Source organism: Hibiscus syriacus, unplaced genomic scaffold (genome assembly GCF_006381635.1).
Source record: "Hibiscus syriacus cultivar Baekdansim isolate YM2019G1 unplaced genomic scaffold, ASM638163v2 tig00016004_pilon, whole genome shotgun sequence".
NCBI classification, from domain to species: Eukaryota; Viridiplantae; Streptophyta; class Magnoliopsida; order Malvales; family Malvaceae; genus Hibiscus; species Hibiscus syriacus.
The window spans coordinates 1,359,835-1,431,923 of NW_024062379.1; the positions used below are offsets into that span (position 1 = coordinate 1,359,835).

Consider the following 72,089-nt stretch of genomic DNA (forward strand, 5'->3'; position numbering starts at 1 on the left):
CGTTTGTAGTTTGATTTGTTTTAATAAACAAATTTTTTAACAAATAAATTATGTTTGTGATGCAACAATTTATACAAAATACATTAACTTTTTTGTTCACGAATAATTTCTAGTTTTACTTTCCATACTTATTAAAAACATATATGGTTAGTGCTTAATATTTTAAAAATATTTTTAAGTTTATTAATCAATATCAGGCCAATGAAAAATCTATTAAAGGATCATTGAAACACTTCAAAATAAAAAACAAATTGTGTAAAATAACTATTTCAATTCCCATTAATAACATTAGGCGTAACGTACTAAAAATGGAAATTTTAAAAACTAAAAAATTATTGACTGCTTTAAGTTTTTCTAATATTTAAATTAATTTGTTTCCTATACGATAAAATCGTAATAATCTTTCTCGATATGACTGAAGGTCAAGATTAGTAAAGCACGTTGGAATGAAAAGATAACATACATCTCAACTTGTCATGATAATAAAAAGTTACGTTAAGTGAAAAAAAGTTAATTGATATAACGAGTTCCAATAACAATATATATAGGAATGCAATATCTTATTTAGAACTGCTAAATTGACACTGCAAGTAAGTTCATCTTATATTCAAGTTTCCTTTACTATTTAAGATGAATTGGTTTCAAATTTTAAAGCTCAAATTAAAATTTTAATGAGGAAGATATGTTAAATTTTACAATTAGTTCTAAAAATAACTAAACATACATGATTTTATGCTTCACATTGTTTTTCAACATTATGTTGTATATTTTAAAGAAAATAGGACCCCTAAAAAGACTATTTCCGTTTGGCGATATATATGCATTACTATTTCCGATAAGAAGTAGAACATTTGTTGCTTTGTTTTTTACTCAAGTTGCTTCAAAAATATTATTAGAAATCCAAAATCAAATAAAAATTAATATCATTTTTTACTTATTGTATTCCTTTTTATAGTGTTTGTGGTTTGTCGTTAACATAATTGTACTTAACACATTTTTATAGAAAATGAAATTGTTAGACCTAATTTCATGATTCAGTTAATTAATATCATAACAATAAAAAGATGATGGATAAACGTTTGTTGTTAAATTATTATTATCATACAATAAATAATATTAAATGCATTTAACATGAAATGTATAACGTTTCCTTTATTGCAACCCCTCTCATTACCATGCCTTTTAGCTCTACCTATAAATGATATTTTTTCTTAATAACAAATCTCGTTCGAAATTAATCTTACGAGCCAAATTGAAGGAACGACACAACACCTAGACAATATGGCAAGTCTCAATACATTTTTTTCCTAGTGGTTTTTTTATAACGATGGGTGCAGTGATAGCTATAACCGAGATTGATCAGATAATTAAGGAGAATAATTGTGAAGTTAAAATGGGGAAGCCTTGTGTCATGGAAGTTTTTGAAAGTATATTAAAAAAAGGGAGCGTTTCTAATAAGTGTTGTGGTGAACTCCTTGCATTAGGAAAAGTGTGCCACTTGGCATTGGTAAAGTGGACCCTTGAAAATCATGTAATCAAACACGTGAACTCGAAGACAATTATGGAAAATATTGTTAGGACTTGGAACGATTGTATTGACCCATTCACCCTCACCATCAGCTTAAATATATTGATTTACTTCAGTTAACAAAGGATTATATGACATAACAACATTAAATATGTAATTTCTATTATCGATATTATTCCATGAATTTTCAATGTAACGTTCAATTTAATTCAAGCCAAGTTGAAGCATATTTCGAACCGTAAGAAATAATAAAATGATTCTAGCAGAACTTTTGTCTAATAAAATAATTTTTTTATGTCAATAACATGATTTCATGCTTCAGATTGTTTTTGAACATTATGTGGCATATTTTAAAGAAAATAGGACCCTAAACAGACTATTTCTGTTTGGCGATATATATGTATTACTATTTCTGTAACCACCTCAGACCGATGCGGGTAACCCGGTCCGATATGGGTTGTCACATTAGGGCCACCGGGCGACCGACCGTAAAAATAACGAAAAATTTAAAACTTTTTTATCAAAATATGTAAACTCATAAAATCATTTATTAGTAGTCAGAAATAAAACAGATTTTCAGACTCGTATATATAAAACAAAATACAATTACATGCCCCCTAATCACATGTACCACACTCTGCAAACAACACCGGAAGAACCCCCTTACTGAAGTCGATAATTGCACTAGTACAATTCTTTTAACCTTCAGTGGTGAGTAATAGAGTGAGCCTTTGAAAGATCAGTAATATAGAACTACCAGATGATGCTGAAGAACGTGCAGATACAGATAAACATATATTTCCTTATTGGTTCAGATATCTACATATTTTTAGGCTGAACAGAGGTCCTATTGATATCTTAGGTAGTAACAGATAATATTCAGTTCAGATAGAAATATTTCGGATATCTAGGTTCAGGAGATCATAATAGGTTATCTAGTGTATTCCCTTAAAACCAGTGAAAAGATAAGGATCTTTTTAAAATATTTTTTTATTTAAAATTCAATAACCATAGTAATCCTTCCAACCGCACAACCAATAATGTGTAGGTTCCCCAGAACCATACACCCAACCGCACAGCCAGTAAGGCCCTGAGCACAAAGTAGAGGAGCCTATAGATATACTTCCTCTAACAATACCCCAAAATAAAACATAATTTACATTAGATATCAGAACAGAATCGAGATCAGAAATCAGAACATAATTCAGATAAAAACATTCATGTAAATAGGGAACACACTAGAGTTTCCAGATTTATTCAGAGATAATGGATAATCTTATCGGATAGAGTAACACGGATCTTTAGTATGCCTATAGAATGTTGGAAGTTAGAATCAATATTGAAAAAGTTTGTTAACTGACAGAGTCATCAGTTATTCAAAATGCGTTTTATCAATATCATAACTTATTTAGACATTTTTCACAAGCTCTACGTAATCAGAAGGGTATTCAGAATCCTTTACATATGAGTTACTAATGTTTTTAGATATGACTAGAGCGATTTGAGATGATAAGGGAGAACGAATATTCAGGACATTTACCATTTATGTCGATCAATGGGATTATCGAACAAATCGTGCTAAACAACTCCCAAAACTGATGCCTGTCGAATGATCAATTCATTGTTCTTCCAGAGCATTTACTCTTTAATACCTAAAATTCTTGTCCACATATTATCTTCAGAATCATTACTGAATAGATCTTAAGGAAACTAACATATATTCTAATAGTCTTTATTTCATTTCCACGCTTCAATGATATCAGGAAATGCTGACGTACTTGATTTTTTTGTTCATAACCCATAGTAATGGTACACTATATAAACTCATCAGGGTTTCCAGACTTATCCAAATCACTTAATTAATACTCAGTCATTGAGGTTACTTAGCTCATTTAGCAGTCAAGTCCATTCCAGTTACTTCATGGTTTTCCAGAGTAATTCAGACATTTCTTAGTACCGAGTGCGATCTAAAGTTGAGCTGAGCTGAGTACTTCCAAAATTATCATTGAGCCAAACTTGAGAAGATGAACACACATTCAAGTGATATATATGCCATTCATGTACTAATATATTATTAGGGTTGATCGACTCACTTAAGTTGTGTTTCATAACTTTTAAGGGTAGTATAACACTCATATTTACTATATTCCTTAATTAATCCAAAACATCTACTTAGTCTAGGACATAAGGGTATTTTGGTCATTTTGATACTAAGTTTTATTCCATTCATTTCAAAGCTCGAGGATGTCCAATCATTCCTGAGCTTGGTGATATTCTTGATCATTTCTATTCCAGGGGTATTTTGGTTATTTTATAGATCCAGTGTATTACAATAATTTCCTTCCGTCCGATCTTATTATTAAATTCAAACTTATCATTTATTTCAGTCCCTTTAAACAATTATGACAATAAAGCACCCTCGATAAATTATTCTTCTGGTATTTACTCATAACTCAGAGATTTTCGGGTCAAGTGCCTTCCCAGATTTTATAAACGGAATATCAGAAATTTTCTGTACAAAGAATGAATCTTAATAATTAAATCTGTAGTTTATCAGGTTAAGTACAAAATCTAAGGGTACTTCTCATTATAGGTCAACTCAGACTATTTTTCCTCTCATTTCATTTTTGTAATTTCGTAACCAGATAATTTCGGTGTTAAACTCTTAACAAGGATAATATAATTAGGAGATCCTAAGGTTAATTGTTTTCCCGGATAATCTCTAAACTTGAAATTATTATTTATCAAACTTCTAGTAATTTGTACAAGCCATATTGGGTTTAGAAATCGGTTATCCAGATTAATATGTCTTTAAAACTTCTTATTCAACTTCAAAAGTAAATTATTGTCTTTTTACAACATAAGGGTATTTTTTGTAATTTTACCTAATCAAAGTATTCTCATAATTTATCGCTTAAACCATATTTGGTTCGAGTCCATCCATAATCAAACAGGCATAATAGTCCAATACATCCATGCATTTTTCCATTATCAACAAAAAATGGTTGTCCCTTGTTCCCATATGTAATGGGGTAAGGGGGAGGTAAGATAGAGGCTGCCCCAAACATTAGGTTGAGAGAAGCTTCCGTAGGAGACCTCCAAATTATGAAATGCCCTCCATGGGACTCGATCCCACGACCTCAAGGTTAAGAACCTTGTGCTCTACCAACTGAGCTGGATGGTCATTTCATTTTTCCATTATCAACATGTTCCATAAAGCATAAAGAGGTAATAATGTATTACCTCAATTTTCATGCCATACTGATCGACCAAAAAAATCCATTTGAACGCCCTCGATCTTGAAAATAACTTACAATAATTCCTCGATAACATGTCAATAGAAATTTCACAAAAAATGGAGCTTAATTGCGAAAAATATATCAAATCAGGTGATTAATCAATGAAAAACAGCTTACCGGGTTTGAATTTGGCGAGACGGACTTCAGAATCGAACTCAGGATGTCGAAAAACATAAAATATGACTTTTCAAAAATTTTGTCTTTCGAGCTTCCAATTCATTCTCTCACGATCCTAAACCATCTAAATTTTGAATTTAAATCCAAATAAATTTCCCTCACCATAAAAATAACTTATTAGAAATCCTTTTTCATATAAGAAGGGCCTAATTGATAAAATTAAGACTTTATGGGATCAATTTAATAATTAGCTACCAATTTAGTGACCAAAATAATTTTATTAAAACCATTAAGCAATATTTATAACTATATGGAAACTAGATGATAAGGTTTAATTCTCACTTAACTTGAAGAACTCATGCTACGATTTACCCTTCCCCCTTTATCATCAACTCCCAAAAACCATGTACGTACCATTCCACCATTTCTTATTCATTCCTTTACTTATTAACAAATTTTTGAAAGAGCAAGAGAATAATTTCCACTTACTTCTCCATGGCGATCCCACGTTGCATATGGCGAAAACATAGTTGAAAATCACGATGGGGCTTCAAGGTTTTGAAGGAAAATTCGAAGAGAATTTAAACCATTGTTGGGTTTTCTGAGAAAAAGAGAAGTAAAGATCAGCGAATTCTGTTAAGACCATGATTCAGTTCCTTGAGTCAACTAGCACCGAGCCATGGCGTGACCAAGCATAACTGAGCTGGGGGAGGACTCTGTATTGACAAATCAAGGGGTTATACACGATGAGCGACTTGTTGGAGTCGGATGAATTAGCCCAGAGGTAAACCAAACATAGCGAAGATGCGACGGGGAGAGGAGATCGGAAGGGAAGGAAATCGAGACTGAATCGAAGCCATTGGTTCCGATCGGGATCGTAGACGTGGATGCAGGAATGAAGTAAAATGTGATGATTATGGTGGTGGTGTGGGGGGAAGAGAACGAGGAGGTTGAGATGGGATCGGCTGGAGATGAGGTGCATGAAAGATAGTGAAGTCAGGGTTTGGTTTTGAAGCCAACTTTATCCAAATACTTAGCCTTCAGAATTGGAAAATTTTGAAGATAACTGCTTTTGAATTGCAGGCCAAGCATCGGTGGAAATAAAGATCACAATGACAAATAATAATTGAATACAATAATAGAGTTCACATCAGACAAAAGTTGGAGAATTCACGTGAATTCTAGAATCCCTTAAACCCAAAGAGGGGTAAATTTACACATAAAGTCCTTTAATTCCTCTCAACATTTCTAGTTAATCCAATATTATAATTAGATTAATACTTTAAACCCCATATTCAACTAAAAAACTAACCCCACTAATTGGGATGTGACAATTCTCCCCTCCTTAAAAGAATTTCATCCTCGAAATTCATTCATGTCGCATAGTTGCAGAAATGAAACTTCCATCAGTTCTTTCATATCTTTCAGTAGCTTTTACAGAAATATCGATCCTCTACTAATCTTTAACCATCTGAGTGTACATTTTCTTCAGAACTCTCCTTCATTCCAATAAGATAATCAGAACAAATTTATCCTTGTATAATCAATTCAACCATGGTTTCGAGAATAGGCTCCTAGAGCGATAACATATCCCAATTTCATTTCTGGAGTCGGATTATAAATTTCACAGATGAGTAACTCTCACATTACTCGTAAGGTATTTTACAAATTTTAGAAAAACACTACTAGTATTCCTTTATGCGAAGGTAGAGCCCTAAAAATAGAAAACATAGGTTAACTCATTACAGAGAGGGACTCGACCTTGGAGTTCCGACTCAGAGAGGTACGATTGTAGTCTAGGGGCATGTACTGATCAGACATCTTTTGAATTTCGACCGGCCCATCTATTTGGAAAGTTTTTGACTCAAACCTAAGCTCTGATACCACTAAATGTAACCCCCTCCGACCAATGCGGGTAACCCGATCTGATATGGGTTATCACATTAGGGCCTCGTAAAAATAACAGAAAATTTAAAACTTTTTATCAAAACATGTAAACTCATAAAATCATTTATCATTATTCACAAATAAAACATATTTTTAGACTTGCATATATAAAACAAAATACAATTACATGCCCCCTAATCACATGTATCATACTCTGCAAAACAACGCCGGAAGAACTCCCTTACTAAAGTCGATAGTTGTACTGGTACAATTCTTTTAACCTGCATTGGTGATTAATATAGTGAGCTTTGGAAAGCTCAGTAATACATAACTACTAAATGATGCTGAAGAATATGCAGATACATATAAACATATATTTCCTTATTGGTTCAGATATATACAGATTTTTAGGCTGAGCTGAGGTCCCATTGATATCTTAGGTAGTAACAAATAGTATTCAGTTCAGATAGAAATATTTCGGATATCTTGGTTCAGGAGATTAGAATAGGTTATCTAGTGTATTCCCTCAAAACTAGTGAAATGATACAGATCTTTTTAAAATATATTTTTATTTAAAATTCAATAACCATGGTAATCGCTCCAACCGCACAGCCAATAATGTGTTGGTTCCCCAGAACCATACATCCAACCGTACAGCCAGTAAGGCCCTGAGCACAAAGTAGAGGAGCCTGCAAATATACTTCCTCCAATAATAACCCCAAATAAAAAATAATTCATATCATATATCAGAACATAATCCATATCATAAATCGAAATAGAATTCAGATAAAAACTTTCATGTAATTAGGGAACACACCAGACTTTCCATATTTATTCAGAGATAATAGATAATCTTATCGGGCATAGTAACAAGGATCTTCTGTATGCCTATAGAATGCTAGAAGTTAGAATCAATATTGAAAAAGTTTGTTAATTGGCAGAATCATCAGTTCTTCAGAATGTGTTTTATCAAGATCATATCTTATTCGGACATTTTTTGGAAGCTCTACTTAATCAGAAGGGTATTCAGAATCCTTTACATATGAGTTACTAGTTTTTTTAGATATGACTAGAGTGATTTGAGATGATAAGGGAGAACGAATATTCAGGACATTTACCATTTATGTCGATCGATCAGATTATCGAACAACTCGAGCTAAACAACTCCCATAACTGATGCCTGTCGAAATGATCAATTCATTGTCCTTCCAGAGCATTTACTCTTTAATACCTAAAATTCTTGTCCATAGATTATCTTCAGAATCATCACTGAATAGATCTTAAGGAAACTAACATATATTCTAATAGTCTTTATTTCATTATCAGGAAATGCTGACGTACTTGATTTTTTTGTTCATAACCCATAGTAATGGTACACTATGTAAACTCATCAGAGTTTCCAGACTTATCCAAATCACTTACTTAATCCTCAGACATTGAGGTTACTTAGCTTATTTAGTAGTCAAGTTCATTATAGTTACTTCGGGGTTTTCCAAAGTAATTCAGACGTTTCTGAATTTCAGATACATATTGTACTTCTGTTCAGTTCAATTTGGTCTCCGTGGTTGATTTGTCAAATGAATATCCATTTCTTAGTACGAAATGCGATCTAGAGTTGAGCTGAGCTAAGTACTTCCAAAATTATCATCGAGCCAAACTTGAGAAGATGAACACATATTCAAGTGATATATATGCCATTCAGGTACTGATATATCATTAGGGTTGATCAACTCACTTAAGTTGTGTTCCATAACTTTTAAGGGTAGTACAATACCCATATTTATTGTATTCCTTAATTAATCCAAAACATCTACTTAGTCTAGGCCATAAGGGTATTTTGGTCATTTTGATGCTTAGTTTTATTCCATTCATTTCAGAGCTCGAGGATATCCAATCATTCCTGAACTTGGTGATATTCTTGATCATTTCTATTCCAGGGGTATTTTGGTTATTTTATAGATCCAGTGTATTACAATAATTTCCTTCCGTCCGATCTTAATAATAAATTCAAACGTATCATTTATTTCAGTCCCTTCAAATAATTCTGACAAAAGAGCACCCTCGATAAATTATTCTTCAGGTATTTACTCATAACTTAGAGATTTTCGGGTCAAGTGCCTTCCCAGATTTTATAAACGGAATATCAGGAATTTTCTGTACAAATAATGAATCTTAATAATTAAATCTATAATTTATCAGGTTAAGTACGAAATCTCAGGGTACTTTCTCATTATGGGTCAACTCGGACTATTTTTACTCTCAAGGGTTTTTTTGTAATTTCGTAACTAGATAATTTTGGTGTTAAACTCTTAACAAGGATTATAATTTGGAGATCCTAAGGTTAATTGTTTTCCTGGATAATCTCTGAACTTGAAATTATTCTTTATCAAACTTTTAGTAATTTGTACAAGCCATCTTGGGTTTAGAAATCGGTTATCCATATTTTCTAAGCAAAACTAGTATTTTCTATAACATATCAGTAGTTTCATCAGATCAATGTGTCTTTAAAACTTCTTATCGAACTTCCAAAGTCAATTCTTGTCTTTTTACAACATAAGGGTATTTTTGTAATTTTACCTAATCAAAGTATTCTCATAATTTATTGCTTAAACCATATTCGGTTCGAGTCCATCCATAATCAAACAGGCATAATAGTCCAATCATATACATCCATGCATTTTTCCATTATCAACATGCTTTATAAAGCATAAAGAGGTAATAATGTATTACCTCAATTTTTGTGCCATACCGATCGACCAAAAAAAATCCATTTGAACGCCCTCGATCTTGAAAACAACTTCCAATAATTCCTCGGTAACATATCAACAGAAATTTCATAAAAAACATAGCTTAATTGTGAAAAATGGATCGAATCAGGTGATTAATCAAAGAAAAATAGCTTACCGAGTTCGAATTTGGTGAGACGGACTTCAAAATCGAACTCAGGACGTCGAAAAACATAAAATATGACTTCTTGAAGATTGTCTTTTGAGCTTCAAATTCTTTCTCTCACGATCCTAAACCATCTAAATTTTGAATTTGAATCTAAATAAATTTCCCTCACCATAAAAATAACTTATTAGAAATCATTTTTCATATAAGAAGGGCTTAATTGATAAAATTAAGACTTTATGGGATCAGTTTAATAATTAGCTACCAATTTAGTGACCAAAATAATTTTATTAAAACCATTAAGCAATATTTATAACTTTATGGAAACTAGATGATAAGATTGAATTCTCACCAAACTTGAAGGACTCATGCTACGATTTACCCTTCCCCCTTTATCATTAACTCCCAAAACCCACATGCGTACCATTCCACCACTTATTTTTCATTCCTTTACTTATTAACAAATTTTTGACAGCGCAAGAGAATAATTTCCACTTACTTCTCCATGGCGATCCCAAGTCGTATAGGGCGAAAACAGAGTTGAAAATCACGATGGGGCTTCGAGGTTTTGAAGGCAAATTCGAAGAGAATTTAAACCATTACTGGGTTTTTCTAAGAAAAAGAGAAGTAAAGAGCAGCGAATTCTGTTAAGACCATGATTTCATTCCTTGAGTCAACTAACACCTAGCCATGGCGTGACCAAGCATAATCAAGCTGGGGGAGGACTCTGTATTGACAAGTCAAGGGGTTACACATGATGAGCAACTTGTTGGAGTTAGGTGAATCAGCCGAGAGGTAAACCAGGCCGAGCGAAGACACGACGGGGTGAGGAGATCGGAAAGGATGGAAATCGAGATTGAATCGAAGCCATTGGTTTTGATCGGGATCGTAGATGTGGATGCAGGAATGAAGTAAGATGTGTTGATTATGGTGGCGGTGTGGGGGGAGGAGAACGAGGAGGTTGAGATGGGATCGGCTGGAGATGAGGTGCACGAAAGATGGTGAAGTCAGGGTTTTATTTTGAAGCCAACCTTATCCAAATACTTAGCCTTCAGAATTGGAAAATTTTTTGAAGATAATTGCTTTTGAATTGCAGGCCAGCATCGATAAAGTGTTGTGGTGAACTCCTTGCATTAGGTAAAGTGTGCCACTCGGCATTGGTAAAGTGGACCCTTCAAAACCATGTAATCAAACATGTGAACTAGAAGATAATTATGGAAAATAGTGTTAGGACTTGGAACAATTGCCTCATATTGACCCATTCACCCTCATCATCAGCTTAAAGATATTGATTTGCTTAAGTTAACAAAGGATTATAATACATAACAACCTCAAATATGTAATTTTTGTTTTCGATATTGTTCCATGAACTTTCAAGGTAAGGTTTAATTTAATTTGTGCCAACTTTAAGAACATTTCGAACCGTAAGAAATAATAAAATGATTCTAGCAGAACTTTTGTGTAATAAAATAATATTTTCTATGTCAACAACATCTCTTTGTTGCATCAAAATATATCTTATACTTTTGCATTTGAAATTGTGCGTATTTAGATTATTCTCATAAAAAGAAATTAGTAATTTGATGGAACGGTGAGTAATTTAAATAATCCCCTAAACTAGCATTTTAAATATAACGTAAATTTTGAGAATTGTTCCCACAAATTAAGAATCTTAACTAGTTATTGTTACTATCATTGTTTGATTAATATTAAGATTAAAATATGCTCTATTTACTAAAATTGTTTTACCAAAACAACTTGAAGTCAACTAAACATTTTGATTCAATGATGTTTTTCTTATAAAAGGCAAAGACTCAATTTTCAATTTATAATACGTGTGTTCCATAGTAAGCAAGAATTATTTGAAATACAAAACAAATATGAAAGAATGTTGATCATAACATTTTTTCCCATATTATTTAACTAACTCGACGTTTGTAGTTTGATTTGTTTTAATAAACACAATTTTTAACAATTAACTTATGTTTGTGATACAACGATTTATACAAAATAAGTTAACTTTTTTGTTCACCAATAGTTTCTAGTTTTACTTTCCGTACTTATTAAAAACATATATGGTTAGTGTTTATTATTTTAAAAATATTTTTATGTTGATTAATCAATATCAGACCAATGAAAATCCTATTAAAAGGTCATTTAAATACTTCAAAATAAAAAAATTTGTGTAAAATAACTATTTCAAGTTGCATTATTCAAATTGAGCGTAATGTATTAAAAATGGAAATTTTAAAAACTAAAAAGTTATTGAATGCTTTAAGCTTTTCTAATATTTAAATTAATTTGCTTCCTATATGATAAAATCGTAACCATCTTTCTCGGTATGACTGAAGGTCAAGATTAGTAAAGCACATTGGAATGAAAATATAACATACATCTCAAGTTGTCCTGATAATAAAAAGTTAAGCTATAACACCCCCAGACCGATGCAGTTGACCCGATCTGATCCAGAGTGTCATATTAGGGCAATCGAAGCGACCCACCGTAAAAATCTTGGAAAATTTAAAACTTTTATTCAAACATGTATACTCATAAAATTATTTATAAATACAAAAGTAAAATTTTCCAATATTTAGAAATAAAATAGATTTCCAAACTCAGATATAAAAACAAAATACAACATATATGCCCCTAATCACATGTACCATACTCTGCAAACAACGTTGGAAGAACTCCCTTACTGATGTCGATAGATGCACTGGTACGGTTCTTTTAACCTGAAAAGGTGAGTAACATAGTGAGCTTTAGGAAGCTCAGTAATACAATACTACCAGCTGATGCTACAGGAAATGTAGATAAATGGAAATCTGTTGAATTATGTTTCGATATAACAAATTTAAAGGCAAAATGTCTTTGGACTTGAATTGAATTTATTCAAAGTTTTCAAAAGGTTTCAAAAATAATTAAAAGTCTATTAAATTTGTATTTGAGCAAAAATATTAAGAGGTACCGATACCCCCCAGGGTATCCATACCACCATGAAGCCTTAAATTCCATAATGCTACAGGGGTATCGATACCGCCTAGGGGTATCCATACCCGGGTACTGATACCCCCTAACTGCAATGACTAGTAACGGCTAGTTAATTTGAATTTAATGAAGAAGTATCGATACCCTATGTAGGGGTACCGATACCCCCTATTATGGGCAGCCTTTTGAGTAGAAAAATCATCCCCAAATGGCTCCAAAACATCCCCAACGGCTATATACGACTTCAAACTCATTTCAAGCTATAAATACAAGCTTAAGACACTTGAAGAAAAGATAGAACAACTATCCAAGCAATCAAACACAAGAGAATAGTTTTTTTCATTCTTATTTCATATTTCTCTTGTAAATATTTTGTTCTTCTGAGTTCAATCTTGTAAACACCTACCTTAGAGAGTTTTTCTTTTTTACGTTTCTTATCTTTTGTAAAGGGGAAAGGTTCTAGCTAAACCCGTGTAAAAGCTAGGGAGAGGTTCTAGTTTAGCCATTGAAAAACTAGGGAGTTGTAAAGGTTATCTCTTTGTCCTTGAAAAAGAAAGAACAAATTAGTGAATTTGTTGGAAAATCCTTGGTGAGGAGCCAAGGTAGTGGATGTACACTTGGTTGAGAAGTCAAACCACTATAAATCGCTGTGCAAATCTCTATCTTTCATTCTCATTACTCCCTAAACACAAAAACCGTTTCGACCCCTCTTTGCAAACAGTTTCGGTTATCGATTCGAGTTTCTAAAAATCCCAACAATTGGCATCAGAGCCTAACTCTTTAGAAGGCTTAACATCCTTGAGATGATCCTCGAAGAAGCTCTACCAATTCCCGATGCAACCGACAAAGAAATGGCTTCAACCTTCGGTGCTTATTACCTTGACGATATACCTATTATGGAATCACAACCTCTCAACAAGCCACCCTTCTTCTATGGAGCCAATTATGCTCATTGGAAGAATAAGATGATGTACTTTATTCAAGCATATGATATAGGAGCTTGGAACGCAATCATGAACGGTTACTCCTCTCCACCCGACAAGTATAACAATTGGAGCAAAGAAGAGCAGAAAAATTTCCAGCTTAATTCTAAGGCTATACATATTATCTTATGTGCTTTAGGCCCAAATGAATATGGAAGAATATCATCTTGTTCCAGTGCCAAAGAGATTTGGGATAAGCTCCAAGTCACTCATGAAGGAACTGACGAAGTGAGGGAATCAAAGAAAAGTCTTCTCAATAATAGCTACGAGAACTTCAAGATGAAACCTGATGAAGACATCAAAGCTATGATGGATAGATTTTCCATGATTGTCAATGGTCTCAATGGATATAGAGAAGTAATCCCTAATGAGAAGCTTGTAAGGAAGATGATCTACTCTCTTCCAAAGGAGTGGCAATCAAAGAAGACAACCATTATCGAAGTAAGAAACCTAAAGTCTCTCACTCTCGACGAACTAATTGGTTCCCTTCTCACTCATGAGATGATGGTGAAGGAAGATGAAGAAAGGGAAGAGATGAAAAACAAGAAGAAGAATAATAATGAGGTAGGCATTTCCTTCAAATCCACCAATCAAAGCTATCAAGATTCAAGTGATGAGGTGGATGAAGACGATGATGAACAAGAAGAAGAGATGGTCAAGCTCTTGAAGGAACTCAAGAGATTCATGATTTCCAAGGAAGTGAAACATGAATTAACCAAGAAGAAGAGTCTTCCGGTGTGCTTCAATTGTCAAAGAAAGGGGCATGTCAAGTATGAATGTCCTCTTCTAAAGAAAAAGGGGAAGAAAGCATGTGTTGCATCTTGGAGCGATGAAGATGATTCTAATGATGAAGATGATTCTAATGATGAAGATTAAGTAGTCAACCTATGCCTCATGACCACTCAAGAAGAATTCGAGGTATCTTCTAACTCAAATGAATTTTATTCATTTACTTTTGATGAGTTACAAGATGCTTATAATAGGTTGTATTTGGGATTTGAGACCATGAATTCCAAATATACGAAATTAATTTCAAAACTCAAAATTAAAGATAATTTGATTTTGAAAGCAAAGGTTGATTTTGAAAATCAAAATGAAATTTTGAAAAATAATTTAGAGCTTTCAAAAATCAAAATAAATGATTTAGAAAAATAAAATTTTGAGTTAGGAGTTAAGCTTGAAAGCTTAATAAAAGAAAAAGAATTAATTTCTAAAAATAACCTATTATGTTTAAATATGGCAAAATGCTCACATTGTCATTATCATGGTCATTTGGAACATACTTGTCCTTTGAAGAAAGGAAAATGTTTTAAAATTAGGAAAGTATGGGTTCCAAAAGGAACAAGGGGCATTGAAACTAACGTTCAAGGATCCAAAGAATTTTGGATACCAAAATCGAAATAAATGTCTCTTGTAGGTGTGTGGGAACAATGGTGATGAAAATGATGATATTCAAGACGCTCTAGCCACACATGAAAAGGAATGGGTAACCTCTAAGCTTAACACTTTTAATTTTGGTTATTTGGTTGCTCATTTGATTTTAAGCATGCATGAGTTTTGGTTTTAAATGATTATACATCATTGTTTTAATCTCATGTATGTTAAAAAGATGATTATGATGAACATTTTAAAGTTATATTAATTTTTAAGAATATTTAGTTCATCATAATAAAATTTTGGCCAAAATTGGTTTTAATGCAAATGATAACTCTCTAACAATTGATATAAACTTTTCAAATACTTTGATTTTATAAATCTTTAAAATTTTTGGCCTAAATTTGAATGTTTATGCATGTGGTTTAAATGAAAATGATATCTCTCTAACAATTGATATCGTTTTTTTCAAATGCATAACATTTTTAGAAAACTTTATGCATATGCACTTAATTTTAACAATCAGTATTGAATTTCAACAATTGGTATTGCATAAAGTATTTTAGTCTTGAATATATTGAATTTCATGTGCTACTAACATGTTTTTTATTCATTGTTGAAATTCAATTTTGTTTAAGTGTCAAGTTCTTAAAAGCTAAATTTTGTTTGGAATGCATCTATTAAGGAGTTACTTTGATTTTTCAAATGATTTTTAAATGTCAAATTTATCACTTACTCTCTAATTTCATTTTAGAACTTTAGAGATTGAATTATTTTTTATATAACAAAAAGGGGGAGAAATTTGGTTTGAAAAATTCAATTTCTTAATGAAAAAGGGGGAGCTTAACATTTTTATATATTTTCCAACAATTGGTAAGAATAGGTATCTTTTTAACAATTGGTAAGAATATGTATCTTTTTAACAATTGGTAACAATAGGTATCTTTTTAACAATTGATATCATTTTGTTAACAATTGGTATCTTTTTTATTAAACATTTTATTAAGGGGGAGTTTTGCCAAAAACAATTTTTCAAATGGTTTGTTATATCAAAAAGGGGGAGATTGTTGAATTATGTTTCGATATAACAAATTTAAAGGCAAAATGTTTTTGGACTTGAATTGAATTTTTTCAAAGTTTTCAAAAGGTTTAAAAAATAATTCAGAGTCCATTAAATTCGGATTTGAGAAAAAATATTAAGAGGTACCGATACCCCCCAGGGGTATTCATACCCCTTTGAAAACTCAAATTCCAGAATGCCATAGGGGTACCGATACCCCCTGGCTGCAACGGCTAGTTAATTTGAATTTAATGAAGGAGTACCGATACCCTATGTAGGGGTACCGATACCCCCTATTATAGGCAGCCTTTTTCAGTAGAAAAATCATCCCTAAACGGCTCCAAAACATCCCCAACGGCTATATACGACTTCAAACTCATTTCAAGCTATACATACAAGATGAGGACACTTGAAGAAAAGATAGAACAATTATCCAAGCAATCAAACACAAGAGAAGAGTTTTTCATTCTTATTTCATCTTTCTCTTGTAAATATTTTGTTCTTTTGAGCTCAATCTTGTAAACACCTACCTTAGAGAGGTTTGCTTGTTTCCGTTTCTTATCTTTTTGTAAAGGGGAAAGGTTCTACCTAAGCCCGTGTAAAAGCTAGGTCTAGTTTAGCCATTGAAAAACCAGGGAGTTGTAAAGGTTATCTCTTTGTCCTTGAAAAAGAAAGAACAAATTAGTGAATTTGTTGGAAAATCCTTGGTGAGGAGCTAAGGTAGTGGATGTAGAATTGGTTGAGAAGTCGAACCATTATAAATCGCTGTGCAAATCTCTATATCTCAATCTCCTTACTCCCTAAACACAAAAACCGTTCTGACTCCTCTTTGTAAACCGTTCCGATTGTCGATTCGAGCTTCCAAAAATCCCAACGAAAGCCATATAATTTCCTTATTGATTAGACGTATACTGATTTTTGGGATAATCTAGGTTTCGATCGTAGTTCATCGAGTAGAAGCCATTAAGATCTCAGTTCATAGGAAACATTCATAGAATCACATTTTCAGGAGGTTGGATAGGATATCTAGTGTGTTCCAATCAAAATCAGTGAAAAGATATAAATATTTTAAAACCATAGTGGAACCCTCCAACCAAGCTCCATTATATAGTTCTCCAGAACTGCGTCCGTAGGGCTTACCCTAAGCACACAACAAAGGGAGCCAACCTAAGATATGCATTGGGGCCTATAGGCCTACCCAAGGGTATCCTTAGGTCCGTAAGGACTTACCAGCTGGATCAGGGTTGTGCCTCCAAACTCCAAAATCCTATCTATATAAATATCCAGTAGAAATCAAATTTAGCTGTAAATCGTAATATCTGGATCGTGATCCAGTAATATGTCATAACCGTGATAATGAAATAACCTGTATAACTGATCTCCACTTGTACACCATAAGTTGTCCCATGATTAACCTAAGGGAATGCCTTGGGGCTTGAGGGCCTACCTAAGGATCACTTTAGGTCCGTAAGGATTTACAAGCTTGATCAGAGCTGTATCTCCAGTATACCCGTATAATATCCCAATAGAATATTTCAGGTAACAATAGTTCATTAAACCAGTAAATTCCATGATTCCATAAATCATGAACAATTCATATTTTTCAATGAAAACTGTAATCTGAGATCATATACCATGTTGTCATGGTTCATAAACCAGTAAATCAATACTTTCGTTAAAACGCATTTCAAAACATATAAAATCGTCATGTAGTACATGTGGAACACACTAGATGATCTAAGTATTTTTCAGAGGCACTTGGTAGTTTATCAAAAATGGAAAACATGAAACTGATTTATTGGATCAGATTACAGGAACACGGTCCTATTGAAAGTGATCAATTACTAACTGATCTAATCAAACATTTAAGGTTGATACTTTAGAATCCCACTATGATTCATGTGCATCAGGAAAGTGTTCAGGAACATTATACAGAATAATTCTAGATTCAAATTTACTGAGAGTGTTTCTATTACCTAAACAATCATGGGTATTCAGGAGTATGAATTGAATTAACCGAATTTTAGTCCAATTGAACCAAATGGGGTATTCAAAATCCTTTACATCTGAGTTACTTGTGTTTTCATATATGATCGGATTAATTTGAGCTGATAAGGGAGAAACGAAGATTTAGGACACTTATAATTTGTGTCGATCTATCGGATTATAGAACAACTCGAGCTAAACAACTCCCAGAACTGATGTCTGTCGAATGGTCAATTCATTGTCCTTCTAGGGTATTCACTCTTTAATACTAATAATTCTTGTCCATAGATCATCTTCAGAATCATCGTTGAATATATCTTAAGGAAACAACCATATATTCCATAGGTTTTTATTTCATTTCCACGTTTCAATGGTATCAGGAAATGTTGACTTACTTGATTTGTGGTTCATAACCCATAGGGATGATACATCATGTAAGTTCATCAGAGTTTTTAGACTAATCCAAATCATATACTTAATCCCCAATCATTGAGATTGCTAAGTTCATTTATTAGTCAAGTATATCTCAGTCACTTCAGAGTTTCCAAAGTAATTCGGTCATTTGAACGATTCAGATACATACAATACTTACATTCAGTTCATTTTAGAATTGTGGTATTAATAATTCTAGGGTTTAGAGGTACTTTAGGCCATTTTACACTTTAAAGGCATTTTGGTTATTTTACCCTTTAGAGGTATTTCTATAATTCTAATATAGATCCTGAATTTAATTCGATGATTCCAATGTTCTAGTGAATCAAGGTATGAGTTCTTAGGTCGTCTCTATTATCATAGTCATCCATATTTCATTTTACTCTTTAAGGGTATTATCATACTTTTGCTCAATTCTGTCAATGCCATTACTTTAGGTAAATTAGGCTTTAAAGTGTTTTAGTTCCATTAACATTCAGAGTACTTCGGTCATTTGCTCACTGGAGATTAATTTCACCACTAGGGGAAGTCTTGGTCCTTTTTCAGTACAAGGGCATTTTTGTAATTTATCCATGGCGCTCTTTTTGGTAATTTCATATCCAAATATTTTCAACCTTTAACCTATAACGAGATTAATCAAAATTTACGTGTTTTGAGATTTATTAATTTACTGATTAAATCATTGAATCGAGGTTTATTCTTGATCACTCTACCTATTTCTTTTTCGAGTCGTCTGAGGCTTTTACAATGTTCTATCCCTAATCCTATTAATCTCCGAGTCTCAATGATAATTAATTACATCTAATGGACCAATCAATCCAATCAAGCATTTATCATCTATCCATGAGTTTCGAAAAGCATACAAAAGGTAGTAGAGTATTACCTCAGTTTCGGTGCCACACTGATTGACCATTTAAACTCCATTCGATCGCCCTTAATCTTTAATTCAATGCCCAATAATTTCTCAGATACATAACAATAGAAATTTCATCAGAAACGAAGCTTAATTACAAAAAATGGATCTAATCGGGTGGTTAATCAGTGAAAAATAACTTACCGGGTTCGAATTTGGCAAAACGCATCTCAAAAATGAACTTAAGATGTCAAAAAAATATCAAGATAAGTGTACCTAGAAAAAGTCAACGATCGGTCAACGACTCGGCTCGAACCGGTCCAGCCAGTCAACTGCTGGCAGAAGATGGCCACACCTATGGGGCGGCACCTACGGCGGCTCTGGTCATCCGACGGTGATGAAATTTTCCAAATTTGTATATTAACACCACGAGAGTCTTGTGCAATTGTTATTTTTTGACGAAACATAACGAATTGCATAATTTTAAAACTTACGAACTTTTTCAACGGTGGTCGGCGAGTGACGATGACGGAGTAACAACGACGCAATGATTTTGGTTGGATTTTGAGCGCATGGTGACGATGAGTCCGATGGTGTAGGAGGTGTGATGAACGGGTGGTCGGATCGACCAGAATTGACGAAAACAAACGATAATTGAGTTAAAACCGACAAAGCTTCCGGTTGAGTTTTACGGCGAATGACGTCGATTCACAAAGGAATAGAGGTCGGGTTTTGTTCTATCTTCAAGGGTGAGTCTATTGGTGGTTTCAGATCGACGAACGGTGATTGGATAGTGGAGAATCGGAACTACAAAGATGGATCGACAGGGTTGTGAATTTGAGGAAAAAAGGGGTTAGGAATTTTCTTTGTTTCTGGTTTGTAACCAGAAACCAACTTTAATCATATTTTTTCTCTGCCAACACAAAATGGGCAAATTCAAGGCTAGGTCCCTAACTTTCCCTCATTTTCTAAAATGATCTGCCAACTTTGCGATTTTACACTTTAATCATAAATTTCTTCAAAAATACCACATTACTTCAATACCTTAAAATTTCTAAAACTTATCCCCTAAATTGGGGTGTGACATAAGCGAAAACAAAGTTTACTAATGTAATGAGTTCTAATAACAATATATGTAGGAATACAATATCTTATTTAGAACTGCTAAATTGACAATGCAAGTAAGTTCATCTTATATTCAAGTTTCCTTTACTATTTAAGAAGAATTGGTTTCAAATTTTAAAAATCAAATTATAATTTTAATGAGGAAGATATGTTAAATTTTACAATTAGTTCTTAAAATAACTAAATATACATGATTCTATGCTTCACATTGTTTTTGAACTTTATGTTGCATATTTTAAAGAAAATAAGACCCTAAAGAGACTATTTCTGTTTAGCGATATATATGCATTACTATTTCTGATAAGAAGTAGAAAATTTGTAGTTTTGTTTTTCACTCAAATTGCTTCAAAAATATTATTAGAAATCCAAAATCCATAACCAAAGCTATGTGGTATTAAATAAAGATTAATAATGTTTTCTTTTTTACTTATTGTATTCCCTTTTTATAGTGTTTGTGGTTTATCCTTAACATAATTGTACTTAACACGTTTTTATAGAGAATGACATTGTTGGACCTAATTTCATGATTCAGTTAATTAATACATAACAATCCCCTAAACTAGCAATTTAAATATAACAAAAATTTTGATTACACTTTTTTCTGTGGTTTTTACTTCGAAAAATATCAATATTGTATGTATTTAGATTATTCTTATAAAAAAAAATTAGTAATTCGATGGAACGGTGAGTAATTTAAATAATCCCCTAAACTAGCATTTTAAATATAACGTAAATTTAGGGAATTATTCTCACAAACTAAGAAACTTGACTAGTTATTGTTACTATTATTGTTTGATTATTATTAAGATTAAAATATGCTCTATTTACTAAAATTGTTTTACCAAAACAACTTGAAGTCAACTAAACATTTTGATTCAATGATGCTTTGGTTATAAAAGGCAAAGACACAATTTTCAATTTGTAGTACTTGTGTTCCATAGTAAACAAGAATTATTTGAAATACAAAAAAATATGCAAGAATGTTGATCATAACATTTTTTACCATATTATTTAACTAACTCGACGTTTGTAGTTTGATTTGTTTCAATAAACACATTTTTTAACAAATAAATTATGTTTGTGATACAACGATATATATAAAATACGTTAACTTTTTTGTTCACCAATAGTTTCTAGTTTCACTTTCCGTACTTATTAAAAACATATATGGTTAGTGTTTATTATTTTAAAAATATTTTTAAGTTTATTAACAATATCATACCACTGAATAACCTATTAAAGGATCATTGAAACACTTCAAAATAAAAAAATCAGTAAAATAACTATTTCAATTCTCATTATTCAAATTGAGCGTAATGTATTAAAAAAATGGAAATATTAAAAACTAAAAAGTTATTAACTGCTTTAAGCTTTTATAATATTTAAATTAATTTGCTTCCTATACGATAAAATAGTAATAATCTTTCTCTATATGACTGAAGGTCAAGATTAGTAAAGCACATTGGAATGAAAAGATAACATACATCTCAACTTGTACAGATAATAAAAAGTTAAGTTAAGCGAAAACAAAGTTTATTGATATAACAAGTTCCAATAACAATATATATAGGAATGCAATATCTTATTTAGAATTGCTAAATTGACAATGCTAGTAAGTTCATCTTATATTCAAGTTTCCTTTACTATTTAAGATGATTTGATTTCAAATTTTAAAGCTCAAATTATAATTTTAATGAGGAAGCTATGTTAAAATTACAATTAGTTCTAAAAATAACTAAACATACATGATTTTATGCTTCACATTGTTTTTTAACATTATGTTGCATATTTTAAAGAAAAAAGAACTCTAAAGAGACTATTTCTGTTTGGCAATATATATGCATTACTATTTTCGATAAGGAGTAGAAAATTTGTAGCATTGTTTTTTACTCAAATTGCTTCAAAAATATTATTAGAAATCCAAAATCCATAACCAAAGCTATGTGGTATTAAATAAAGATTAATATTGTTTTTTTACTTATTGTATTCTCTTTTTATAGTGTTTGTGGTTTGTCGTTAACATATTTGTACTTAACACATTTTTGTAGAGAATGACATTGCTAGACCTAATTTCATGATTCAGTTAATTAATATCATAACAATAAAATGATGATGGATAAACGTATGCTGTTAAATTATTATTATCATGCAATAAATAATATTAAATGCATTTAACATGAAATGTATAATGTTTCCTTTATTGCAACGCCTTTCATTACCATGCCTTTTAACTCTACCTATAAATGATATTTTTCTTGATAATAAATATCGTTCGAAATTAATCTTACGAGCCAAATTGAAGGAACGACATCACTCATAGACAACATGACAAGCCTCAATACTTTTTCTTTTGTAGTGGTTTTATTCACAACGATGGGTGCAGTGATAGCTAAAACCGAAGATGATCGGATAATTAAGGAGAATGATTGTGAAGTTAAAATGGGGAAGCCTTGTGTCATGGAAGTTTTCGACAGTATATTCAAAAAGGGAGCGTTTCTAATAAGTCTTGTGGTGAACTCCTTGCATTAGGAAAAGTGTGTCACTTGGCATTTGTAAAGTGGACCCTTGAAAATCATGTAGTCAAACACCTGAACGCGAAGACAATTATGGAAAATAGTGTTATGACTTGGAACGATTGCCTCATATTGACCCATTAACCCTCACCATCAGCTTAAAGATATTGATTTTCTTCAATTAACAAAGGATTATAAGACTTAACAACCTCAAATATGTAATTTTTTTTCCGATATTGTTCCATGAACTTTCAAGGTAACATTTAGTTTAATTCTTGCCAAGTTGAAGCATATTTCGAACCGTAAGAAATAATAAAATGATTATAGCAAAACTTTTGTCTAATAAAATAATATTTTCTATGTCAACAACATCTCTTTGTTGCAACAAACTATTACTTTTGCATTTGAAATTGCAAAACATTTCATGTCATGTATTACACTTTTTTCCTGTGGTTTTTACTTCGAAAAATATCAATATTGTATGTATTTAGATTATTCTTATAACAAGAAATTAGTAATTCGATGAAACGATGAGTAATTTAAATAATCCCCTAAACTAGCATTTTACATATAACATAAATTTGGAGAATTATTCTCACAAATTAAGAATCTTGACTAGTTATTGTTACTATTATTGTTTGATTATTATTAAGATTACAATATGCTATATTTACTAAAATAGTTTTACCAAAACAACTTGAAGTCAACTAAACATTTTGATTCAATGATGCTTTTGATATAAAAGGCAAAGCCTCAATTTTCAATTTATAGTACTTGTGTTCCATAGTAAGCAAGAATTATTTGAAATACAAAAACAAAATCAAAGAATGTTGATCATAACATTTTTACCCATATTATTGAACTAACTCAACATTTGTAGTTTGATTTGTTTTAATAAACACATTTTTAACAAATAAATTATGTTTGTCAACGATTTATACAAAATACGTTAACTTTTTTGTTCACTAATAGTTTCTAGTTCTACTTTCCGTACTTGTTAAAAACATATACGGTTAGTGTTTATTATTTTAAAAATATTTTTAAGCTATTAATCAAAATTGAACCAATGAAAATCCTATTAAAGGATCACTCAAACACTTCAAAACAAAAAAATTTGTGTAAATACCTATTTTAATTCGCATTATTCAAATTAAGCCTAATGTATTAAAAAATGGAAATTTTAAAAACTAAAAAGTTATTGATTGCTTTAAGCATTTCTAGTATTTAAATTAATTTGCTTTCTTTACGATAAAATCGTAAAAATCTTTCTCGATATGACTGAAGGTCAAGATTAGTAAAGCATGTTGGAATGAAAAAATAACAAACATCTCAACTTGTCCTGATAATAAAAAGTTAAGCGAAAAAAGTTTACTGATATAACAAGTTCCAATAACAATATTTATAGGAATGCAATATCTTATTTAGAACTGCTAAATTGACAATGCAAGTAAGTTCATCTTATATTCAAGTTTCCTTAACTATTTAAGATGAATTGGTTTCAAATTTTAAAGCTCAAATTATAATTTTAATGCGGAAGATATGTTAAATTTTACAATAAGTTCTAAAAATAACTAAACATAAACATACATGATTTTATGCTTCACATTGTTTTTGAACATTATGTTGCATATTTTAAAGAAAATAGGACCCTAAAGAGACTATTTTTGTTTGACAATATATATGCATTACTATTTCCTATAAGAAATAGAAAATTTGTAACTTTGTTTTTTTTACTCAAATTGCTTCAAAAATATTATTAGAAATCCAAAATCCATAACCAAAGCTATGTTGTATTAAATAAAGATTAATATTGTTTTCTTTTTTACTTATTGTATTCCCTCTTTATAGTGTTTGTGGTTTATCGTTAACGTAATTGTACTTATCACAATTTTGTAGAGAATGACATTGCTAGACCTAATTTCGTTATTCAGTTAATGAATATCATAACAATAAAAAGATGACGGATAAACGTATGTTGTTAAATTATTATTATCATGCAATAAATAATATTAATTACATTTAACATGAAATGTATAATGTTTCCTTTATTGCAACGCCTCTCATTACCATGACTTTTAGCTCTACCTATAAATGATATTTTTCTTGATAACAAATCTCATTCGAAATAAATCTTACGATCGAAATTGAAGGAACAACACTCCTAGACAACATGGCAAGCCTCAATACTTTTTATTTCCTAGTGGTTTTATTCATAACAATGGGTGCAGTGGTAGCTATAACCGAGAATGATCGGATACTTAAGGAGAATAATTGTGTAGTTAAAATGGGGAAGCCTTGTGTCTTGGAAGTTTTCGACAGTATATTAAAAAAAGGGAGTGTTTCTAGTAAGTGTTGTGGTGAACTGCTTGCATTAGGAAAAGTGTGCCTCTTGGCATTGGTAAAGTGGACCCTTGAAAATCATGTAATCAAACACGTGAACTCAAAGACAATTATAGAAAATAGTGTTAGGACTTGGAACGATTGCCTCATATTGACCCATTCACCCTTACCATCAGCTTAAAGATATTGATTTGCTTCAGCTAACAAAGGATTATAAGACATAACAACCTCAAATATGTAATTTTTATTTTCGATATTGTTCCATGAACTTTCAAGGTAACGCTTAATTTAATTCGTACGAAGTTGAAGCATATTTCGAATCGCAAGAAATAATAAAATGATTCTAGCAGAACTTTTGTCTAATAAAATAATATTTTCTATGTCAACATCATCTCTTTATTGAAACAAACTATTACTTTTGCATTTGAAAATGAAAAACATTTCATGTCAAGTATTACACTTTTTTATGTGGTTTTTACTTCGAAAAATATAAATATTGTATGTATTTAGATTATTCTTATAAAAAGAAATTAATAATTCGATGGAACTGTGAGTAATTTAAATAATCCCTTAAACTAGGATTTTAAATATAACTTAAATTTGGAGAATTATTCTCAAAAATTAAGAATATTGACTAGTTATTGTTACTAATATTTTTTTTATTATTATTAAGATTACAGTATGCTCTATTTAATTGTGCACCATAGTAAGCAAGAATTATGAAAAACAAAAAAAAATATGAAAGAATTTTGATCATAACATTTCCCCCATATTATTTAACTAACTCAACATTTCTAGTTTGATTAGTTTTAATAAACACATTTTTTAACAAATAAATTATGTTTGTGATACAACGATTTATACAAAATACATTAACTGTTTTGTTCACCAATAGTTTCTAGTTTTACTTTCTGTACTTATTAAAAACATATATTGTTAGTGTTTATTATTTTAAAAATATTTTAAGCTATTAATCAAAATTGAACCAATGAAAATCCTATTAAAGGATCACTAAAACACTTCAAAATAAAAAAAATTGTGTAAAATAAGTATTTCAGTTCACATTATTTAAATTGAGCGTAATGTATTAAAAAATGGAAATTTTAAAAACTAAAAAGTTATTTACTGCTTTAAGCTTTTATATTATTTAAATTAATTCGCTTCTTATACGATAAAATCGTAATAATATTTCTCGATATAACTGAAGGTTAAGATTAGTAAAGCACGTTGGAATGAAAAGATAACATACATCTCAACTTGTCCTGATAATAAAAAGTTAAGTTAAGCGAAAACAAAGTTTACTGATATAACAAGATCCAATAACAATATATATAGGAATGCAATAATTTATTTAGAAATGCTAAATTGACAATGCAAGTAAGTTCATCTTATATTCAAGTTTCCTTTACTTTTTAAGATGAATTAGTTTCAAATTTTAAAGCTCAAATTATAATTTTAATGAGGAAGATATGTTAAATTTTACAATTAGATCTAAAAATAACTAAACATACATGATTTTATGCTTCACATTGTTTTTGAACATTATGTGCATATTTCAAGGAAAAGAGGACCCTAAAGAGACTATTTCAATTTGGTGATATATATGCATTATTATTTCTGATAAGAAGTAGAAAATTTGTAGCATTGTTTTTTACTCAAATTGCTTCAAAAATATTATTAGAAATCCAAATTCCATAACTAAAGCTATGTGGTATTAAATAAAGATTAATATCATTTTCTTTTTTACTTATTGTATTCCCTTATTATAGTGTTTGTGGTTTGTCGTTAACATAATTGTACTTATCACATTTTTGTAGAGAATGACATTGCTAGACCTAATTTCGTTATTCAGTTAATGAATATCATAACAATAAAAAGATGATGGATAAACGTATGTTGTTAAATTATTATTATCATGCAATAAATAATATTAATTGCATTTAACATGAAATGTATAACGTTTCCTTTATTGCAACGCCTCTCATTACCATGCCTTTTTGCTCTACCTATAAATAATATTTTTCTTGATAACAAATCTCGTTCGAAATTTATCTTACGAGCCAAATTGAAGGAACAACAAAACTCCTAGACAACATGGCAAGCCTCAATACTTTTTCTTTCCTAGTGGTTTTATTCATATTGATAGGTGCAGTGATAGCTATAACTGAGAATGATCGGATAATTAAGGAGAATAATTGTGAAGTTAAAATGGGAAAGCCTTGTGTCATGGAATTTTTCGACAGTTTATTAAAAAAAGGGAGTATTTCTAATAAGTGTTGTGGTGAACTCCTTGCATTAGGAAAAGTGTGCCACTTGGCATTGGTAAAGTGGACCCTTGAAAATCATGTAATACAACACGTGAACTCGAAGACAATTATGGAAAATAGTGTTAGGACTTGGAACGATTGCCTCATATTGACCCATTTACTCTAACCATCAGCTTAAAGATATTGATTTGATTCAGTTAACAAAGGATTTTAAGACATAACATCCTCAAACATGTATTTTTTGTTTTCGATATTGTTCCATGAACTTTCAAGGTAACGTTTAATTTAATTTGTGCCAAGTTGAAGCATATTTTGAACCGTAAGAAATAATAAAATGATTCTAGCAGAACTTTTGTCTAATAAAATAATATTTTCTATGTCAACAACATCTCTTTGTTACAACAAACTATTACTTTTGCATTTGAAATTGCAACACATTTCATGTCAAGTATTACACTTTTTTCTATGGTTTTTACTTTTAAAAATATCAATATTGTATGTATTTAGATTATTCTTATAAAAAGAAATTAGTAATTTGATGGAACAGTGAGTAATTTAAATAATCCCCCAAACTAGGATTTTAAATATAACGTACATTTGGGGAATTATTCTCACAAATTAAGAATTTTGACTAGTTATTGTTACTATTATTGTTTGATTATTATTAAGATTACAATATGCTCTATTTACTAAAATTGTTTTACCTAAACAACTTGAAGTCAACTAAACATTTTGATTCAAAGATGCTTTTGTTATAAAAGGCAAAGACTCAATTTTCAATTTATAGTACTTGTGTTATATAGTAAGAAAGAATTATTTGAAATACAAAAAAATATGAAAGAATTTTTGATCGTAACATTTTCCCCCATATTATTTAACTAACTCGACGTTTGTAGTTTGATTTGTTTTAATAAACACATTTTTTAACAAATAAATTATGTTTGTGATACAACGATTTATTCAAAATACATTAACTGTTTTGTTCACCAATAGTTTCTAGTTTTACTTTCCGTACTTATTAAAAACATATATTGTTAGTGTGTATTATTTTAAAAATATTTTTAAGTTGATTAATCATTATTGAACCAATGAAAATCCTATTAAAGGATCATTGAAACACTTCAAAATAAAAAAAATGTGTAAAATAACTATTTGAATTCGCATTATTCAAATTGAGCGTAATGTATTAAAAAATGGAAATTTTAAAAACTAAAAAGTTATTTACTGCTTTAAGCTTTTCTAATATTTAAATTAATTCGCTTCCTATACGATAAAATCGTAATAATCTTTCTCGATGTCACACCCCAATCTAAGGGTTAAAATTTCAGTATGATATTTATAGAAGTAGTCTGACTAAAATGTTGGGTAAACAAGGAATTTTTAGAAGGTTGAGGACTCTACGTATAATTTTTCCTTTCTTTGGGTTTAAAGGATTCTGTCCATCTTTGATTGATGTGAATTTATTATTTTATTCAAAATGTTTGGAACAACAAATTGATGAATTTTTTTGGATAATATTCATTTTTAAATCGGAGGTAGCTAAAAAAAAGGAGAAAATCGCAAGCTCAAACCTTTGATATTGGTGAGAACTTAACCTTGTTCAAAGTGTTTACATAATTTTATCTTTAGTTAAATAGTTTAAATTAATTCGATTTAGTCCCTGATTTTAGTAATTAAATAGTATAGTGGCTTCACAAGATTTTAGTTTTAGCAATTGGGTCATTAAATTACTATTTAGATTATAATAAGTTATTTTTATGGAGAGGAAAAATATCTGAAGTCGTATTTGTACGATAGATTGTCCGTGTTCGTTAGAAAAAGATTGGAAGCTAGAAATCAAATTGGTGAGCTGGAATTCAAGAGTAATATTTTGGGTTTTGTTGACGTCCTCAGTCCGATTCCGAAGTCTGTTTCACCAAATTTGAACCCGGTAAGCTGCTTTTCACTGATTAATCACCCGATTCGATCCGTTTTTCGTAATTAAGCTCTATTTTTTATGAAATTTATGTTGTTATGTATTTGAGGAGTTATTGGAAGTTGAATTAAAAATTGAGGGAATTCAAATGGAATTTAAATGGTCGATCAATATGGCATAGAAATCGAGGTAATACCTTACTACCTTTTTATGCTTTATGGAACATGTTGGTATTGGTAAATGCATGAATAAGATAATGTTTGGTCTCATCGGTGTAGTTAATTAATTTCTACACTCGATCCAAATACGGTAAAAATTCGGTAACTGAATATAGCTTGGATGACTAATATAAGAAATTTAGGGACCGTTAGAATTAAATTACAAGTTCTGTGATTAAGTAATAAAACAATCAGCCCTGGATATGTAACTTATAATTTATACCATTAAAAGGTATATGGATGAGAAATTATGAGAATACTTCGATTAGGTAAAATTACGAAAATGCCTTTGAGAGGTAAAAAAATAGTCCGAGTTGACTCTAAATGAGAAAGTACCATGAGAATTCCTACCTAACCCGATAAATTACAAATTTAATTGTTAAGATCATGTCTTTGTACAGAAAATTATGGACAACCTATTTGTAACTTCTGAGAAGGCACTAGATTGAAAATCTCCGAGTAAAGAGTAAATACCTGAAGAATAATTTATCGAGGGTGCTCTTTTGTTAGAATTGTTTGAAAGGACTGGAATAGATGATAAGTTTGAATTAAATAATAAGATCGGATGGAAGGAAATGATTAAAATACATTAGATCTGTAAATTGACCAAAATACCCCTGGAATGCACCCAAGAATATCACCAATCTTAGGAATGATTGGATATCCTCAAGCTCTAAAATGACTGAAATAATGTTAAGCACCAAAATGACCAAAATACCCTTATGGAGTAAATACCACATGAATGCTAGTTCGTCTCCTCAAGTTTCGATCGATGATAATTCTAGAAGTACTCGGCTTAGCTCAACGCTAGAGCGCATTTGATATTAAGAAGCGGATATTTGTGAGACAAATCAACCACGAATATCAAAATGACTTTATTATATGACCGAATTGAACTAAACAAAAGTATAATATGTATCCGAAATTCAGAAACATCTGAACTACTCAAGAAAACTCTAAAGTAACTGGGATAAAAGTGACTACTAAATAAACTAAGTAACCTCAATGACTGAGGATTAAGTAAGTGAATTGGATAAGTCTAGGAACTCGGATGAACTTACATGATGTACCATCCATATGGGTTATGAACCAAGAATTAATTACATCGATAATTCTTGATGTTGTTGCATAGTGGAAATGGAATAAAGAATATTAGAATATCTATACGTTTTCTTAAAATCTATTCAGCGATGATTTTGAAGATGATCTATGGACAATAATTTTTTGTATTAAAAAGTGAATACCCTGTAAGGGTAATGAATTGACCAGTCGACAAGCACCAGTTCTGGGAGTTGTTCGATAATCGGATCGATCAATATAAATGGTAAATGTCATGAAACTTCATTTCCCCTTATCAGCTTAAATCAGCTTAAATTTCTAATTAGATCGGTTAGTAACCGATTCTCTTCAATAGGACTTGTTCCTGGAATCCAATCAATTTTAACAAGTTTCATATTATCCATACTGATAACTACAAAATGCCTCTGAAAAATACTTGGATCCTCTAGTGTGTTCCATATGTACTACATTACGGTTTTATATGTTTTAAAATAAGTTTTAATGAAAGTATTGATTTATTGGTTTGTGAACCATGACAACATGGTATATAATCTCCGATTATGGTTTTCATCAAAAAATATGAACTTTTCCTGATTTATTGAATCATGGAAACTATTGGTTTATGAACTATGGTTTTATGTTTCACTGGTTATACTCGAACTATTTTATTAGAATATTATATGGGTGGACTGGAGGTAAACCTCTGATCAAACTGTAAATTTCTTACGGACCTAACGGATCCTTGGGTAGGCTCTCAGGCCCCAAGGTACTTCCTTAGGTTAATCATTTGACTAGTTATGGTGTACAGGTGGAAATTGGTTATATGATTTATTTCATTATCACAATTATGACATATTACTATATCACGATCCAGGTATTACAATTTACGGCTAAACTAATTTCTACTGGATTTTTATATGGATAGGATTTTAAAATATGAAGGCACTGCTCTGATCCAGCTGGTAAGACCTTACAGACCTAAGGATACCCTTGGGTAGGCCCATAAGCCCCAAGGCATATCATTAAGTTGGATCCCTTTATTATGTGCTTAGGGTAACCCTACGGACCTAAGGATACCCTTGGGTAGGCCCATAGGCCCTAAGGAATATCCTTAGGTTGGCTCCCTTTTGCTATGTGCTTAGGGTAAGCCCTACTGACGCAGTTTTGGAGAACTGTATAATGGAGTTTGGTTAGGGGTTCAACTATGGTTTTAAAAGATTTATATATTTTCACTGGTTTTGATTGGAACACACTAGACATCATATTCGATTTCCTGAAAATGTGATACTATGAATGCTTCCTATTAACTGAGATCTTCATGGTTTCTACTCGATGAACTAACAGTGGAACCCTAGATTACCCCAAAAATCGGTATAAGTCTGATTCAATAAGGAAATTGTATGGCTTTCTATTTATTTGTATATCCTATAGCATTAACTGGTAGTATTGTAATACTGAGCTTCCCAGAGCTCATTTTGTTACTCATATTTTCAGGTTAAAAGAATTGTACCAGTGCATCTATCGACATCAGTATTAGAGTTCTTCTAGCGTTGCTTGCAAAGTATGGTACATGTGATTAGGGGGCATGTAATTGTATTTTGTTTTATATACAAGTCTGAAAATCTGTTTTATTTCTGTGTACTGATAAATCATTTTATGAGTTTACATGTTTTAATAAAAGTTTTAAAATTTTCGAGAGTTTTACAGTGGGTCGCTTTGGTGGCCCTAACGTGACACCTTAGATTAGATTGGGTTACTTGTATCGGTCTGAGGGGGTTACATTTAGTGGTATCAGAGCTTTGGTTTGAGTCAAATTTTTCTAACTAAACCGGCCGGTCGAATGTTAAAAATGTCTGATCAGTACATGCCCCTAGACTACAATCGTACCTCTCTGAGCTGGAACTCCAAGGTCGAGTCCCTCTCTGTAACGAGCTAACCTAAGTTTTCTATCCATTAGGGCTCTACCGTTGCATAAAGGAATACCAGTAACGTCTGTGTAAACTCTATAAAATACCTCACAAGTAATGTGAGAGTTACTTATGTGAAAAAAATTATGACCCGACTCCAGAAATGAAATTGGAATATGTTACTACTCTATGAACCTATTCTCGTAAAAAAGGTTGAATTGATTCCACAAGGATAATTTTGTTCTAATTCTTTTATTTGAATGAGGAAAGAGTTATGATGAAAATGTATAATCAGCTGGTTAAATATTAAAAGAGGATCAATACTTCTGTAAAAACTACTTGAAGATATGCTAAAACTGATAAAAGTTTCATTTCTTTAATTCTGTGACATAAATGAATTTCGAGGATGAAATATTTTATGGAGGGGAGAATTTTCACACCCCAATCTAAGGGTTAAAATTTCAGAATGATATTTATAGAAGTAGTATGACTAAAATGTTGGGTTAACAAGGAATTTTGAGAAGGTTGAGGACTCTAAGTATAATTTTCCCTTTCTTTAGGTTTAAAGGATTATAGAATTCACGTGAATTCTATCCATCTTTGTAACCCCCTCATACTGATACGGATAACCCAATCCGATCTGGAGTGTCACATTAGGGCCACCGGAGCGACCCACCGTAAAAATAGCGGGAAATCTAAAACTTTTATTAAACATGTAAACCAATAAAATGATTTATAAATATTAAAAAATAAACCATATTTTCAGACTCATATATAAAACAAAATACAGTTACATGCCCCCTAATCACATGTACCATCCTCTGCAAGTAACGCTGGAAGAACTCCCTTATTGATGTCAATAGCTGCACTGGTATAATTCTTTTAACCTATAATTGTGAGTAATAGAGTGAGCTTCGGAAAGCTCAGTAATACAGAACTACCATATGATGCTATAGGACTTGCAGATAAATATAAAGCCATATAATTTCCTTATTGAATTAGACGTATACAAATTTTTGGGATAATTTAGAGTTCCACTGATAGTTCATCAAATAGAAGCCATAAAGATCTCAGTTCATAGGAAACATTCATAGTATCACAATTTCAGGAAGTCGAATAGGATGTCTAATGTGTTCCAACAGTACGATAAAATCATAATAGGTACAACAAACGAGTAATAGTTCAATAAATCATCATAAAATCATAATGAAGTTTAACTTTTGAAACTCATAGTTTAAACCTTTCTCCTGTACACTATCCGCAGTTCCCCAGAACTGCGTCCGTAGGGCTTACCTTAAGCACACAGCAAAAAGGAAGCAAACCTAAGGATAGGCTTTGGGGCATGTATCCTTAGGTCTGTAGGGCTTACCCTAAGCACACAGCAAAAGGGATCCAACCTAATGAGAGTCTCATTAGGTTCATAATCATTGTTATCATATATCAGTGAAAACCAATAATCATAAATCAACCATAGTCCATAAACCATCACCAGTAAGTCGGTGTATCAATAAACAGTAAACCATAGATTTCAATGCAATATAGTTCAAAACAGATAAAATAATTATGTAGTACATAGGGAACACACTAGAGAATCCATGTATTTTTCATATGCATTTTGTAGTTATCAGAGTATGGATAACATGAAACTTGTGCAATTTGATCGGATTCCAGGAACAAGGTCTTACTGAAGAGAGTCAATCACTAATCGATCAAATCAAATATCTAAGGTTGATACTTTAGAATTCCATTATGACTCATGTGCATCAAGAAAGTGTTCAGGTATCCTTTATACAGAATAATTCAATATTCATATTTACTGAGAGTGATTCCATTACCCAAATAATTAGGGGTATTCAAGAATATACTTTGAATTCATAGGATTTCAGCCTAATTGATCCAAATGGGGTATTCAAAATCTTTCCCTTCTGTGTTACTTGCGTGCTCAGACATGACCGAAGTGAGTTGAGATGAAAATATAGAAACGAAGATTCAAGACATTTACAATTTATGTCGATCTATCAAATTATCAAACAACTCGAGTTATACAACTCTCAGACTATTGCATGTCGATAAATAAATTCATTGCCCTTCTAGGGTATTCACTCTTTAATACTAACAATTCTTGTTCATTGATCACCTTTAGAATTATCACCGAATAGATATTAAAGAGACGAACATATATTCTATTGATCTTTATTTCATTTCCATGTTTCAACTATATCAAGAATTGTCAACGTATTTTATTCTTGGTTCATAACTCATAGGGACCGTACATCATGCAAGTTCATTGGTGTTCCCAGACTCATCCAATCATTTACTAAATTTTCAATCATTAAGGTTACTTAGTTCATTTAGTAGTCAAGTTCATTCCAGTTACTTCAGATTTTCCAGAGTAATTCAGACGTTCATAAATTTTAGATTCATATTGTACCTTCGTTCAGTTCGATCTTCGTGCTTGATTTATCGAACAAATATACAATTCTTATTACTGAATGCGATCTAGAGTTTAGCTGTATACTTCCAAAATTATCATCGAGCCAAACTTGAGAGGACGAACACGCATTCAAGTAATATCTATGTCGTTCAGGTACTGACTTATCATTAAGGTTGATCGGCTCACTTAAGTAATGGTCCATAACTTTTAAAGGTAGTCCAAAAACCTATGCTTATTTGGATTCCTTAATTAATCCAAGACATTTACTTAGTATAGGCCATAAGGGTATTTTGGTCATTTTGGTGTTCAGTTCATTCCAATCATTACAGAGCTCAAGGATATCCACTCATTCTTGAGCTTGGTGATATTCTTGGTCATTTGCATTCTACATGTATTCTGGTCATTTTACAGATCCATTGTAGTCCAATAATTCATTCCGTCTGATCTTATTATTAAATTCAAAGGTATCATCTTTTCCAGACCTTTCGAACAATTCTGACAAAAGAGCACCCTCGATAATGTATTCTTAACTTTGAGATTTTTAGGTCAATTGTCTTTTCAAAAGTTACCAACAGGTTATCAAGAATTTTCTATACAAAGACATTATCTTATCAATTAAATATATACTTTATCGAGTTAGGTATGAACCCTTAAAGTACTTCTCATTCAGGGTCAACTCAGAATATTTTTATATTTTAAGGGCATTTTCATAATTTCTTAACCAAATAGTTTCGGTATTAATTCTTAATGAAAAATAACTATAATTTAGAGATCATATAGTTAATTGCTTTCTTGAACATTCTCTTATCTTGAAATGATTCCTTAACAGACTTCTAATATCTTGCACAAACCCTCCTGGGGTTAAAAACCGGTTATCCAAATTTTCCAAGCAAAACTAGAATTTCTTATACACATATGTAGTTTTATCAGATCAATAAGTCTTTTCATAGTTATTAATCAACTTCTAGGGATAATTATTGTCATTTTACAATATAAGGGTATTTTCGTAATTTTACCCAACCAGAGTATTCTCATAATTTCTCATCCGAGTATCTTTAGTATTTAACCTTTGTTGATATAAAATATAAGTTACAAATCCAGGGCTGATTCCTTTATCACTAATCACAAAACTTGTAATTTAATTCTAATAATCTCTCAATCTTTTATAAAAGTCATCTGAACCATAATCAATTACTAAACCTTTTTACCGTATTCAGATCGAGTGTAGAAATTAATCAACTCCACAAAAGTGACCAACATTATCTTATTCATGCATTTACCAATATCAACATGTTCTATAAAGCATAAAGAGATAGTAAAGTATTACCTCGATTTATGTTCTATAGATATGACCATAAAAATTCCATTCGAACGCCCCCGATCTTTAATTTAACTTCCAATAATTCCTCAAATATATAAAAATAAGCATTTCATAAAAAATAGGTCTTAATTCTGAAAAACGGATCGAATCGGGTGATTAATCAGTGAAAACCAACTTACTGAGTTCAAATTTGGTGAAACAGACCCCAAAACGAATTCAAAACGTCACAAAATGTCAGAATAGATATACCCAGTCAAAGTCAAAGGTCGTTCAACGCCTGGTCAACGCCGGTCAAACTTCTGGTCAACAGTGGTCAACGTCGGTTAACGGTCAACGCAGGTCAACAGTCGACCGTTTTACACAAATATCACCATAACAAAAATTAATTACAAAATTAGTCACCTTATACAAATATTTACAAAACTAACACCTGAATTTTACACAATTATCACCCTAACAAAAATTAATTACAAAATCAACACCCTACGCACAGTGGCGGCGTGAGCGGTGCATGAAGAGTGATATGGTGTCGAAAATTCCTGGAAAAATTCATAAAAATTATTTTAAGGCATTTTGAGACACTTACCAAGCTCGGTTCGCAATTTTGAACGGCAGAGAGCTCGATTTCGAAACATCGAAAACTTTGACTTTCTCACCCTCCACTCGCTAACAACGACGGAGAAACGGAGGACACCGGTGGACTCGGAACGATGCAAGGAACACGATGGTGCGGGAGGTGTCAAAAACGGATGGTCGGATCGTCATGAATCGATGAAAAACCAACTGAAATTGAGTTAAAACCGACGATACATCCGATTAAATTAACGACGAACGACGCTGATTCACAATGAGAGGTTTGAGGGGTTTTGTTCATCGGTCGACAACGAACATGATGGAGGTTTCGGTTTGTCGATCGGAGGTCGGACGACGAGTATATCGGAGTTGAAAGGAGAGTTGATGGAGGAGGAAAACTGAGAAAACAATCTGAAACTATGCACAGAGAAGGGGGTTTATATTTTCTCTTAAAGAAAAATGGTTAAACTATGAGTTTAGCCATTGAATTTCGTACAATTTATAAAACGTCTACAAACTTTGAAATTTTACAATTTAATCCTCAATTTCTTCCAAAATACCATTTAAATTCACTAATTTATAATTTCTTAAATTTTAGCCCCTAAATTAGGGTGTGACAATCTTTGATTGATGTGAATTTATTATTTTATTCAAAATGTTTGGAACCACAAATTGATGAGATTTTTTTGGATAATATTCATTTTTAAATCGGGGAACCGGGGGACAAATTTGTTTTTTTCTTATGAGATAAGTCACCTTTGGTTTGTTCTAAAACTCCATTATATACAACACAATTGCAATAGCAGTTCTCCAGTGTTTTGAGGTCATAGATTCCAGCAATGGCATCCATCGATAAAACCGTCGTAGTCTCAGAGTCGACACAGAAGTCCGACGCCGCCCCACCGGAACCAGAAGCGGTTGCAGTGTCGACAAAGTTCACTTTCAACTATTCGCTAGTCGATGTTGCTCTTCGGATCTTACTGTTTGTAGTGGCTCTAAGTTTTGTGGTGGTCATGGTTACCAGCAAGTAAACCGAGGTTGTTTAGGTGTTGGGCTTGCCTAGAGTTAGACTTCCACTTCAAGCAATGTTCAATCATTCACCAGCTCATATTTAGGCCAAACGATGACGACTTTGGGAAAACAGACCTCGAATTCATGAACAAGAGATTCAACCGAGCTTGCTAGTGAAGTTTGGTCTCGAAAGGGGACTGGTGACTTGTGACCGACGATCGACCAATGATCTCCAGTAGAGGAATAGACGAAGGTTGTTAGAGAAAAAAAAGAAAGAATGAAATAAAAGAACTGGGAAAAAAAGGATAAAAATGATCTTATATCTCAACATTAAAATCACGTAGGAGATAGCTAAAAAAAGGGGAAAATCGCATGCTCAGTCCTTTAATATTGGTGAGAACTTAACTTTGTTCATAAGTGTTTACATAATTTTATCTTTAGTTAAATAGTTTAAATTAATTCTATTTAGTCCCTGATTTTAGTAATTAAAGAGTATAGTGGCTTCACAAGATTTTAGTTTTAGCAATTGGGTCATAAATTACTATTTAGATTCTAATAAGTTATTTTTATGGCGTGGAAAATTATTTGAAGTCGTATTTATACGATAGATTGTCCGTGTTCGTTAGAAAAAGATTGGAAGCTAGAAATCAAGTTGGTGAGTTGGAATTCAAAAGTAATATTTTGGGTTTTGTTGACGTCCTGAGTCCAATTCTGAAGTCTGTTTCGCCAAATTCGAACCCGGTAAGCTATTTTTCACTGATTAATCACCCGATTCGATATGTTTTTTTGCAATTAAGCTCCGTTTTTGATGAAATTTATGTTGTTATGTATTTGAGGAATTATTGGAAGTTGAATTAAAGATTGAGGGTGTTCAAATGGAATTTAAATGATCGATCAATATAGCATAAAAATCGAGGTAATACCTTACTACCTTTTTATGCTTTATGGAACATGTTGGTATTGGTAAATGCATGAATAAGATAATGTTTGGTCTCATCGGTGTAATTAATTTCTACACTCGATCTGAATACGCTAAAAACTCGATAACTGAATATGGCTTGGATGACTAATATAAGAAATTGAGGGACCGTTAGAATTAAATTAGAAGTTTTATGATTAAGTAATAAAGCAATCAGCCCTGGATCTGTAAATTATAATTTATACCATTAAAAGGTACCTGGATGAGAAATTATGAGAATACTTTGGTTAGGTAAAATTACAAATATGCCTTTGAGAAGTAAAAAAATAGTCCGAGTTGACTTTGAATGAGAAAGTACCTTAAGAATTCCTACCTTACCCGATAAATTGCATATTTAATTGTTAAGATCTTGTCTTTGTACAGAAAATTCTGCACAACCGGTTTGTAACTTCTGAGAAGGCACTAGACCGAAAATCTCTGAGTTAAGATTAAATAACTGAAGAATAATTTATCGAGGGTGCTCTTTTGTTAGAATTGCTTGAATGGACTGGAATAGATGATAAGTTTAAATTAAATAATAAGATCAGACGAAATGAAATGATTAAAATACATTGGATTTGTAAATTGACGAAAATACCCTTGGAATACAAAAGACCCAAGAATATCACCAATCCCAGGAATGATTGGATATCCTCAAGCTCTGAAATGACTGAAATAACGTTAAGCACCGAAATGAGCAAAATACCCTTATGGCGTAAATACCACTTGAACGATAGTTCATCTCCTCAAGTTTTGATCGATGATAATTCTAGAATTACTCGGCTTAGCTCAATGCTAGAGCGCATTCGATATTAAGAAGTGGATATTCGTGAGACAAATCAACCACGAATATCAAAATGACTTTATTATATGGCCAAATTGAACTGAACGAAAGTATAATATGTATCCGAAATTCAAAAGCGTCTGAATTATTCAAGAAAAATCTGAAGTAACCGTGATAAAAATGACTACTAAATGAACTAAGTAACCTCAATGACTGAGGATTAAGTAAGTGATTTGGATAAGTCTAGGAACTCGGATGAACTTACATGATGTACCATCCCTATGGGTTATGAACCAAGAATTAATTACGTCGATAATTCCTGATGTTGTTGCATTGTGGAAATGAAATAAAGACTATTGGAATATCTGTTCGTTTCCTTAAAATCTATTCAGCGATGATTCTAAAGATGATCTATGGATAAGAATTTTTGGTAATAAAAAGTGAATACCCTGGAAGGGAAATGAATTGACCAGTCGACAAGCATCAGTTCTGGGAGTTGTTCGATAATTGGATCGATCATTATAAATGGTAAATGTCCTGACACTTGTTTCCCCTTATCAGCTTAAATCACTCCAGTCATACCTGAACACTTTCCTGATATACATGAAACATAGTGAGCTTCTAAAATATCAACCTTAAATGTCTGATTAGATCGGTTAGTAATCGATTCTCTTCAATAGGACCTTGTTCCTTCAATCCGATCAAATTGCACAAGTTTCATGTTATCCATACTGATAACTACAAAATGCCTCTGAAAAATACTTGGATTTTCTAGTGTATTCCATATGTACTACATTACGATTTTATATGTTTTAAAATAAGTTTTAATGAAAGTACTGATTTACTGGTTTGTGAACCATGACAACATGGTATATAATCTCTGATTATGGTTTTCATCAAAAAATATGAACTTTTCCTGATTTATAGAATCATGGAAACTACTGGTTTATGAACTATAGTTTTATGTTTCACTAGTTATACTCGAACTGTTTTATTGGGATATTATATGGGTAGACAAGAGGTATAGCTCTGATCAAGCTGTAAATTTCTTACGGACCTAAGGGATCCTTGGGTAGGCTCTCAGGCCCAAATGTACTCCCTTGGGTTAATCATTTGACTACTTATGGTGTACATGTGGAAATTGGTTATATGATTTATTTCATTATCACGGTTATGAAATATAACTAGATCACGATCCAGGTATTACAATTTACGGCTAAACTGATATCTACTGGATTTTTATATGGATAGGTTTCTGAAGTATGAAGGCACTGCTCTGATCCAGTTGGTAAGACCTTACAGACCTAAGGATACCCTTGGGTAGGCCCATAGGCCCCAAGGCATATCCTTAGGTTGGTTCCCTTTGCTGTGTGCTTAGGGTAACCCTACGGACCTAAGGATACCTTTGGGTAGGCCCATAGGCCGCAAGGAATATCCTTTGGTTAGCTCCCTTTGCTATGTGCTTAGGGTAAGCCCTACGGACGCAGTTCTGGGGAACTGGATAATGGAGTTTGGTTGGGGGTTCTATTATGGTTTTAAAATATTTATATCTTTTCACTGGTTTTGATTGGAACACACTAGACATCCTATTCGATTTCTTGAAAATGTGATACAATGAATGCTTCCTATTAACTGAGATCTTCATGGTTTCTACTCGATTAACTACCAGTGGAACCCCAGATTACCCCCAAAACTGGTATAAGTCTGATTCAATAAGGAAATTATATGGCTTTCTATTTATCTGCGTGTCCTATAGCATCAACAGGTAGTATTGTATTACTGAGCTTCCCAAAGCTCATTTTATTACTCATCGTTTCAGGTTAAAAGTGTAACCCTCCAGACCCGGTCTGTAAGTTAGTCCCAAACCTAAGTGGTCACATATCCCATTCATAGTTTTTTCCCTTAAAATATATTAGATATAATATAGAACAAAATATTAATAATACAGATATATCCAAAATGATAGCAAATACATGTCTCCAAACATAATCGAAAAACATATAGAGATATATGTTCGTACAAAATAAGTAGTTGATCTCTCCTGATGCCAAATCTGCTAGCTTACGAGCTGCTGTTATTTGAAAAAGGGTAAAAACTACAGAATTAGCTAAAAAGCCCAGTGTGCTTCAAACAGTGTATAAAAACATACTAATAAAATATTTCATCAAACATGTTTGTTTTATTTAAAATATGAACACTACCCCCATCCGTCACGAACAAAATGTGTAGGTTCCCCAGAACCTTACACCCCGTCACGTCTAGTAAGGCCCTGAGCACAAAGCCAAGGAGCCTGCAAGTATTCTTCCTTCAACAATATTTCCCCCAATGTCAGTAATAAACAAGTATGTATTCAAGTAAATTTGGTGAATAATTCATGCTTAAAAAAACCATATACCGAAATACAGAAATCAGATATCAGGAAATCAATATTCAGGAATCAAGTATCATGTATCATGTCATAACAATATTATGAATTATCACCAATCTAAAACAATTCAAATAATATTTTTAAAACAGTAAAATAACACTTTCATGAAACACACCTGTAACAGTCTGAGAAATCAGATAGGGAAGCCTATTACTGGGTTTGTCGATCATGCTCTGCGGTAGCGCTAGATCCTACGAATTGGAAAAATCCATATTGGAATCCTAATATAAATAGCCTTTATTTAAATAATATACGGAAACCTACGGGTAATTCTTGTAGTACGCGATTCAGGTTGATCTGACGAACGAACAACTCCAGACCTAACTGACCCACGCTCAGGTGAAACATGAGTACCTTCATAAAATATTTTATTGAATCAATTCCTTAACCAGAACTCAAATAAAAAATCAAAATATTAAAATACTAAGCCTTTTGGGTTCACATGCTTGATTCGGGGATTTCAGGTCAGAATTGGGCAAAACGGACTTCGGAATCAGATTCAGAATGTCGAAAAACATAAAGTATGACCTTCCGAAATTCTGAATTCTTAGTCAAAATCAAAGTCAACGGGTTTGACTGACGATTTGGAGACTTTCGGGTTCAAATTTGGTGAAACGGACCCCAAAAATGGATTCGAAACATCGAAGAATGTCAGAATAAGTACTCGGAAAAGATTAAAGGTCGTTTAATGACCGGTCAAAGTTCTGGTCAAAGGTGGTCAACCATTTTAAGAAATTAACATTTTTTTTTAAATTACAAAAATAGTACCATTTTGAAATTAATTACCAAAATAGCATTATTTTCAAAATAATTACTAAAATATCACTATTTTAAAAAATTTACGAAATTGTCACCTTTTTAAAAAATTACAAAAATAACACCATTTTCAAAATAATTATCAGAATAGCACCATTTCCTAAATAATTACCAAAATAGCACCCGATCAACGGGTCGGGTCGGGTTGCAACCGGTCAAACCGGCCATTTTGACCTTCCCCACATGAAGTGGCGACACGTGGGGGCGCGTGGGACGTCTTATGGCAACGTAAAATTCGCGGAAAAATTTCTAAAAATTATTTTGAGCGATTTCGAGATACTTAGGAAGATCAGTTCAAATTTTTGAATGGCGGAGAGCTCGATTTCAACAAATCAGAAACTTTGACCGTCTCACCTCCTCATGCGCCGCCGTCGACGGAGACCAAGGATGACACTGAGGGACTCGGAACGACACAAGGAACACGATGGTGTATGAGGTGTCGTAAATGGATCAACGATAGGTGGTGAATTTAAGATTTTCTCGGCGATTGTGCTAAAAAAAGTCGATACTTTGACTTGAAATTCCTGACGTTTGGCAGCGTTTCTCCTTAATTAATTTAAGGGGTTTGTTCTTCGCTCGATGATGAACACGATGGTGGTTTCAAAACGACGATCAGAATTCGGATGACGTCGGGATCGTGGTTGGAAGATGGTGTTGGGGAGGCAATTTTTGGGAGCAATTGGTTTCTGATTTTCAGAAACCAATTGCACGTATATAATACCAAACTCACCAACCATTATAGGGTAAATTCAAGGATTGGTCCTTAAATTTCCTTTAACTCTAAAACAAGCTACAAGTTTTAAAATCTTTTAATTTAGTCCCCAAATTTCACCAATTTACTTAATTAAAACCTCAAATTACAATTATATATATTTTTTCCCAAAATTTTGGGTAGTTACAATTCTCCCCCTCTACAAGAAATTTCGTCCTCGAAATTTACCTAATGAAAATAGATGAGGAAATTGAGCCTCCATTGACTCCAATGTTTCCCAAGTAGCTTCTGAGGGGCTACGATTACTCCATTGAACTTTGACCATTGGAATACGCCTATTCCGAAGAACTCGCTCATCCCTCTCTAAAACCTGAATAGGCTCTTCCTTATATGACAAATCAGGTCTCAACTCTACCTCATCAACCTGAATGATGTGATCCGGATCTGGACGGTATCGCCTCAACATAGACACATGGAAAACATCTTGAATACGACTGTGCTGGGGAGGCAACTCAAGCTGATAAGCAACAGGTATAACTTTCTTCAAAATACGATACGACCCAATAAATCGCGGACTCAGTTTACCTTTACGTCCAAATCTCAATACCTTCTTCCATGGGGATACCTTGAGAAAAACCTAATCTCCAACCTCAAACTCGATATCCTTACGTCGCTTATCTGCATATGATTTATGCCTATCGAATGCCTCTTTTAAGCGATCACGGATCAATCTGATAGTATCTTCAGTCTCTTGAACCATGTCTGGACCCAAAGTTTTTCTATCATGCAATTGTATCAAACATATAGGAGTACGACATCTACGTCCATACAGAGCCTCGTACGGTGCCATGCGAATACTTGTCTAGTAACTATTATTGTAAGCAAACTCAGCTAATGGCAAGAAATCTTCCCAACTACCATGGAAATCAATCACACAACCCCGTAACATATCCTCCAACACCTGAATTACACGCTCAGACTGTCCATCAGTCTGAGGATGAAAAGATGTACTGAAATTCAAACGAGTACCCAGAGCCTCGTATAAAGCTTTCTAGAAACTGGAAGTGAACCTCGGATCTCGATCAGATATGATAGACAACGGTATACCATGAAGTTTAACAATCTTTGAAATATACAACTTAGCCAGTTTGTCTAGAGAATAATTAATCCGGATAGGTATAAAGTGCGCTGACTTGGTGAGTCGATCAACAATCACCCAAATAGAATCCTTTTTAGAAGGAGTCAGAGGAAGACCAGTAATGAAATCCATCATAATGCGCTCCCATTTCCACTCAGGAATCTTAATTGACTGTAACAATCCAGATGGATGCTGGTGTTCTACCTTAACCTGTTGACAAGTCAAACACCTCGCCACAAAATCTGAAATATTATTTTTCATACCAGTCCAGAAGTAACGCTCTTTAAGATTATTGTACATTTTGTCCCCGCCAAGATGCATAGCATAAGGACTACTATGAGTCTCCTGAAGAATAACCCATCTCAACTCATCATCTTTAGGGACGCAGTAACGACCATGAAAACACATAATACCATCCTGATCCACGGTATACTCTGAATTCATTCCCTGCTTAACTTGTTCAATAATGGAAAGCAATGAGTTATCCAGAAGTTGCTTGATCTTAATCTCCTTGGCCAAAGTAGGTTTAACCTGCAACTCTGCTAACAGACTATTATTATCAAATAAACTCAAGTTGGCGAATAAGGCTCTGAGATCTGATATCGCCTTACGGCTCAAGGCATCTGCCACTACATTAGCCTTCCCTGGATGATATTCTATCTCTAAATCATAGTCCTTTAGAAGCTCCAACCAGCGACGCTATCTAAAATTCAATTCTTTCTGAGTAAGCAGATACTTCAGACTCTTATGATCAGTATAAATATAACACTTTTCTCCGTATAGGTTGTGTCTCCAGATCTTTAAAGCAAAAACCATGGCAACTAACTCCAGATCGTGAATAAGATAGTTACACTCATGCGACTTTAACTGACGCGAAGCATAAGCGACAACTTTCCCATCTTGCATCAAAACACATCCTAATCTAGAGTGAGAAGCATCACTGTAGACAGAAAAATCTTTCCCAGATTCAGGCTGAATCAGCACTGGGGCTTGAGTTAGAACAATCTTCAATTTCTCAAAGCTAGCTTGTTGGTTCTCAGACCAGACAAATGGAACATCTTTCCTCAATAGTTTCGTCAGAGGAGCTGCAATAAGGGAGAACCCCTCAACGAAACGACGGTAGTAACCAGCTAAGCCCAAGAAACTACGGATCTCAGAAACGTTCTTGGGTTGCTTCCAGTTTAGAATAGCCTCCACTTTGCTTGGATCCACCCGAATACCATCAACAGAAACGATATGTCCAAGAAAAGTCACTTCGCTGAGCCAAAACTCACACTTGCTCAACCTAGCGTATAGCTTATTCTCCCTTAGAGTCAGTAGAACAATCCTTAAATGCTCTTCATGTTCTGCATCACTTCTAGAATACACCAGTATGTCACCAATGAACACAACTACAAACTGATCCAAATAAGGTCGAAACACCCTATGCATCAGATCCATAAAAGCAGCAGGGGCATTTGTTAACCCGGATGACATCACTAAAACTCATAATGCCTATACCGAGTACGGAAAGCAGTCTTCGGAATATCCGAGTCTTTCACTTTGAGTTGATAATAACCAAACCTCAAGTCTATTTTTGAAAAGATATAAGCCCCTCGAAATTGGTCAAATAGATCATCGATTCTGGGCAGAGGATATTTGTTTTTAACTGTGAGCTTGTTCAGCTTCCTATAATCAATATAGAGTCTCAATGTCCCCTCTTTCTTCTTACCAAAGAGAACTAGGGCTCCCCACGGTGATACACTGGGTCAGATAAATCCTCTATCTAACAACTCCTGAAGTTGGACTTTAAGTTCTTTAAGCTCCTTTGGGGCCATACGATAAGGAGCCATTGAAACCGGAGTGGAACCAGAATAGACTTCAATCTCAAACTCAACTTCTCTATCCGGAGGTAATCCAGGCAACTCCTCGGGAAAAACATCGAGAAATTCCTTAACAATCCGGATGCCTTCAATATCAGATTGAGAACTCCTAGTATCCAATATATAAGCAAGAAACACCTCGGAACCTTTCCTGATCATCTTCTCAGCTACCAAAGCAGACACAATATTCGTCAGAAATCCACGGCGTTCCCCGATCATTACAATTTTTTGATTATCTGGAGTCTTCAGAACAACTCTCTTGGTCTCAAAATCAATATTAACTCGATGTTTCTCCAACCAATCTACTCGAAGAATCAAATCAAACTCTTCCAAAGTTAACTCCATCAGGTCGGCCAGAAAAATTTCCCCATTGATCTCTATAGGACACTATCTAAAAATATGATCCAACATTATGGACTTGCTTAAGGGACTTTGAACTATCACTGAATACTCAGTATTCTCAACAGGAATATTTAGACCCTCAGAAACAGAATGCGATACATATGAATTGGTAGAACCACTATCAAACAATGCAAAGTAGGGAACTGAATGAATAGTAATAGTACATGTAGTCACATTAGGCCCATCACGATCTTGTCAAAGTCTAGCAGTGTAAACCAATGCAGGCTGTCTGGTATCAGATCTGACTGAACCCATACTCTGAGATACTCGACCTCTATTAGCCGATCCTGGTGCTCTGCCCTGACTATGACTCACCGTTGGAGTCTGAACAATACTCTGAGTACGAGCAGGAGTACGAACTGGTGTCTGAACAGAATGAGGTATCTCTGGACAATCCTTCAAATGATGGTCACGAAACCCACATTTATAACAAGTGCCCAATTTCATCATGCATTCCCCAAAATGATGTTTCCCACAGTAATCGCATGTTGGCAAGGATTGCGACCCAAAAGAACCACCATGTCTAGAAGATTGAACAGCTGAAGAACCAGATACAACAGGTCTGACACTCTTACCACCTCTTTAAAAGGACTCACCCCTGCCTCTCTTGCTAGGGTGTGTAGAAGAATCAACAGAACCAGAGGGCCTCCTGAATTGGGTTTGAGCTCGATCACTATCTCTCTTGTGCTCCATACCAGTCGCTCTATTTCCTCAGCAGTCTTGGCTATCTTAACCAAGGCATCAAAATTCCTCTCTCGGTGGGTAGCGACTCGACTCTTGATCTCATACTTGAGTCCATTATCGAACCACAAGCATCGATCTATCTCCGTGTCAACAAGTCTAGGAGCATAACGGCTCAATAAGATGAACTCAACCTCGTAGTCCATAACAGACATGCTACCCTGCTCTAGATTCTGAAACTCCTGACGTCACTCCTGCAGGTATCTCTCTCCAATGTAGCGACTCCGGAAGCGCGTCTTGAAAAGATCCCATGTTAACTGGTTTCTCGGAATACTACTAGAAATTGATTGCCACCATCTGAAGCTCTCTTTCTTCAACATAGTTAGGGCTCCCTTCAACTTCTGTTCAGGCCTGAGGTCTATCTCATCCATAATCCTCTCTGTGTCCTCCAGCCAATACTCAGTATCTATCGAAGGTCGACCAGTAATACACTCGAATGGAACTACACCAGCAGCAACCAGAGAATTTGAAATCTCAACTGCAATCATATTACTAGGGGCTCTGGCAGCTCTCAGAAACATGCGGAATATAACTCTATTAATGGCATCTTCGTTCATGTTAGTATCCTCATCTCTAGTGACAGGAAGATCTCTCATAGGAGTAAATTGGTCATCATGAGAAAGGGTCGGATCTACTTACGGAACAGGAGGATCACGTGGAGACATTGGATCGTCGATCGTAACAGAAGGTCGAGCGACTCGCCCTCGACCACGGCCACGTCTTGTCCTACGACCTCTAACAACACTCATCGTTGGATCTATAAGGCTCTACAGAAAGAGTTTGAAACATATGTCAGATTAGCATCAGGGATCTCGAGAGAACTTTAAATCATAAAATAAGGTGACATTTTTTTTTCTTCAAATTTTCTTAAAAATCCAAAGTTTATGACCCACATATAGTTCGAGTGTTTAAAATCGAAAGCTCTGATACCACCAAATGTAACCCTCCACACCCGGTCTGTAAGTTTGACCCAAACCTAAGTGGTCACATATCCCATTCAGAGTTTTTTTCCCTTAAAATACATTTAGATATAATATAGAAAAAATATTAATAATACAGATATATCCAAAACGATAGCAAATACATGTCACCAAACATAACCGAAAAACATATAGAGATATACGTTCGTACAAAATAAGTAGTTGATCTCTCCTGATGCCAAATCTGCTAGCTTACGGTCTGTTGTTATCTGAAAAAGGGTAAACACTACAAAATGAGCTAAAAAGCCCAGTGTGCTTCAAACAGTGTATAAAAATATACTAATAAAATATTTCAGTAAAATCATTTCATCAAACATGTTTGTTTTATTTAAAATATGAACACTACCTCCATCCATCACGAACAAAATGTGTAGGTTCCCCAGAACCATACACCCCGTCACATCCAGTAAGGCCCTGAGCACAAAGCCGAGGAGCCTGCAAGTATTCTTCCTCCAATAATATTTCCCCCAATGTCAGTAATAAACAAGTATGTATTCAAGTAAATTTGGTGAATAATTCATGCTTAAAAAAACCATATACCGAAATACAGAAATCAGATATCAGGAAATCAATATTCAGGAATCAAGTATCATGTATCATGTCATAACAGTATTATGAATTATCACCAATCTAAAACAATTCAAATAATATTTTTAAAACAGTAAAATAACACTGTCATGAAACACACCTGTAACAGTCTGAGACATCAGATAGGGAAGCCTATTACTGGGTTTGTCGATCACGCTCTACGGCAGCGCTAGATCCTACGAATTGGAAAAATCCATATTGGAATTCTAATATAAATAATCTTTATTTATATAATATACGGAAACCTACAGGTAATTCTTGTAGTACGCGATTCAGGTTGATCTGACGAACGAACAACTCCAGACCTAACTAATCCACGCTCAGGTGAAACACGAGTACCTTCATAAAATATTTTATTGAATCAATTCCTTAACCATAACTCAAATAAAAAATCAAAATATTAAAATACTAAGCCTTTTGGGTTCACATGCTCGATTCAGGGATTTTGGGTCAGAAATTGGCAAAACGGACTTCGGAATCAAATTCAGAACGTCAAAAAACATAAAGTATGACCTTCCAAAATTATGAATTCTTGGTCAAAATCAAAGTCAACGGGTTTGACTGACGATTTGGAAACTTTTGGATTCGAATTTGGTAAAATGGACACCAAAAATGGATTCAGGACATCGAAAAATATCAGGATAGGTATACTCGGAAAAGATTAAAGGTCGTTTAATGACCGGTCAAAGCCGGTCAAAGTTTTGGTCAAAGTTGGTCAACCGTTTTAAGAAATTAACATTTTTTTTAAAATTATGAAAATATCACCATTTTGAAATTAATTACCAAAATAGCATCATTTTCAAAATAATTACTAAAATATCACTTTTTAAAAAAATACAAAATTGTCACTTTTTTTTTTAAAAAAAATTACAAGAATAGCATGCTTTTCAAAAATAATTATTAGAATAGCACCATTTCCCAAATAATTACCAAAATAGCACTCGATCAACGGTCATCGGGTCGGGCCGGGTTGCAACCGGTCAAACCGGTTATTTTGACCTTCCCCATGCGCAGTGGGGGGAGCGTGGGACGTCTTTTGCCAGCGTAAAATTCACGGAAAAATTTCTAAAAATTATTTTGAGTGATTTCGAGATACTTACAAAGATTGGTTCAAATTTTTGAATGGCAGAGAGCTCGATTTCAACAAATCAGAAACTTTGACCGTCTCACCTCCTCACGCGTCGCCGTCGACGGAGACCAAGGATGACACCGGCGGACTCGGAACGACACAAGGAACACGATGGTGTAGGAGGTGTCTTAAACGGATCAACGATCGGTGGTGAATTTAAGATTTTCTCGGCGATTTTGCTAAAAAAAACGTCGATACTTTGACTTGAAATTCCCGGCGTTTGGCAACGTTTCTCTTCAATTAATTTAAGGGGTTTGTTCTTCGCTCGATGATGAACACGATGGTGGTTTCAAAACGACGATCGAAATTTGGACGGCGTTGGGATCGTGGTTGGAAGATGGTGTTGGGGGAGGCAATTTTTGGGAGCAATTGGTTTCTCATTTTCAGAAACCAATTGCACGTATATAATACCAAACTCACCAACCATTATAGGGTAAATTCAGGGCTTTGTCCCTGAATTTACCCTAACTCTAAAACAAGCTACAAGTTTTAAAATCTTTCAATTTAGTCCCCAAATTTCACCAATTTACTTAATTAAAGCCTCAAATTACAATTATATATATATATTTTTTCAAATTTTTGGGTTGTTACAAAAAGAATCGTACAAGTGCATCTATCGACATCAGTATTGGAGTTCTTCCGGCATTACCTGCAGAGTATAGTACATGTGATTGCGGGGCATGTAATTGCATTTTGTTTTATATACGAGTCTGAAAATCTGTTTTACTTCTGTGTAATGATAAATCATTTTTTGAGTTTACATGTTTTATTAAAAGTTTTAATTTTTTATAGATTTTTACAGTGGGTCGCTTTGGTGGCCCTAATGTGATGATCCAGATCGGATCGAGTTACTCGTATCGATCTGAGGGGGTTACACTCGATATGACTGAAGGTTAAGATTAGTAAAGCACGTTGGAAAGAAAAGATAACATACATCTCAACTTGTCTTGATAATAAAAAAGTTAATCGAAAACAAAGTTTACTGATATAATAAGTTCCAACAACAATATATATAGGAATGTAATATCTTATTTAGAACTGTTAAATTGACAACGCAAGTAAGTTTATCTTATATTCAAGTTTGCTTCACTTTTTAAGATGAATTGGTTTCAAATTTTAAAGCTCAAATTATAATTTTAATGAGGAAGATATGTTAAATTTTACAATTAGTTCTAAAAATAACTAAACATACATGATTTTATGCTTCACATTTGTTTGAACATTATGTGCATAGTTTAAAGAAAATAGGACCCTAAAGAGAGTATTTCTATTTGGCGATATACATGCATTATTATTTTCGATAAGAAGTAGAAAATTTGTAGCATTGTTTTTACTCAAATTGCTTCAAAAATATTATTAGAAATCCAAAAACCATAACTAAAGCTATGTGGTATTAAATAAAGATTAATATTTTTTTTCTTTTTACTTATTGTATTCCCTTTTTATAGTGTTTGGGGTTTGTCGTTAACATAATTGTACTTAACACATTTTTGTAGAGAATGCCATTCCTAGACCTAATTTCAAGATTCAGTTAATGAATATCATAACAATAAAAAGTTGATGGATAAACACATGCTGTTAAATTATTATTATCATGCAATAAATAATATTAAATGCGTTAAACATGAAATGTATAATGTTTCCTTTATTGCAACGCCTCTCATTACCTTGCCTTTTAGGACTACCTATAAATGATATTTTTCTTGATAACAAATCTCGTTCGAAATAAATCTTACAAGCAAAATTGAAGGAACAACAACACTTCTAGACAACATGGCAAGCCTCAATACTTTTTCTTTCCTAGTGGTTTTATTCATAACGATGGGTGCAGTGATAGCTATAACCGAGAATGATCGGATAATTAAGGAGAATAATTGTGATGTTAAAATGGGGAAGCCTTGTGTTATGGAAATTTTTGATAATATATTAACAAAAGGGAGTGTTTCTAATAAGTGTTGTGGTGAACTCCTTGCATTAGGAAAAGTGTGCCACTTGGCATTGGTAAAGCGGACCCTTGAAAATCATGTAATCAAACACATGAACTCGAAGACAATTATGAAAAATAGTGTTAGGACTTAGAAAGATTGCCTCATATTGAACCATTCACCCTCACCATCATCTTAAAGATATTGATTTGCTTCAGTTAACAAAGGATTTTAAGACATAACAACCTCAAATATGTAATTTTTGTTTCGATATTGTTCCATGAACTTTCAAGGTAAAGTTTAATTTAATTCGTGCCAAGTTGAAGCATATTTCAAACCGTAAGAAATAATAAAATGATTCTAGCAGAACTTTTGTCTAATAAAATAATATTTTCTATGTCAACATCTCTTTGTTGCAACAAACTATTACTTTTGCATTTGAAATTGCAAAACATTTCATGTCAAGTATTACACCTTTTCATGTGGTTTTTACTTCGAAAGATATCAATATTATATGTATTTAGATTATTCTTATAAAAAGAAATTAGTAATTCGATGGAACGGTGAGTAATTTAAATAATCCCCTAAACTAGCATTTTAAATGTAACATAAATTTGGGGAATTATTCTCACAAATTAAGAATCTTGACTACAAATTAAGAATCTTGACTATGCTATTATACTAAAATTGTTTTAACAAAACAACTTGAAGTCAACTAAACATTTTGATTCAATGATGCTTTTGTTATAAAAGATAAAGCCTCAATTTTCAATTTATAGTACTTGTGTTCCATAGTAAGAAAGAATTATTTGAAATACAAAAACAAATATGAAATAATGTTGATCATAATAGTTTCCCATATTATTTAACTAACTCAACGTTTGTAGTTTGATTTGTTTTAATAAATACATTTTTTAACAAATAAATTATGTTTGTGATACAACGATTTATACAAAATACGTTAACTTTTTTGTTCCCCAATAGTTTCTAGTTTTACTTTTCGTACTTATTAAAAACATATAAGGTTAGTTTTTATTATTTTAAAAATACTTTTAAGTTGATTAAACAATATCAGACCAATGAAAACCTATTAAAGGATCATTGTAACACTTCAAAATAAACAAATTGTGTAAAATAACTATTTCAATGCACATTATTCAAATTGAGTGTAATGTCTTAAAGAGATCAAAATTTTAAAAACTAAAAAGTTAATTGATTGCTTTAAGCATTTCTAATATTTAAATTAATTTACTTTCTTTAAGATAAAATCGTAAAAATCTTTCTCGATATGACTGAAGGTGAAGATTAGTAAAGCACATTGGAATGAAAAGATAACAAACATCTCTACTTGTCCTGATAATAAAAAGTTAAGTTAAGCGAAAACAAAGTTTACTGATATAACGAGTTCAAATAACAATATTTGTAGGAATGCAATATCTTATTTATAACTACTAAATTGACAATGCAAGTAAGTTCATCTTATATTCAAGTTTCCTTTAGTATTTAAGATGAATTGGTTTCAAATTTTAAAGCTCAAATTATATTTTTAATGCGGAAGATATATTAAATTTTACAATTAGTTCTAAAAATAACTAAACATACATGATTTTATGCTTCACATTGTTTTTGAACATTATGTTGCATATTTTAAAGAAAATAGGACCTTAAAGAGACTATTTTTGTTTGGCAATATATATGCATTACTATTTCCGATAAGAAATAGAAAATTTGTAGCTTTGTTTTTTTACTCAAATTGCTTCAAAAATATTATTAAAAATCCAAAATCCATAACCAAAGCTTTGTGGTATTAAATAAAGATTAATATTGTTTTCTTTTTTACTTATTGTATTCCCTTTTTATAGTGTTTGTGGTTTCTCGTTAACATAATGGTACTTGACACATTTTTATAGACAATGACATTGTTGGACCTAATTTCATGATTCAGTTAATTAATATCATAACAATAAAAAGATGATGGATAAACGTATGTAGTTAAATTATTTTTATCATGCAATAAATAATATTAAATGCATTTAACATGAAATGTATAACGTTTCCTCTATTGCAAAGCCTCTTATTACCATGCCAAGTTGAAGCATATTTCGAAACGTAAGAAATAATAAAATGATTCTAGCAGAGCTTTTGTCTAATAAAATAATATTTTCTATGTCAACAACAACTCTTTGTTGCAACAAACTATATCTTATACATTTGCATTTGAAATTGCAAAACATTTTACGTCAAGTATTACACTTTTTTTCTGTGGTTTGTACTTCGAAAAATATCAATATTGTATGTATTTAGATTATTCTTATAAACTAAAATTAGTAATTCGATGGAATGGTGGGTAATTTAAATAATGCCTAAACTAGCATTTTAAATATAAAGTAAATTTGGGGAATTATTCTCACAAATTAAGAATCTTGACTAGTTATTGTTACTAATATTGTTTGATTATTATTAAGATTAAAATATGCTCTCTTTACTAAAATTGTTTTACCAAAACAACTTGAAGTCAACTAAGCATTTTGATTCAATAATGCTTTTGTTATAAAAGGCAAAGACTCAATTTTCAATTTATAGTACTTGTGTTCCATAGTAAGCAAGAATTATTTGAAACACAAAAAAATATGAAAGAATGTTGATCATAACATTTTCCCCATATTATTAACTTACTCGATGTTTGTAGTTCGATTTGTTTTAATAAACACTTTTTGTAATAAATAAATTATGTTTGTGATACAACGATTTATACAAAATACGTTAACTTTTTTTGTTCACAAATAGTTTCTAGTTTTACTTTCCATACTTATTAAAAACATATATGGTTAGTGTTTATTATTTTTTTTAAAAAATTAGGTTGATTAAACAATATCAGACCAATGAAAAACCTATTAAAGGATCATTGAAACACTTCAAAATAAAAAAAATTGTGTAAAATAATTGTTTTAATTCGCATTATTCAAATTGAGGGTAATGTATTAAAAATGGAAATTTTAAAAACTAAAAAGTTATTGACTGCTTTAAGCTTTTCTAATATTTAAATTAATTTGCTTCCTATACGATAAAATCTTAATAATCTTTCTCGATATGACTGAAGGTAAAGATTAGTAAAGCATGTTGGAATGAAAAGATAACATACATCTCAACTTGTCATGATAATAAAAAGTTAAGTTCAGCGAAAACAAAGTTTACTGATATAACAAGTTCCTATAACAATGTATATAGGAATGCAATATCTTATTTAGAACTGCTAAATTGACAATGGAAGTAAGTTAATCTTATATTCAAGTTTCCTTCACTATTTTAGATGAATTGGTTTCAAATTTTAAAGCTCAAATTATAATTTTAATGAGGAAAATATGTTAAATTTTACAATTAGTTCTAAAAATAACTAAACATGCATGATTTTATGCTTCACATTGTTTTTGAACATTATGTTGCATATTTTAAAGAAAATAGGACCCTAAAGAGACTATTTATATTTGGCGATATATATGAATTAATATTTACGATAAAAAGTAGAAAATTAATATTGTTTTCTTTTTTACTTATTGTATTCCTTTTTTATAGTGTTTGTGGTTTGTCGTTAACATAATTGTACTTAACACATTTTTGTAGAGAATGGCATTGCTGGACCTAATTTCATGATTCAGTTAATTAAATATCATAACAATAAAAGATGATGGATAAACATATATTTTTAAATTATTATTATCATGCAATAAATAATATTAAATGCATTTAACATGAAATGTATAACGTTTCCTTTTTTGCAACGCCTCTCATTACCATGCCTTTTAGTTTTACCTATAAATGATATTTTTCTTGATAACAAATCTTATTCGAAATTAATCTTACGAGCCAAATTGAAGGAACGACAGCGCTCCTAGACAACATGGCAAGCCTCAATATTGTTTCTTTCCTAGTGGTTTTATTCATAACGATGGGTGCAGTGATAGCTATAACCGAGAATGATCGGATAATTAAGGAGAATAATTGTGAAGTTAAAATGGGGAAGCCCTGTGTCATGGAAGTTTTCGACAGTATATTAAAAAAAGGGAGCATTTTAAATAAGTGTTGTGGTGAACTCCTTGAATTAGGAAAAGTGTGTCACTTGGCATTGGTAAAGTGGACCCTTGAAAATCATGTAATCAAACATGTGAACTCGAAGACAATTATGGAAAATAGTGTTAGAACTTGGAACGATTGCCTCATATTGACCCATTCACCCTCACCATCAGCTTAAAGATATTGATTTACTTCAGTTAACAAAGGATTATAAGACATAACAACCTCAAATATGTAATTTTTGTTTTCAATATTGTTCCATGAACTTTAAATGTAAGGTTTACTTTAATTCGTGCCAACTTGGAGCGTGTTTCGAACCGTAATAAATAATAAAATGATTGTAGCAGAACTTTTGTCTAATAAAATAATATTTTCTATGTCAACAATATCTCTTTGTTGCAACAAACTATATCTTATATGTTTGCATTTGAAATTGTGTGACACCCTCAGACCGATGTGGATAACCCGATCCGATCTAAGGTGTCAGATTAGGGCCACCGGAGTGACCCACTGTAAAAATAGCAAAAAATTTAAAACTTTTATTAAAACATGTAAACTAATAAAATCATTTGTCACTATTAAAAAATAAAACAGATTTTCATACTCGTATATAAAACAAAATACAATTACATGCCCCCTAATTACATGTACCATACTCTGCAAGCAACGCCGAAAGAACTCCTTTATTGAAGTCGATATCTGCACTGGTACAATTCTTTTAACCTGCAATGGTGAGTAATAGAGTGAGCTTTAGAAAGCTCAATAATACAGAACTACCAGATGATGCTGAAGAACGTGCAGATATAGATAAACATGTATTTTCTTATCGGTTCAGATATCTAGAGATCTCTATGTTGAGTGGAAATTCTACTGACATTTCAAGTAATAATAGATAGTATTCATTTCAGATGGAAAACTATTTGGGATGTTTAGGTTCAGGAGATCAGAATAGGTTTTCTAGTATGTTCCCACAAAACCATGTAAAAAGATACAAATTTTAAAAAACATATATATATATATATATATACGCCTATCCGTTCACATCATAAATTTGTAGGTTCCCCAAAACCATCCACCCAACCGCACATGCCAGTTAGACCTTGAGCACAAAGCTGAGGAGTCTGCAGATAATCTTCCTCCAACAATAAACCCCCTAGTTAAAACATTTCTCTGTCAATAAACAGAGATATCAGAAATCAAAACAGAATTCAAATCAGATATCAGAACAGAATCCATATCATAAATTAGAACAGATTTCAAGTCAAAAATTAGATAAAATATTTATATGATTAGAGAACACACCAGAGTTTACATATATTATTCAGAGGTACTGGATAATCTTATCAAGCAGAAAAACACATATCTTTAGTATGTTGATAGAATGTTGGATTTTAGAATCACTATTGGAAGAGATCAATAACTGATGGAATCATCATTTATTCAAAATGAAACTTGAGCTGATAGGGAAGAAATGAAGGTTCAGGACATTTACAGTCTATTTCGATTGATTTCATTATCAAACAACTCTAGATGAATATCTCCCAGAATTAATGCTTGTCGATTGGTAAATACATTATCCTTCCAGGGTATTTATTTTTTTAATACCAAAAATTCTTATCTATAGATTATCTTCGGAATCATCACTGAATAGATCTTAAGGAAACTAACATATATTTCAATGCTCTTTATTTCATTTCCACACTTCCACGATATCAGGAAATGTTGACGTGCTTGATTCGTAGTACATGTCCTATAAGAACATTACATCATGTATGTTCATTAACGTTTCCAGACCCATTCAAATCACTTATTTAATCCTCAGTCCTTGAGGTTACTTAATTTATTTAGCAGTCAAGTGTATCCCAGTTACTTCAGAGTTTTTCAGAGTAATTCAGACGTTTCTAAATTTCGGATAACTATTGTACTTCCGTTCAGTTCAATTTGGTCTTATTAGTTGATTTGTCTAACGAATATCCACTTCTGAGTACCGAATGCGATCCAAAGTTGAGTTGAGCTGGTTACTTCCAAAATTATCATCAATATAAACATAATGAGACGAACCAACATTCAAGTGATACTTATATTATTCAGATAATGATATAGCACTAGCATTTGTTGACCACTTAAGTTGTGTTCCATAACTTTTAAGAGAAGTACAACATCCGTGTTTATTTGGATTTCTAAATTAATCCAAGACATTTACTTATTCTAGGTCATAAGGGCATTTTGGTCATTTTGGTGCTCAGTTATATTCCATTAATTTTAGAGCTCGAGGATATTCAATCATTCCTGAGCTTGGTGATATTCTTGGTCATTTGCATTCTAATGGTATTCTGGTCATTTTACAAATCCATTATAGTCCAATGATTCATTTCATCCGATCTTATTATTAAATTCAAACTTATCATTTATGTCAGTCCCATCAAACTATTCTGACAGATCTGATGTATTTCAATCCTTTCCATCCATCTGATCTTATTATTTATTTCAAATGTATCATCTTTTCAAGTCCTTTCGAACAATCCTGACAAAAGAGCACCCTCGATAATTTATTCTTAACTCAGAGATTTTCAGGTCAATAGCCTTCTCAGAAATTACAAACAGGTTATAAGGAATTTTTCTGTACAAAGACATGATTTTTGCAATTAAATCCTTAATTTACCTGGTTAGGTACGAAATCTCAGGGTACATTCTTATTGAGGGTTAACTCAAACTATTTTTACCTTTTAAGGGCATTTTTGTAATTTCTTAACTAAATAATTTCGGTATTAACTCTTAACGAAAATAATTATAATTTAGAGATCGTATGGTCAATTGCTTTCCCGAACATCCTCTTATCTTGAAATGATTCCTTAACAGACTTCTAGTATCTTACACAAACCCTCTTGGGGTTAAAAACCAGTTATCCAAATTTTCCAAGCAAAACTAGCATTTCTTATGCACATTTAAAATTTTACCGGATCAATATGTCTTTTCAGAGTTATTAACCAACTTCCAGAGATAATTATTGTCATCTTACAATATAAGGGTGTTTTTGTAATTTTACCCTACCAGAGTATTCTCATAATTTCCCATCCAAATACCTTTGATGAAATAAATTATATATTACATATCCAAGCTGATTCCTTTATCACTAAACACATAACTTGTAATTTTAATTCTAACAATCCCTCAATTTCTTATAAAAGTCATCTGAACCATAATCAGTTACCAAATTTTTATCATATTCGGATCGAGTGTAGAAATTAATTAACTACACATATGAGACCAATATTATCTTATTCATGCATTTAATAATATTAACATATTCCAATAAACATAAAGAGGTAGTAAAGTATTACCTCGATTTCCGTACAATATCAATCGATCATTTAAAAATCTATTCGAACGAACTTAATTGCGAAGCTAACTTGAATCCGAAGGTAAAATATGGAAAAATGGCTTACAGATGTGAATTTGGCAAAACAAACTTTGGATTAGAACCCAGGACGTCGAAGAGAATCCAAAATATGTCTTTTTCATGTATAATCAAATACACTGCCAGAACCTCATTTTTCTCGAATTAGAACTCATTATATTTTATTTCGAGCTTTCAATTTTTCTCTCAGGTACTTGGACCATCAAATATACAAACTCGAATCCAAATAATTTCTTGCCATAAAAATAATTTATTAGAATCTAAATAATAATAATTTCAGACCCAATTGGTAAATCTAAAAACTTATGGAGCCAATATAATATCTAATTACTAAAATTAGGGACTAAATTGAATTAACTTAAATTATCATGGCTTGATCAAGACTACATCATAACTAGAGGACAAGTTCAGAACTTTACCAAAAATGGATGACTGAAATTGTGGTTTACCCATTTTCCTTTTCATTATCTACGACCCACGTGATCCTTACCGTTATTATAATTCAAGTAGCATTTTTTAAGCACTCTTCATCCAGTGCTTTGAAAATGGGACAAAAATGGCTGACTGAATAATAAACTGCCGGTGACCACCACGACGTTTAATGCCATCGATCGCCGTTCGTGACCCAAAGTACACCATCAAACTCGGCTCGCTCTCCTCGTCACAGATCCGACCTTCTTTCATAAAGACTCACGATGAACGATTGTATATATAACAAAAATATTCAATTTTTTTCAAAATAAAGCTCATTAATTTACCTCTGATGACCGTCCAATGGAATCAAGATGAGCTATGTTGTTCCTCACTGCCAACCCGACCTTCCCACCGCGTAGATCTTCTAAACACATCCAAGTCACCGGAAGATAAACACCCACCATTACCAATTATATTTTTCTTTTAAATCTTATTTTTATTTCCTTCAAATACCAATCGGTTCCACACCAGAGCTGTTTGTATTTCTTCTTAGTGGTTATGTTTCTTCTTGAAAATGAGTCGTAGACTTATCACACCTAGAGACCAAGCCATCACGTTGCAAGCGAGAGTATCTCTTTTCAGCATCGAAAGGAATCAATCTGGATGTTATAATTGAACAAATTTGGAAAATTATGGTTCTCAATTTTCCATACTATAATAATAATATAATAATAATCAACTAAACATTTGTAGGACCCACTAGACCACTATGATACAATCATATATGATTTATTATTGGGTAGTTGAAATTATACTTCATTGATTGGGGTGTTACAATTCTCCCCTCCTTAAAAGAATTTCGTCCTCGAAATTCATTCATGTCATAGAATTGCATAAATGAAAATTCCATCAGTTCTTTCATATCTTTAAATAACTTTTATAGAAGTATTGATACTATCTTAATCCTTAACCAGTTAAGTATACAATCTTATCAGAACTGTAACCCCCTCAGACCGATCCGGGTAACCCGATCTGATCTGGAGTGTCACATTAGGGCGACCTAATCACATGTACCGTACTCTGCAAACAACGCCGGAAGAACTTCCTTACTGAAGTCGATAGCTGCACTGGTACAATTCTTTTAACCTGCAATGTTGAGTAATAGAGTGAGCTTCAGAAAGCTCAGTAATACAGAACTACCAGATGATGCTGATGAACGTGCAGATACAGATAAATATATATTTCCTTATTGTTTCTAAACATTTACATATTTTTATGATGAGCAGAGATCCTACTGATATTTCAGATGGTAACGGACAATGAGCTTTCAGTTCAGAGAAATATTTTGGATGACTGAGTTTAAGAGATCAGAATAGGTTTTCTAGTGTGTTCCCGTAAAACCAGTAAAAAGATACAGATCTTTTAAAACACATATATATATATATATCCCCATCCTTTCATAATCTGTTTGTGTAGGTTCCCCAGAACCATACACCCAACCCACACAACCTGTAAGACCCTAAACACAAAGCCGATGAACCTACAGAAATGCTTCCTTCAACAATACCCCCAATTAAAACATTTTATAGTCCGTAAATGGAGATATCAGAAATCAAAACAGATATCAGAACAGAATCCAGATAAAAAATCAGAACAAAATTCAGGTCATGTATCATAACAGAATTCAAGTTGGAAATCAGATAAAATATTTATATGATTAGGGAACACACCAGAGTTTACATATATTATTCATAGGTACTGGATAATCTTAGCAGGCAGAGAAACACGGATCTACAGTATACCGATAAAATGTTAGAATTTAGAATCGCTATTGGAAAAGTTCATTAACTGACGAAATCATCAGTTATTCAGAATGTGAATTATCAGGATCACATCTTATTCGGACATTTTTTAGAAGTTGTACGTAATCAGAAGGGTATTCAAAATCCTTTACATCCATGTCAATTGATCGGATAATCGATCAACTTGAGAAAGAAGATTCAGAATCTTAATAATCTATGTCGATTGATCAATTCATTTTCCTTCCAGGGTATTTACTCTTTAATACCACAAATTCTTGTCCATATATCATCTTCAGAATCATCACTGAATAGATATTCCAATGGTCTTTATTTTATTTCCAAGCTTCCACGATATCATGAAATACTGACATGCTTGATTTGTAGTTCATGTTCCATAAGGATAATACATCTTATAAACTCATCATAATTTCCAGACTTATTTAATTTACTTACTTAATCCTCAGTCATTGAGGTTACCTAGTTCATTTAACAGTCATGTCCATTCTAGTTACTTCGGGATTTTCCAGAGTAATTCAAACGTTCCTGAATTTCAGACACATGTTGTACTTCCGTTCCATTCAATTTGGTCTTCGTGGTTGATTTGTCGAACAAACGTCCAATTATTAGTAGTGAATGCGATCTAGAGTTGAGCTAAGCTGAATACTTCCAAAATTTATCATCGTGTCACACTTGAGAAGATGAACACGCATTCTAGTAATATCTATGCCATTCAGTTATTGACATAGCTTTAGGGTTGATCTACTCACTTAAATTATGTTCTATTACTTTTAAAGGTAGTCCAACACCCATGCTTATTTGGATACCTTAATTAATCCAAGACATTTACTTGGTATAGGCCATGAGGGTATTTTGGTAATTTTGGTGTTCAGTTTTATTCCATTCATATCAGAGCTCGAAGATATCCCATTCATTCCTGAGTTTGGTGATATTCTTGGTTCATTTCCATTACAGGGCTATTTTGTTAATTTTACAGATTCAGTGTATTTTAATTTTTTTTTTCGTTTGATCTTACTATTAAATTCAATCTTATCATTTATTTCAGTCCTTTCGAACAATTCTGACAGTAGAATACCCCGATAAATTATTCTTCAGGTATTTACTCATTACTCAGATATTTTCGTGTCAAGTGCCTTCTCAGATTTTACAAACTAAATATCATGAATTTTTCTTTACAAAGACATGATCTTAATAATTAAATTCGTACTTAATCGAGTTAAGTACAAATCCTCAAAGTACTTTTTCATTCAGGGTCAACCCAGACTATTTTACCTCTCAAGGGTATTTTCGTAATTTCTTAACCAGATAATTTCGATATTAGATCTTAACGAAAATAATATAATATAGAGATCCTATGATTAATTGCTTCCTCGAACATTCTTTGATCTTGAAATGATTCCTTAAAAGACTTCTAGTATCTAGGATAAACCCTATTAGGTTAAAAACCGATTATCCATAATTTACAAGTAAAACTAACATTTCTTATGCACATCAATAGTTTTATCAGATCAATAATTCTTTTCAGATTTATTAATCCACTTCCAGGGACAATTCTTGTCATTTTCTAACATAAGGGTAATTTCGTAATTTTACCTAATCGAAATATTCTCATAATTTATCATCTAAGTACCTTTAATGAGATAAATTATAATCTACATATCCATGGCTATTTCTTTTATCACTTAAATCTACATATATATGGCTGATTCTTTTATCACTTAATTCCAGAACTTGTTATTTAATTCCAATTGTTCTCCAATTTCTTATAATAGTCATCTGAGCCATATTCAGTTACCTACTTTCTACCGTATTCGTATCGAGTGTAGATCTTCATTAATTACACATATGAGACCAAACATTTCCATTCATGCATTTACCAATACCAACATGTTCTATAAAGCATAAAGAGGTAGTAAAGTATTACCTCGATTTCCGTGTAATACTGATCGACCATAAAATTCCATTCGACTACCCTCGATCTTGAAATCATCTTCCAATATTTCCTCGGATCCATACCAATAGAAATTACATAAAAACGGAGTTTAATTCTGAAAAACGGATCGAATCGAATTATAAATAAGTGAAAAATAGCTTACAGGGTTCGAATTTGGCGAAATAGACTTCGGATTCAGATTCAGGAAGTCGAAAGCATAAAATATGACTTTTCGAAAATTTGGAATTTTCGGTCAAAATCAAAGTCAACGGGTTTAACTGGAAATTACAAGGCCTTTGGGTCTTAATTTCGAAAAAAGGACTACGAAATCGGATTTGGAGCGTCGAGAAATGTCAGGATAGGTATACTCAGTCAAAGTCAAAGGTCGTTTAATGCCCGGTCAAAGCCCGTCAAAGTTTTGGTCAACTTTGGTCAACACCGATAACGGTCAACGGTCAAAATATCTCCAAAACCGATCAAATTGGTCATTTTTCCCTTCCCCACGCGTAACGGCGGTGCATGGGGGCACGTGGGACGTCTTCCGGCAGCCTATAAATCATGGAAAATTTTCTAAAAATGATTTTGAATGATTTCGAGGTACTTACAAAGCTCAGTTCAAATTTTTGAACGGCGGAGAGCTAGATTTCAACAAATCAGAAACTTTAACCGCTTCACCTCCTCACGCGCCACCATCGACGGAGACCGAGAATGACACCGGCGAACTCGGAACGGCACAAGGAACACGATGGTGTGGGAGGTGTCGTAAACGGATGATCGGATCGTCGTTAATCAACGAAAAACCAAGTGAAATCGAGTTATTACCGACGATACTTCCGACTGAAATTAACGACGGACGGTGATGATTCACAACGAAAGGTTTGAGGGTTTTGTTCCTCGGTTGACAATGAACATGATGGTGGTTTCGGTTCATCGATCGGAGGTCGGACGGCGAGTAGATCGGAGATCGAAGTAAGGTGAACGGGGGAGGGAAATGGGGGAAATCTGGAAAATGAGCACGGGTGGGGGAGTTATATTTCAATATATATAAAAAATGGCTAAATCATGGGTTTAGCCACTGAACTTCCTGCAGTTCTTAAAACGGTCTGACAACTTTGAAATTTTACAATTTAATCCATTATTTCTTCCAAAATACCAATTAAATCCAATATTTTATCATTTCTGAAATTTAGCCCCTAAATCGGGGTGTTACAAGAACTCTCCCTCATTTCAATAAAATAATCTGAACGAAAATTTCCTTGAGTAATCAATTCAGTCTTGGTCATGAGAATAGGCTCATAGAGCATTAGCATATCCCAATTTCATTTCCGGAGTCAGGTCAGAATTTCTCAGATAAGTAACTCTCACATGGCTTGTGTGGTACTTTACAGAATTTAGGCAGACATTACTGGTATTCCTTTATAAAATGATAGAGTCCTAACGGGTGAAAACTTAGGTTTGCTCATTATAGATAGGGACTCAACCTTGGAGTTCCGGCTTAGAGAAGTACGATTGTAGTCTAGGGGCATGTAATGATCAGACATCTTTTTGAAATTCGACTGGTCGGTCTATCTTGAAAAATTTGACTCAACCATAGCTCTTATACAACTAAATATGACCCCTCAGACCGATGCAGATAACCTGATCTGATATGAGGTGTCATATTAGGGCCACCAGAGCGACCCATTGTAAAAATAGAAGAAAATTTAAAACTTTTATTAAAACATGTAAACTCATAAAATCATTTGTCACTATTAAAAAATAAAACAAATTTTCAAACTCATATATAAAATAAAATACAATTACATGCACCCTAATTACATGTACTATACTCTGTAAGCAACGCCAGAATAACTCCTTTATTGAAGTCGATAGCTGCACTGGTACAATTCTTTTAACCTGCAATGTTGAGTAATAGAGTGAGCTTCGGAAAGCTCAATAATACAGATCTACTAGATGATGCTGAAGAACTGCAGATATAGATAAATATGTATTTCCTTATCGGTTCAGATATCTACAGATCTCTATGTTGAGCGAAAATTCTACTGATATTTCAGGTAATAACATATAGTATTCATTTCAGATGGAAATATATTTGGGATGTTTAGGTTCAGGAGATCAGAATAGGTTTTCTAGTGTGTTCCCAAAAAACCATGTAAAAAGATACATATCTTAAAATATATATATATACCCCCATCCGTTCACATCATAAATGTGTAGGTTCCCCAGAACCATACACCCAACTGCACATGTCATTTAGACCCTGAGCACAAAGACGAGAAGTCTGTAGATAATCTTCCTCCAACAATAAACCCCTCAGATAAAACATTTCTCTATCGATAAATGGAAATATCAGAAATCAAAACAAAATTCAAATTAGATATCAGAACAGAATCCAGATCAGAAATCAGAACAGAATTCAGGTAATGTATCATAACAGAATTCAAGTCGGAAATCAGATAAAATATTTATATGATTAGGGAACACACCAGAGTTTACATAATTATTCAGAGGTACTGGATAATCTTATCAAACAGAAAAACACAGATCTTCAGTATGTCGATAGAATGTTGGAATTTAGAATCACTATTGGAAGAGATCAATAACTGATGGAATATCTCCCAAAATTAATTCTTGTCGATTGGTAAATACATTATCCTTCTAGGGTATTTATTTTTTTAATACCAAAAATTCTTATCCATAGATTATCTTCAGAATCATCGCTGAATAGATCTTAAGGAAACTAACAGATATTTCAAAGCTCTTTATTTCATTTTCACGCTTCCACGATATCATGAAATGCTGACGTACTTGATTTATAGTATATGTCCTATAAGAACATTACATCATGTATGTTCATTAACATTTCTAGACCCATTCAAATAACTTATTTAATCCTCAGTCCTTGAGGTTACTTAATATATTTAGCAGTCAAGTGTAACCCAGTTACTTCAGAGTTTTTCTGTAACACCCCAATTTAGGGGCTAAATTTTAAAAAATTATAATGTGGTAAATTTAATTGGTATTTTGGAAGAAAATGAGGATTAAATTGCAAAATTTCAAAGTTGAAAGACCGTGTCATAAAGTGCAGAAAATTCAGTGGCTAAACTCATGGTTTACCCATTTTTCTTTTTGAGATATTATAAACCCTCATCAGACGCATATTTTTCTGGAAAATTCCAGTTTTCCTCTTCCCCTCAACCCCTTTTTCAACTCCGATCTACTCGCCGTCCGACCTCCAAATGACGAGCCGAAACAACCATCGTGTTCGTTGTCAACCGAGGAACAAAACCCCTCAAACCTTTCGTCGTGAATCATCGCCGTTCGTCGTGAATTTCAGTCGGAAGTATCATCGGTAATAACTCGGTTTTAGTTGGTTTTTCATCGATTCACAAGGATCGGGTCATCCGTTTACGACACCTCCCGCACCATCGTGTTCCTTGTGCCGTTCCGAGTCCACCGGTGTTCTCCTTTTTCTCCGACGGCGGCGGCGCGTTGGGAGGTGAACCGGTCAAACTTCCCGATTTGTTGAAATCGAGCTCTCCGCCGTTCAAAATTGTGAACCGAGCTTTGTAAGTATCTCGAAATCGCTCAAAATAATTTTTAGAAATTTTTCCGGGATTTTATCACTGTTCACGCGCCCCCACGCGCCGCCACTGCGCGTGGGGAAGGGAAAAGTGACCGGTTTGACCGGTTTTGGAACTGTTTTGACCGGTTTGACCAGTCACAACCCGACCCGACCCGTTGACCCGACCCGACCCGTTTACCCGACCCGTTGACCCGACCCGACCCGTTGACCCGACCCGTTGACCGTTGACCCGTTGACCGTTGACCGGAGTTGACCACTGTTGACCAAAACTTTGACTGGCTTTGATCGGGCATTAAACGACCTTTGACTTCAACCGAGTATACCTATCCTGACATTTTTCGACGTTCCAAATCCGATTCCGCTGTCCGTTTTTCGAAATTCGAACCCGAAGGCCTCGAAATTGTCAGTCAAACCCGTTGACTTTGATTTTGACCAAAAATTCCAAATTTCCGAAAAGTCATATTTTATGCTTTCGACGTCCTGAATCCGAATCCGAAGTCCGTTTCGCCAAATTCGAACTCGGTAAGCCGTCTTTCACTGATTTATCACCCGATTCGATCCGTTTATCGTAATTAAGCTCCGTTTCTGATATAATTTATGTTGATATGTATCTGAGGAATTATTGGAAGTTGAATTGAAGATCAAAGGCGTTCGAATGGAATTTTTATGGTCGATCAGTATTGCACGGAAATCGAGGTAATACTTTACTACCTCTTTATGCTTTATAGAACATGTTGGTATTGGTAAATGCATGAATGGAAATGTTTGGTCTCATATGTGTAATTAATGAAGTTCTACACTCGATCTGAATACGGTAAAAAGGTTCAGTAATTGATTATGGTTCAGATGACTTTTATAAGAAATTAAGGGATTGCTAGAATTAAATTACAAGTTATGTGCTTAGTGGTAAAGAAATCAACCTGGATCTGTAACTTATAATTTATTTTATAAAAGGTTAAATGTTAAAGGCATTTGGATGTGAATTTATGAAAATACTCCGGTAGGGTAAAATTACGAAAATACCCTTGTGTTATAAAAAGACAAGATTGGAATATGGAAGTTAGATAAGAGGATTTTACAGACATATTGATCTGATAAAAATATTGATGTGCATAAGAAATGATAGTTATACGTAGACATTATGGATAACCGGTTTTTAACCCCAAGAGGGTTTATGCAAGATACTAGAAGTGTGTTAAGGGAATTATTTCAAGATCAGAGATTGTTCAAGAAAGCAATTAATCATAGGATCTCTAAATTATATTATTTTCGTTAAGAGCTAATATCGAACTTATCTGGTTAAGAAATTACGGAAATGCCCTTAAGAGGTAGAATAGTCTGAGATGACTCTGAATGAGAAAATACTTAGAGGATTCGTACTTAACTCGATTAAGTACGGATTTAATTGTTAAGATCCCGACTTAGTGCAGGAAAATTTATGATATTCCGTTTGTAAAGTCTGAGAAGACACTTGACCTGAAAATATTCGAATAATGAGTAAATACTGGAAGAGTAATTTATCGGGGGTATTCTGCTGTCAGAATTGTTCGAAAGGACTGAAGTAAATGATAAGATTGAATTAAATAATAAGATCGGATGAAAGGAAAAGATTGAAATACCGTGAATCTGTAAAATGACCAAAATACCCCTGTAATAGAAATGACCCAAGAATATCACCAAGCTCAGGAATGATTGAATATCCTCGAGCTCTTAAATGAATGGAATAAAACTGAACATCAAAATTACCAAAATACCCTTATGGCCTAAATTAAGTAAATGTCTTGGATTAATTAAGGAATCCAAGTAAGATAAGTATTGGACTACCTTTAAAGGTAATGGAAAACAATTTAAGTGAGTAGATCAACCCTAAATCTATGTCAATACCTGAATGATATAGATATTACTGGAATGCGTGTTCGTCTTCTTAAGTTTGGCTCGATGATAATTTTGGAAGTATTCAACTCAACTCAACTCTAGATCGCATTCAGTACTATGAATTGGACGTTTGTTAGTCAAATCAACCATGAAGACCAAATCGAATGGAATGGAAGTACAACATGTATCTAAAATTCAGTAACGTCTAAATTACTCTGAAAAACCCCGAAGTAACTGGAATGGATTTGACTGCTAAATAAGCTAAGTGACCTCAATGATCGAGGATTAAGTAAGTGAATTGGATAAGTCTGGAAATTCTGATGAGTTTATAAGATGTACTGTCCTTATGGAACATGAACTACAAATCAAGCACGTCAGTATTTCATGATATCGTGGAAGCTTGGAAATGAAATAAAGATCATTGGAAGATCTATTCAGCGATGATTCTGAAGGTGATCTATGAACAAGAATTTGTGGTATAAAAAAATAACTACCCTGGAAGGGAAATGAATTGACCAGTGGATATAAATTGTTAAGGTTCTGAATCTTCGTTATCAAGTTGTTCGATTATCCGATCAATTGACATGGATACAAAGGATTCTGAATACCCTTCTGATTACGTACAACTTCTGAAAACTGTCCGAATAAGATATGATCCTGATAATTCACATTCTGAATAACTGATGATTCTGTCAGTTAATGAACTCTTCCAATAGTGATTCTAAATTTCAACATTCTATCGGTAAACTAAAGATTTGTGTTTCTATGCCCGATAAGATTATCCTGTATCTCTAAATAATATTTGGAAACTCTAGTGTGTCCCTTACTTATATGAATATTTTATCTGATTTCTGATTTGAATTATGTTTTGACATCTGATCTGAAATCTGTTCTGATTCCTAACCTGGATTCTGTTATGATATCTGATCTGAATTATATTTTGATTTCTGATATCTCCGTTTACCGACGGAGAAATGTTTTATCTGGGGGTTTATTGTTGGAGGAAGATTATCTGCAGACTCCTCGGCTTTGTGCTCAGGGTCTAAATGGCATGTGCGGTTGGGTGTATAGTTCTGGGGAACCTACACATTTATGATGTGAACGGATGGGGGTATATATATATATATGTTTTAAAAGATCTGTATCTTTTTACTGAATTTTTCGGGAACACACTAGAAAACCTATTCTGAACTCCTGAACTCAATCATCCGAATTATTTATCTGAACTGAAAGCTCATTGTCCGTTAGCACCTGAAATATCAGTAGGATTCCTGCTCAGTATAAAAATCTGTAAATATCTGAATCAATAAGGAAAATATGTTTATCTGTATCTGCACGTTTTCCAGCATCATATGGTAGTTCTGTATTACTGAGCTTTTCGAAGCTCATTCTATTACTCACCTTTTCAGGTTAAAAGAATTGTACCAGTGCATCTATCGACTTCAGTAAGGGAGTTTTTCCGGCGTTGTAGCAGAGTATGGTACATGTGATTAGGGGGCATGTAATTGTATTTTGATTTATATTAGTGACAAATGATTTTATAAGTTTACATGTTCGGATTAAAAAATTTAAATTTTCCGCTATTTTTACAGTGGGTCGCTCCGGTGGCCCTAATGTGACTTCCTGGATCAGATCGGGCTACCTGCATCGGTCTGGGGGGTTACATTTAGTGGTATCATAGCTATGGTTTTAGTCAAAAAAATTTCAAGTTAGACCGGCCGGTCGAATGCCAAAATATGTCTGATCAGTACATGCCCCTAGACTGCAATCGTACCTCTCTGAGCCGGAACTCCAGGGCTGAGTCCCTATCTGTATTGAGTAAACCAAAGTTTCTATCTGCTAAGGCTATACTTGTACAAAAAGGAATACCAGTAACATCTGTCTAAACGTTGTAAAGTATCTCATGAGCCGTGTGTGAGTTATTCATCTGAGAAATTCTGACTCGACTCCAGAAATAAAATTGAGATATGTTGCTGCTCTACGAGCCTATTCACGTAACCAAGGCTGAATTGATTTCACAAGGATAAAGTTGTTTTGATTATTTACTTGGACTGAGGGAGAATTCTGAAGAGATTGATTACTCGAGAAAATTTTAGTTCAGATTCTTTTATTGAAATGAGGAAAAGTTCTGATAAGAATGTATACTCAACTGGTTTAGGATTAGTGAAGGATTTGTGTTTCTATAAAAGCTATATGAAAGAACTGATGGAAGTTTCATTTCTGCAATTATGTGACATTAATGAATTTCGAGGACGAAATTCTTTTAAGGAGGGGATAATTGTAACACCCCAATTTAGGGGCTAAATTTTAAAAAATTATAATGTGGTAAATTTAATTGGTATTTTGGAAGAAAATGAGGATTAAATTGCAAAATTTCAAAGTTGAAAGACCGTGTCATAAAGTGCAGAAAATTCAGTGGCTAAACTC

At 32.9% G+C, this 72,089-nt stretch overlaps 2 pseudogenes; both read right to left on the bottom strand.

Moving 5' to 3' along the window:
* Nucleotides 1–5,332: 5,332 nt before the first annotated feature.
* On the bottom strand, nt 5,333–7,228 carry LOC120208177 (annotated as a pseudogene).
* Nucleotides 7,229–10,116: 2,888 nt separating this feature from the next.
* On the bottom strand, nt 10,117–48,519 carry LOC120208178 (annotated as a pseudogene).
* Between the last annotated feature and the right edge of the window lie 23,570 nt (nt 48,520–72,089).